Source organism: Amblyomma americanum, chromosome 1, assembly GCF_052857255.1.
Source record: "Amblyomma americanum isolate KBUSLIRL-KWMA chromosome 1, ASM5285725v1, whole genome shotgun sequence".
In the NCBI taxonomy this organism is placed as follows: domain Eukaryota; kingdom Metazoa; phylum Arthropoda; class Arachnida; order Ixodida; family Ixodidae; genus Amblyomma; species Amblyomma americanum.
In genome coordinates, this window is record NC_135497.1 from 5248666 (window position 1) to 5306102 (window position 57437).

Genomic DNA, 57437 nt, shown 5'->3' on the forward strand with positions numbered 1-57437 from the left:
CGCCGCGGTTGGGTTCGACCCGGGAACTCCGGATCAGTAGTCGAGCGCCCTAACCACTGAGCCACCGCGAAGTAGGATGGCAAATGGACAATCGCGGGATATTCCTCACCTGACCTCCTGGTCTTTGTAGTTCACCTACTGTAGGAAACTCTTCACCGTCAATGCTAATGATAATAAGATATGTACAAAGAGCGCGTCGGCCGTGAACACCTCCGGTTTAACGCCGGCCAAATATTTTCGAACGCCAGACATGCAGCGATTCCTCAGTTGTTTCTCGTCCATTCGTTTAAACCGTCGTGAACAGAGGCTGTCCGACTAACGCGAGATGCCATCTACTGGGAAACAAAGGTCAGTTTATCGTGAAACTAAAAAAAAAACCCGATTTCACATAGGCTGACTCCCAGAGCAGCTTTCAGTGGCACCGCCATATTGAATCGATTCAGGCGCTCCCTCTAGGTAGTGAAGATCACCAATACGCTGCAGCATGCAGGCAGGCTGTGATATTTTTTGTAGCGAGAGCTACACTGGGCTACCAGCAGTGCATTTCGCAGTGGCTGGGACAGGCCAGTTGTGCGCATGCGCAGTTACTATGGAAACCGGAGATTTGCAGCAGGTGTGGCGTGCGCTCTACCGTCGGAGGAAAGCGCAGCGCGCGCTTCATCGCCGCACGCCGCTCTATCACCCGAACCGCGCGTCGCATGCGCAGGATTGCGTATAAAAGGCGGAGATATAATAGGCGTCTTTATCACAACGTTTGACATGGAATCACAGAAGGAGAGTCCAGGCGCTGCTAAGCGGCAGTATGGACAAGAGAAGAGAAACTCTTCCGATCCTGAGGTCGTCGCCTGGCTTACTCAACAAAGATAGAATGTCCGTGAGAAGGCGAAGAGTGCAGCGGAGACGCCCGAACAGAGAGAGTAACGGCTTGCCAAACGGAGATGCCAGACTGCCGACAGTATTAGACGGCGCATAGCCGCCGAGATGGAGCCCAATGTCTATCATTGCTAACAATACAGTGACCACAACAAGCTCAGCCAGGGAAATGTACCTCTCGCCACGTATAGGCTAGCATAGCCGAGCTAAGCCACTGCCAATTTTTTTTTTTTGCAGCGATAGCTGTATCCGCCGCACCTTTACAAACGCGCCTTAACCCAGATTGCACCGCGGATGTGTGAGGAGGAGCGGAGCCATCGTTACGAATGGCGAGGAGAGAGGAACGCCAGCTGCGCGCTAACCAGGCCGGTCACAGGCATAGATGCGGTCGGTGAGAAGGAGCACCAGCTGCTGGCCAAGCGGACGAGGGGAAGCGCAGCCAAAGCTACGCATACAAAGCCACAAAGTAGATAACCACGATTAATGTCGGCGTTGTCAGTAGTGGGCGAAGAGTGCAGCGAATCCTGTGACATTGGGTGCGTTCCAATACTCCCAAGTAGACGGCTACTTAGACCTCTAGCCGGACAGCCGCCATCTTGGGACGCGTTCCATTTCTCACGAAGCAATAAGACTGCTTCGCCGAAGTCCACATCGATGCAGGCTAACTTGCTGTCTAAAGATGGCGGAGCTCATGTACGCGGATGAGCGAGTCGTGCTCTAGCGGGCGTCGGACTGTGCACGGAGTATAGGAAAGGAAAAATGTGGGTCATTACATTATGTTATTTGCTACGCAAAGTAGTGTCCAATTACTCTTCGGGGACGTGCGATTCCTAGCAGTGAATCACGCAGGAGAAAATCGTTCACTTGAGAGCTCTGCTACAGCAGCGGACGCTGTAGGTCTGTTTACGTGGTCTGTTTACGTGATCCGGCATCTGACGATGCCGGATCTTAATTAGCACCTTGATTTTAGAGATTAATACTCGTCGCAGTCGTTGGGTTCTTCGACGGGCGTTAAGACGGCTGGCGTGACGGTTAACAAATGTGTTCTTCTGTTGCTGTATTAGTTGCATCAACTCTTTCGCGTACATTCTTTTTTATCTCTACACTCTCAGAACAAGCACACCGGCATGTTGCGAATTGATTTTAGACTTTGCAGGATTAAAGCTCGCTGCTTTCTTTAGGTTTCTCGCCGGCTCCGAGTGACACGTACGGCAGACAGCCGGTTTAATGGCACGCATGTGTTTTCCAGTTGCAGTGTATATTAGCCGTATCGCATTTCGCGCATATTGATTACAGTCTTTCGTATTCTTTATTATGTTTACAGCGCCGTCTGGACGAGCACTTTCGAGGAGCATGTACAGTTTAGCATCAATAATAAAAGAATAATCGCATATCTCTTTAGCGTTGTCTTCGGAAAGAGGCCTCGTCTGCTACATGTAGACTGACCGATAGGCACATCCACCAGCCCGGTTTACGCGCAATGTCATTCCAGAAAAAAATGTGAAAACTTGTTGAAAACACGTTTTTAATGATCGTTATTGCTCATTATGAGAAAAATTGTAGTACAACTGTTCATAAACTTTATTTTTACCTTGTTATGCCGTGAGACGGCGTAAGCAGTAGAAAAGTTCAAATACATGGGCTTCTAGACGTATGCCACTCTCACTAGACGGCTTCCTAAACGTCACACTAGACGTCTTGTTAGACGTCTAGAGTATTGGAACGCAGCCATTGTGGACATGGGTCTTCAGAAAAAAGCAAACGACTCCCCGGACTTTTCCACATTTGGCGTGCTAGAAAGTGTAGAGCATGTTTTAGTGGCGCGCCCAGCATATGCACGAGAAAGAGTCATGCTAGCACCTACTTGAAGTCTTTGGACGCTGTGCCCTTCGCGGAGGATTTGACCCTCGGCGCTTGGCCAGATAGTTCGAAAACTCTACAGGTAACGCGAGCGTTCTCACGTTTTTAAGCGTCACGGGCTTTGACTGGCTTTTGTAATGTTTGAAAGTGTACCTTGTTTTTTTCATCTGCTTCGTCCCATCATCATCATCATCATCCCCCATCGTGACAGTCTTTTTTCTCCTCTTCCCGTTCCCCAGTGCAGATTAGCAGACCAGTGTACATATATTTTTCAGGCCAATCTAACTGCTTTAACCTAAACCCCCCTCTCTCTCTCCGCCGCGGAATCTCCCTCATAAATGACGTGACTGTCTCAAGTATCAAAGGTGTCACAGCAGGAGATGTTCTTTAATTACATGGTCGGGCTGGAGGAGGGATTCGGCGAGGCTCGCGCTTGCTCAATTCGCGTCTATACTGGCCACGTAACTTCGTCTAATCTCGATGATGGTGAGTTCCCTGAAGTGTTTTCTTCATTTCTCTTTCTACTTGCCATTCTTATTTTCTCACGCATCATATCTGAGCGCTGGTTGTGAAAAAAACGACGCGTTACCTCGAGCGGGTGCTGCGCGAGCTATTTGGAAGCGCGCGCAACCCGAGCTGCTGTTGGCCGACCCTCAGCCGAAGGACTTCGTCCCTGCGATGCTGAAACATGTGAGTTCCCCGTATTTCGCTGCAACATCTTCGTCTGTCCGTCGACAGAGATGGCCGGCGCGCTGGCTCAGCGCTCGGATCAACAGAAAGAGGGCACGGCTTCAATCTGTTCAACACGAGGGGCGGCGACCGCCTTTCGATGGAGGCCAAAGATAAGATCCCGTGTGCTAGTTAATGAACCTCAAAGAGAATAAATTAAATTACAGCCCTCCAGGAGGGTGCTTCTTTTTCTTCATCCACGGTGGCTCAGTGGTTAAGCGCTCGGTTATTGAGCTGGAGTACCCAGCCGCGGCGGCTGCGTTTCGATGGCGGCGAAACCCTAAATGCACCCTTGTGCTGTGTGATGTCAGTTCACGTAAACATCCCCAGCTGGTCGAAATTATTCCGGAGCCCTCCATTACGGGCATCATTCTCTTTCTTCTTTCACTCCCCTAATTCATGGCGTCTGTAGCCGACGCCACGTTACCTCCTGAATTTTATCGCGCTTTCTTTCTGGTGGCAATTAGATCCCTTTTTTCAGTTTAAACTGATTGGTGTAGGTGTGAAAGGATATGAATGCATCTCTCGGGAAATTTAGAACTCAACCCGGCTCACTACTCGGCTGACATAACCTTGAGCTAAACTGTGAGCCAACTCGTTTCCCCTGTTCCCCGAGTGTGCCGGAGCACCCATATTATTTCCACTTCTCTTTGGTTCCAGACTTGATGTCTTAAAATTCGTTTTGTCTCCTTGGAGATCCTGCCCTGTGGCAAATTGTTTACAGCGACCTTAGAGTCACTAATTATGGTGACTGCTTTGGTGCTGACCATTGCCATGGCGATAGCCTCATCTCCGCTGTCCCTGAGTTTTTTGTTTTGACCGAACCAACAGTTAATGTTTAACCCGAGTCGTTCACGCCGACGATCACAAAGGAGTCGCCTCCTTCGTATTCCGCCACATCTGCATAGGTTGTGTATTCCGAGCCTTCTAACTTGGCTTCAAGGGCCTTAGCTCTTGCTCGCCTCCTGCCTTCGTGAAAAACAGGGCGCATGTTTTTTTTTGGAATAGGTTTAAAAGTCAGTAATTTTCCCACTTCGGTTAGAAACTTTGCCCGCGCGTTTCTATCCGGGATTCTGTCATGTGTAAGATCCCCCTTTCCAGTTTAAACTAATTGGCGTAGTTGTGAAAGGATATAAATTCATATATCGTGAAATTTGGGGACTCAACCGGCTCACTGTTCGGCTGACATAACCACGAGCTGTGGGGAAATTGCGCTGAAGTATGCTGTGCCTATTGCAGCGCCATAACACACTGCCCAGCGAGAAGACCAATCAGTTTTGGTTAGTACTATTAGTACTTTTGCGCGCCACCTTCAGGCGCTTATTGGTGTGAGCCTCTGCGCTCTGTCGAAGGCGCACGTGCCGTGCGTCAGCTATCTGGGCTACGCCGAGAGAAGTTAGGCAATGAATGCTGTCAGCCAAACGCGGGTATCTAATCGCGTAGAATGTGTTCTCGCGTTTTCAGCGACCCAAGCGGCTGACAAAAGCAGTTTTGAGTCACCGAATGGAACAATTGCAGTGCCACCTTGGCAGGGCAGGTTCCCCACACTGTGAGCCAACTCGTTTCCCCTGTTCCCTTATTGTACCGGCGCCCGTAATAGTTCCACCTCACTTTGGTTCTAGTCTCGATGTCTTAGGATTCGTTTTGTCTCCTTAGAGATAATACCACGCGCGGAATTGTTTATCGCGACTTTGGAGTCCCTAATTATGGTAACTGCTTTGGCGGTGACCATTGCCATAGTGATAGCCGCCTTCTCCGCTGTCCCTGAGTTCTTTGCTTTGACCGAACCAACCGTTAATGTTTCTCCCGAGTCGTTCACGCCGACGATCACAAAGGAGTCGCCTCTTTCGTATTCCACCGCATCTGTATAGGCTGTGCATTCCGAGCCTTCTAACTTAGCTTCAAGGGCCTTTGCTCTTGCTTGCCTCCTGCCTTCGTGAAAAACAGGGTGCATGTTTTTTGGAATAGGTTTAAATGTACGTAATTTTCTCACTTCGCTTAGTAACTTTGCCCGCGCGTTTCTATCCGGGATTCTGTCATGTAGTCCTACGTTGCTCAGGATCTTCCACCCCACGGGTGTGGTTGCGAGCCTCCTTAATTGTGCAAATATATCTGCGTAGCATAGTTCCGTGATGGTGTTGTAGACCCCCAGTTTAAGAAGTCTTTGCGCAGGTGTGCAGTGGGGCAGCCCCATGACTGCTTTATATGCCTGCCTTATGATCCCCTCTATTTAAGATAGCCGGATACGATCACATCCTATGGAGCTTCAAAAATGTGCCGCCACATACATACTTAGTACAAGTCCCTTCTCTAGAGCGGTGGGAGGATATAATGGCCAGCTCAGATCCGTTCACGCAATCCTGGCCACTGGGTGGGCTCACAAGGTGGCCAACAGCCATGCCCACTAAAGTTTAGTGCTACCAATACAACCCCTCATGGCGCAGTTCGGTACAGTTACTGTGCCATTTCCTTTCCATAAAAACTGTTTTCAGTTTCATCTCTTCCTCTTCATCTGTTCACTCTCGCCACCGTTGAGGTGTCCAGCAACAAGCAAGAATGAGAGAGAAAGCTACTGCCCTTTATTTATCTGATAATGAATTTTTAAACTCCACAAATTATTCGGAGCGTAACTGGTGTGATGCGGCAATTCATACCCATGAAAGAAAAAATAGTTTTAAAATTGGTTTTCGAGGAAAGTAAATGCACAGTAATTGTCTCACATCTCTGTGGACATTCGAGCCTCGTTTTTCCTGCATCGAAACGTCGCCGCCGCGACCGGGCTCCAACCCGGGAACACCGGCTCAGTAGCAGAACGCGCTAGCCAGTTTCTTAAAACTAGTTTTCAGAAAAGGAAAGGCGTCGCTTTTCAAGGACGCCTCAACCACGCCCTAAAGGAACGGATACGAAGGGAGTGAAATAAGAGAGAAAGTGTAAGCAATAAAGAAAAGGCTGGAGTAGTGAGCTGAAGAAAGTAAAGAGCAGCGTTTATCGAACCGTAGCAACCAAACCTCTAACTTGCCCTAATAGATGCTGTCACTTCGCGTTCGTAGCTTACAGTTCGCTGCAAGAAGTATCGAGGTGGAGTAAAGGTATTTCATTCATTGACGTGCAGATCGCGTCCGTAAGGTCCAAGTTTGTACTCAGTTTAAAATCAGGCAGCCAACGTTCACCGTAATGCACAACGCAATGCTCGACAAGGCCGTCACAACGCCAGTGTAATTCCACTGAAGGACAGAAGTCTGTCTCACTGACATCTAATTAGCCATGTTTGCGAGAATCGCAGTCACACTTGATCAGCAAATGCTTATTTCGCCTCTCTATCTGAACCTACGCCACTGCGAGCTGCGTCTGCTGTTCTTGCTCTTATCTTTGTAAAGTTGACATAACATCTTTGACCCTTTACTACAGTTTCGTTATAACGCGTACATATATTTATTCTTTCTTTTCCAGTCTTGAAGCGGAAACGTATCCTGCGCTGAAATCCCCACATTGAATCGAAGCAGAAGAGCACTCCGCTAAACGTGCCATGACGACTGAAAAGCCATCTGTTTCAGAAAAACGCTCGCTATTAACCCTGCCCTGCCCCAGAAGTGATGCGGCACCAGTGTGTCAGATGGTTCGTCGTGTTGCCGAGTATAACAAGATTCTCTGGAACGTAGGCCTTGAGATAAGAGAGGAAAATGGCCGGGGGGAATTGGGCATCGCTATTGCCCCGAAGGCCCTGCTCATGAACCCTTGGGAAGTCCCAAAGATTGACTGTGAAACCCTCGCCAGGATTCTGCTGCGCAACGTCCTCGCCCATCATCGCTGCATTGTGGTTGTAGAGCTAACTTTCTTTGTAGCGAGGAGCCCTGTCCTCCTCAGCATTCCTTAAGACAAGTACAGCGTCAGGAAGCTTACCATCTCAGATGTACCGTGCTGTGAAACGAAAGTCTTTGAAGCCCTACAGAAGCTCGCCAACCCCTCAGATCAAAATTATTCAGACGAAGGCGAAAAATACTTCTGCTTCTCTGTCAGACTGCCACTGTTTGTAATCCCTAAGCAGGAGGGCAGTATCACCCTTACCTCGCTGGATGTCGCCGATCTGGAATTTTGCACCGGATGCGCACGACAGTTGATAAACATACTCTTGCAGAATAACACCATAAGTGACTTAACCGCCGGCTCCTGCGTGTTCACTTATGACTGCGTCGACCTCCTTCATGGCTTCGTCCTCTACCTGCAGAAACACCGCTCGCCGCTCAAGAAGCTGACAGTGCGAACACCCGAGGTTAGCAAGCGTGCACGGGAGTCTCTGGTCAGGGCCATTGCACCGAGGACGACGCTAGAAGAGTTGGTCATCGATATAGACATCTACGATGTCGAAGAGAAAGCCCTCTTTCCCGAAGAAATCGCCCGGAACCGCAATCTGCGTAAGCTAAGTGTTACGTGGCCGAGAAACTGCGTCGTGTCCATCAAGAGCTGCGGCTTCGAACTTCTCGCCGGAGACGCAGCCACAATGATCGAGCCGTGGCTGGTAGCCCTGCCAGAAAACGCCACACGTTTGGCGCTGAACGTAGACCTCTTGGGTTTCTCAGAAGAGGAGTGTTGCGCGTTCTTTCGCGCCCTGGCACTCAACAAAGCCCTCCAAAACATCAACATAAGCCATCTTCCCGCATGCGCTGACCTCAAGCAGATATGCCAAATCATTCGTCATTCCGGCTTGGCGAAGGCCATTCACATTGAAGATCACCCCCTGAGCATCGGTAGCCTTCCCATGCTTCCCGAATGCCCGAAGTGACGCCCCTCGCGGTCAGCTCTTTGCACCTCAACAATTCAGAGATCTTGCGCAGAACATTCGAAATCCTCGTATCCTCCAATCACGTTACTTCACTTCGCGTGTGCCTGCTGAAATGCTTCCTTGATAAGATCCAAGCTGCCATGGCAGCCTATATAATGGAAGCACGCACACTGAAGGACTTAGAAGTGCACGCCTACGTCGATGAACCCGAACTCGAAGACCAGCAGCATGACCCTGACGCCGGAAAGCTTCTCGTGAACGCGCTGGCATCCAACCTCAGCCTCACCCGAATCACAGTAAGAGAGCTGCCTCTAAGCGAAGACACTGTGAGTTCCTCGCGAACGGCTTTGCCAACAGCCAAAATCTATCCGAGCTCTCGATCGCGGTGCTCAGCCGCGATAGCTACAAGGCCTTCTTGCAGACGCTGGTCCGCCTGCTCCGCGTTGGTCTTCCAATTTGCAAAGGCCGTAACACAGAGCTCCTTGTCATTCGCAGCATCGCGAGGCGCAACGCCAGCCTCGTCACCAGAGCAGCCCGCTTCGTGATGGGTGACCACGATCCTTTCAACGCACGCGCGGTCGAGCTCGTCTCGGGACATGAAAGGGTCCTCAGCATCATTCAATAAAATGCTGGCGTCGATGCCAGGGAAGTGGCGACGATGGTCAGTCGTGCCTTGGGGCTTCGATGTTTGACGGGTCTCGACGACTACATGAGACTGGCTGGCGTGGTCAAGCGACGGGTTCAGTGCATCGGCGGACGCGATAGCTCAGTGCAACTCGACGAGCTCAGCTACGACTGCTGGATTCACATCCGCAAATTCCTGACTGTGGCCGACGTTTTGGGAGCTGACTGCTTGTGAAGCTGTGATCGGACATTGTTTGGAGGTAAGCTTGCAACGTTGTTCTTTACCTCGTTATTATGAAGCGAATAACGACTATTTTAAGTAGTGAACATTTGTCTCGCTTACATGTGCACCACACTTAACACTGAGGGTTATGCATGAAATGAAGGCCTCGAATAGGGTTATGCCTACGCATGGGTGGTTGTTTGCACTAGAATAACCCTTCCCTCAACAGATTTAAAAATACAGCGCCTGGTGTTTAAAGCAAGGGAAAACAATTACTGGTCCTTATCGAACCGGTGAACCGTATGAATTGCAGTTTGAAACGCACGTAGTTAGGCTGCACACAGGCACACTTGTACGGTGGGCTCACGGACCTTTAATTCCATGTCAATAATGCTGAAGACAAAGAAAAGGCAAAGTGAACACTTCGTCTACGCCTTGGGTAATCGTCTTCGACCCTTCCTGGTTACTTCGATTATGTAAAAGCACTGCTTGTTAAAATCGGGATACCACACTGATGTTCCCCCATTCTCTCGAACAATTTACCTTAGCACACCTTTTAGTCGCCTTCAAGGATATTTTGTGCGAAGTTTTGTAATTTGGTTAATTTAAATATATCAGGGTAATGTAAATTAAATTTCGGTAAGTGTTATGTATTGCGGCTTACGCTTTACATTGCACGCTGAAGTGTAGGACTATACGGATAGTGCAAACAGCTTACATCATCAAAGAAAACGAAGGCAGGATGCCGCAGTATTGAGGGTACGGTATAGCTGCTGACGAAAATACAATAGTGGCTTTGTTTTTTTCTTCGGACATCAGACAAGATCGCAATTTAATCGGTTTTTCTCATCACGAACAAAAGCCAAATTTAACCTCTCGAACGGCTCCAATTAGTTTTAAAAGCCTAATTAGTTGCTTGTTTTTCCACTCGTTGCTAAGGCTGCGCCCCACCAGATTGTGCCCTCTCTGCTGAGATACAGGTACAGAAGGTCCAGGTACATAACTACGCACCGACGCCCTAGCTCGAAAATATGCCTGCCGAGCAGGGCACACTGACTATACCCTCTCTCAGACACCTCGTCCGGACATCCCTCACAAGGCACCCTTCTAACGCCCGCTCCGCTCAGCCCATCTTAGCATCTCCTTTAAGGAAACGCACACGCGGCCTCATTCCCCCGCGAAGTTTCCCCTTCCCTCATGACTGCCCGAAATAATCCACACCGGCTGGAGAGGCGGAAATTCGCCACCTGCTGTGGACCAGTAGACACAGTCAACAGGGCACTAGATGTCAATCCGGCATCTGTCTTCCCAGCATGCGTCGGGCGTCCATGGTGGATGAAGTGAAAAGGCGCAAGCTTACCCTCAAGGCTCCACTAAGGAACTATTAGGTTGCAAGTACACGGGAGCAGCGGCCGGCGCCGGAGACCGCAGCGCCGCCACTCGGCTGCGAGCCCGCTCCCGCCGCGGCTGGTCGCTTACTTTCGGCGAAGACGCTACTCGACATGCGTGCAGCCAGCATAGCCTCCTGACAGGCAGCACTCATCAATCTGTGCTTGTATAATATGGTAGATAAGCGCAACATTAAAGGAGTATAGACACCTAATTTTGGTGTCATGTTTTCTTCTCTATATTGATGCGGGAGGCACTACTACGCATGAATCACCATGTGATATTCGATTACGCCCGCTAAAAAGTTTATAGTTGACTTTTTCCGTTGTCCTGTTTCGGTTTCAACAGCCGAATGATGGCTGTGACGTCAGAGTATATTTGTGTCTCGTGCGTCATGAAAAATAGCCTTAAAATCGTTGCTTCATCGTTTAATTCACTGCAGTGTTGAAGCCAGCCTCCTTAAAGAGCCGGAATGACAACGATTGAGGAAGCATCAGATGGCTTGAAAATTGTTTTTTTTTTGGGGGGGGGGGGGGGGCGGGAGGAAGCGGGGCAAAGGAAATGGCGCAGTATCTGTCTCACATCTCGTTGGACACCTAAACCGTGCAGTGAGGGAAGTAATAAAGGAGGGAGTGAAAGAAGAAAGGAAGGAGGTGCCCTAGTCTTCGGAATAATTTGGACCACCTGGGGATGTTTAACGTGCACCGACATCACACAGCACAAGGGCGCCTTTTGCGTTTCATCTCTATCGAAACACTCCCACATCGGTGGAGTTCGAAACCGGGTACTCCATTTCAGTAGCTGAGCGCCCTAAACACTGAGCCGTCGCGACTGGTTATATCGGAAACTTTTTTGTGTCTCACATGACTAGCGTAGTACAATTTGATGTCACAGTCCTCATTCGATTGTTGAAGTCGAAGCGGCACGCAAAAGAAATGAGAGTATAAATTGTTTAGCTGTCGTACGTGATTACCAGGTGGTAATCCGTGTATAATAATGCCTTACGCATCTTTACAAATAATAAAATGCGCAACGAAAATTTACGTATCTCTACTGAGGATTTAAAATCCTTCGTAGATAAAGTCAGCTGCGTACGCCAGAAAGTTCTAGTGCGATTGGGCTTATCGCCATCAACACTATCACTAGCGCAGATTGATGAGTCACGAGGAAGACGATTCGTTGTCTGGTGGTCGCTTGGGAAGCCAGGCGCTCTTAGCCATTGAACGTCGAAGCATTGCTACTGACAAGATGTCAGAAAGCGAAGAAGAACCTATGTACGCCGAGCCGCAGCCGTGCGTACTGACGCCGGCTGACATGACACGCTGGACCGAGAGCGAAGTGTACATGGAGTATGTCGGCTTCGTCCTCGCCCTCAACGAGCGTCTCACGGGGAAGAAGCTGACCGATAACATTATCGTATCAGATTTCACGTCGGATCTGCTGTCGGTGCTGGGTTCAAGAAACGCCTCCAGTCAGCCAATTAGCAGTGGCTTAGCTCGAATATGCCAGGATATACGTAGCGTGAGCTACGCTGATCCCCTGAGCATCAATTGCCGCTGAGCAGCAATTTCGCTCTCCTCCTTCATGGCTATACCACACTGGCAAACGCCCTGCTATATGTACACTCCCACTGACACCTGTGTGCTTGCGCACAAAATGAGAGGCGCTATTAAGCAGCTCCGGGGCAGCGTCAGATGGCTACTGTGCAACGGAGGCGCACAGCTGGGCTGCGCCGGTGCCAATGCCTCTGCATCGGCTATTACGGGTGAGGCGCGCGCGGTGGCGGCTCCGGCGCGCCAGCTGTGCGCCGTGTGACGTCACTGCTCCTCGCGCATGCGCAGCACGGCTCTCCAGGAACCACGCGAAACTGCTTAACCTAGGCCAGTGTAGCTCACGCTACAAAATTCGAAGCCGGAAACACAAATGCCATCTTCAGAACCCGCCTTGTTAAAAAAAAACTGTAATGAGCAGAAAACACAATTAGAGAAAAGGCAAATTCACATTCAAGAAAACAGTGCCTCCATGTACTATTTCGTGTCTTTTTTGAGTGATTCTGTCTTTGTAAACGCCATCGACGGAACAACTTATAGAGATCGTATCGAAACAAAGTGGCAACAAACGAGAAGTGGCAGCTTGTTCTACAATGCCAGCGGCACCATTTCTTCCACGCACCCTCGCAACGCGTCAAGAGCAGTGCTCGCCGAGCAATTCCGCCAAAACGCGGCTTTCTTAGAGATGTAGCGCACTTAGTGCTTCCACATTGGTTGCGACGCGGTCAGCCCTGCAACGAGCTCATAAATGTCGTAGCATTTCAGGGATAATAAGCGGATTGATTTGGCAGCAATTTTTTCCTTATAGAAAATAAACAATGATCGGATAATTTGAGCGCTTAGTTTTAGCAGGTACTTAGGATTCCTCATGAAGCTTTTCATAAGTATTTTAACAGTTCATAAAATGGGCGTTCCTAAACCAAGTCATTCTAAGCGTGATTTCACTACAGCACCAGACAGAGCTGACGGCCGCTAGGGAAGACTAGCGGTGGCGCTCACCACGGCAGATATTTCACAAGTGCCTCCCTCTGAACCCGACCCCGAATTTCTCGTAATGCCGCCTGTTTTCTAGGCGCTCTCGCTGGCAAACGCGTATGTGAAGCTCTTGCTGCTGCATTCTGGTGGTTATGTTCAGTTCATCAACAGAGCGATATAGCACCCAGGAGACATACCAGCGTAGAAGTATAGCAGTTTAACGTACAGCCCCCGTCAAAAGTATACAGCCCAAAGCGTTTGCTTGCGAGGCCTGCAGCGTGCTTAGTTATACATCCGCAGCGGCCGTAACATCTCGAAAGAAGAATGGCTTCATGCTCTCAATCCTCCCAAGCTTTGGACTGCTAAATGTTCTAGGGAGCCGCGTTAAACAGCTTAGAAGCAAACTTCTTGGGATGTACATTTTTGACGCAGGCTGTATGCCTGTTGCGCACGCGCAGTAGTCCTATCCGGCCACGCATTTGCAACCGTGCATGCGAAGTTATCAGTTATAGAATGCTCAGTTATTTGTACAGCTGACACAATTTACATCAGAACTGAAAGATCGGATCAATGCAAGGGAAGATAGGACCCACAAATCCCTGTGTGCCAGCAGGTGAAGTCAATGTGATCACAGGAATTTCCAGATACGCAATCTAATGGTAAACACGTTACGGAGGTTTCTGCTGTTATGGTGGTGTCTACTGTCCCAGGGGGTACAATGCTGTTTAGCAACCATGCATGCCGTAAACATTACACCAATCTTGTTACATGTTACATTACATGACACAGCAACAAGCTGATCCCATGGTGTGCCTCAGAACCTGAATTTCTTATCCTGGTGGCACTCGGATGCCGTGTCCCCCCCCACCGCCCTAAGCGAAGGGAAGAGGGGGGGCCAGAAACTTCTGCCCCCTCCCCCCACCCCGATTTACACCACTGCTGCAGGTTCAGCAGTGCTCTGGTCAGTGGCTCGAAGATTTACACATCGATGTGCCGCGCCCACATTAAAACCCTCCTAGATAAAAGTGTCATTTTCCAGCAAGCTAACATGGCAGTCTGGATTCGTAATTTAAAAAAATGTAAAATAAAGTGGTGTACCATTCGCTGAAAATTATCTGTGAATGGTTTCAAGCATAGGCATTGCCATGAAACATAAGAGAAAGAGCAAGGTTGCTTCACGATCTTTTCGAGACTGTATCTTTGTGGCAATCGTCGAACCCTTGTGAACGAAGTTAAAAACCTGAATCACTTGAATACTTCCTCCTATGCTTCCGCAGGTTTTCGTCTCGGAGAAGAACTTATTTGGCGATCCCCTTGCTCGATCAGGGCTTCATCCTTGTATTCATGTTCTCCTCTCCTTTGGTGGAAACGTCCTGCAGGAGTCTCGTTCTGAAACCAGTGTGCGTACCTGTACCTTATTAAATAATTGCGTAATGTAGGTTCATTTGTTCGTTATGCATTTCTAGATTAAACTATTTTTGAATCCAAAAAAGTTTACCGATGCTTACCTAACAGAAGTGAGTAAACACATACCTCGTGTTTGAGTTTATCATCATCATCAGCCTGAATACGCCCACTGCAGAGCAAAGGCTTGGCACTCCATGTCTTTCCAATTAACCCTGTTATATGCCAACTTTGCTCACCGTATTCCCGCAAATGTTTTATTATCGTCCGCCCAACTAACTTTCTGCCGCCCCCTGCTACAATTGCCTTCTCTTGGCATCCACTCCGTTAACCTTAAGGACCAGCGGTTATCTTGCCTTCGCATTACATGCCTTGCCCAAGCCCATTTCTTCCTCTTGATTTCAATTAGTATGTCATTAACCTGCGTTTGTTCCCTCACGCACTCCGCCCGCTTCCGGTCTCTTATCGTCACACCCAAATATTTCTTTCCATAGTTATTTACCCCGCAAATTTTCCACCGCCGGTATGTGCCTTCCAACAGAGGGCAACAACAACAACAGTGAAGAAGAGGAAAGAGGCTCAGTCGGTTTGCGAGCGGCGACGAGTGCCAGAGAAAGTGGATAAGACTCTAGTGCCCCCCTCCCTGCCGTCATCTGCTCAAAATTCGCTGCCGTATGAAGCCGTACCATCTGGACTCAAGGAACACAAGCATGGACGTGCCAGTCATGACCGACATGTGTCAGGGAGGGTCGTCACATGTTTCCACGCCTTGTATGGAAGTGGGTGTCACTGAAAGCCTGGGTGCGCTACAGACTGTCTTCGACGGAAATTACGAGGACTGCGATGAAGGGCGTGGTCTTGTCCCAAAAGCAGTCATCTTCTGCCCGCTGACTCGTCAGGAGGGGTTGTCTGGAGCTGACAGCAAGAAGGAGGTTGCGTTGTGGGCTCTGCAGAAGCGCTGCTGTATGGTCCGGGATGAACGGAGTAATCGCACCGAAGGATGCTCTGGTAACATGGTGCGCCTGGGCGGAAATGTGTCCTTGCAATTCGACGGGGCCGTCACGCCAACAGTCCTGGCATCCGCCATCGCCTTCGTGGTGAGTTCGTTCTGGCATGGAAAGCGCACCACTATTGCCAACTCGCGTTAACACATGTGGACGCTGCGCTAGATTATGACGCAGTGGAATTAAGTGCTTCACCGCCAGAGCTTGATATCCTGATAAGAGTAATCACGGTTTTTTAGTGCAGTGTTCTCACCTTTTCATCTTTGACTTTGATTAACTATTTCGCCTTTAGTTTCTGGCCTACAATGCGACCTGAAGTGCACGCGTATACCATGAACCCTTGTGTGTGTCATGTTGTTCACAACCTTAGACTTGCCGCTCCCCTAGCTGCGTCACCAATACCGTGTTCAAATTTCTGTAATTTATATCCTTCTCATCTCCTGAAAAAAAAAAGACTGCAAAAGAGAGAAAAAATACACCACAACGAAGGCTTCTCGAAGATATCGAAGAAGCCTTGTGTAAAGATACCGAATTGTTTGCCCTAGTCAACACACTGACGTGGCTAGAAGAGCGCGCAGGCTAGCAGCAAAGAATTTTTTTTCTTGCACACCTTGTCCGAAAACATAATCTGGATCAATCTTAGGTTTGCAGTGGTTCATTTTTACTCATTCACGTCTTAAAAGGCGCCTGTGTTTCACAGAATAACAGCCACGTACGACGACGATTGTAATGCTAGCATGCAAGCTAAATATTCTGTGGTTGAGGTGACACTTAGGTATGGTGAGTTTCTGCCTTGCAGTTGTTCTCATTGAACTCTACGCAGTCCGTCACTTTCTGTTAGGATTTCCACTCAGAACATCGGTTTCGTTTGACGCCCTGCATGTATCCTCATTGGGAACTTCAGTTCCCTGGAACAGCGCTGCACATCTGCCACGCCTATTGCGACTTCTACAGGGCCTGCCTCTTGTGGTGTTCCTGGGTGGGATGATGCGCCACCTGACAGCCCACTTTGCCGCTGTTCACCGACCTGAAGGTGCCAGCGCTGATTGTGATCGAGTCTTAAATCTTCGCCGGCCCCGAGGTTGTACTGCACTTGAGTCTCGAGGCGCTACACAAGGGGAGGCACAGTGCATCCTTTGCCGTCTTAGTCCTGACCAGGCTGCTCTACACGGTGTGGCTGGCCGTCTCGTTCAGGGCGAGTGGTCCCCTGCTGGCCTGGGAGTTAGCGGTAAGAGTGGAAAAACTGGCTCGCATTGCTCTTCTAGACCTAACTTACATGCAAAGGCTTGAGGAAACACTGAAGCTCCGCCTCGAGGATATGACGCGATAGCGTTAATGAGCCCCTTCAGCGGCTTGGAGTCTTATTTGCGTATCGCTTCACAGACGTGGTCATTATGTGCTTTAGATTGATATAAAGCGGGAAGTCCTCATATATAACTCCTGGCACATAGTTGCAGGAGTTAAGTGACGCGCAACCTGACATGGCGTGGTAGCTGTTTCAAACACAGCCATCTCTCACGACCAGTCATTAATGTAGCTGCCACCTGACAGGTCGAGCACGTTGTGATGACGTCACAATGTCTCGTGACCTATGTGAGAAGTGGGCCATCTGCTTTTTCGCTCACAACGCGACAACGTTGCAGCCGGACTTAGTGCCAGCGGAAGCCTTGACTTAAGCGCTCAAAATAATTCAAGAGTGCAACGTGTCATATAGCTGCACGGCTACATTTGGATGGCTATTTACAGCAGCTTATAACTTTTTGCGAGTTGTAAATAATTTTCGCTTTTACGGGTGGTTCCGTACTTTCAACGGCATAAAACGACAGCTTCTAGTTAGGGCTAATAGCTCGTCTTGCATCTCTCTAAGTGGTATTGTTAGCTCACGCATCCAAAATTCCTATCTAAATGACAACACGAATCCACGAGCGATCTTAAATAATTTGCTTCCAAGCTATTTTTAGCATAAAAAAGAAAATGAAAGAAAGTGAGCTTGAAAAGCGGACTTGAAAAAGCTTGAAAAGGTCCGTTCGACGTCCAGCAACAAGGAAATTAATCGTTACGCCACAGCATGACTGTGCAATGTGTTGTTATCGGTTTTTTATGAATCTCCACTTTCGTCCTTTTGGCGAGGCTGCTTGAATGAAAGTTTTAGGGTGCCTGATTGCGCACGCCCCCTCGGAAGTGCGGTGTCGTTCTGTGAAGTGGTCAACGCTGCCTCCCAAGCGGCGATGGCCATTGGGCTCCGCACGCTTCATTGCTGCGGGTGGGAGAGACGTGTGCGCGGCGTTCTTGGGCAAAACGCTCAGGGCTGTGTGGCCCTGTTCACGAAACGCTCGCCACATGGCTGAGGATTGTTTGTTTTTCCGAGAGAAGACAAACGTCTACTGCTCCCTCTGGCAAAAAATCTATTGAGACACAGCCTAAGGTCAGTTGATGTGTTTTGTGCGAGTAATACCATTTCGGCGAGGTGCACAGTTGATTGGCGCGTACATAGCCACTGAGTTTATCGCTTAGTTGTTCTGGGTCTTTGTGTATATGTGTGCGTGCACAGCTAGTTTAATTTCTAAGTAAGCAATGCTCCGCTTTGAGGTGCATGTGTCGACGCAAATACAAATTATAGGATGCTTATGTTATGTTTTACACTGCCGATGGTTAATTATATTTTTCTTCATCTTAGGCCAAAGGGCCAACCGCGCACAACAAACATTATCATCATCTTCTCAGCGCGGCATGCCTTTCTTCGCCTCGAACTCGACATGCAGTTGCGCTCTGCCCATGTGCTGCCTGCGCGTCGGGCTCCATGATGGCGGGCGCCGCAAGGGAACTCGCTAAAGGGGTAACGACGCGGTTGTCTCCACCCTAAGCGGCGGCGCTCCCGGAGACACGACGTCGTCAGATCGGAATCCCGCCTCCTGAGCTCTATTCTGGAACCACCGCCATGTACTTTACAAGCCTCTCTCTACCAAATGGGTTGAGAACGTAGGATAGGAAAGAACAAGGGTAGGCTTATCACAGGGACAAGGCGAAATGCGAAGGACCGCAGACTAAGACAGAAGGAAGGGGAGACGGACGAATAGCCCCGTATAGTCTATCCACTGTACCCTCTTGCAAATAAGAAAAGGGTTTCATTTCTATGTACGGCCCTGTTGTTCCTTCAAATGCAGACGAATACTGGCGGTTCTACGGTCTCCTTTTGGTCAGTTGTGCCTTCATGTAAGAATGCAGTATAGAACTGAAATGATAATTAATCGCCAACTGGCCAAAAACGTTGCTTTTGATTTTCTTGTCCTGTTACCTGGAAGCTATCCTGGTGAGATTATCTTTACAGAGACTGTTGTGATATCACGTTTGTACTGCGACCTTGCTTTGGAAGAAGCTGAATTTTCAATCATTCAGGAAGGGTTGAACAAAATATGTGAGCCAATCTGTTTGGAATGTCCAGCTGCTTTCTTTTATGCTTAAGTTTTACGGAGAGTCACATCTCTCAGCAAAACTACTTAGTTTTGCTGAGAGATGTAACCTTTGCGGCCCTCTGAATAAGTGGTGCTCTTTTGGCATTACCTAATGAAGCCATGCTGCGCTGGTTGCTTCTTCAGATGATGCGAGACCGTTTTGCTATGGCGGCGTTCTTGTACTCGTACGACGGCTACAGCAAGTACCTCGTGTGCCTGCCCCGCACGCTGTCGTACCTATACGGCTCGGAGACCTGTACACTTCCCACGTGGTGCCGGAAGCCGTCGGGTCGGTCGAAGGAAGACATCTTCGAGGCGTGCGCATATCTCTATGATATGTTGGCCATGTCAGAGCACACCGAGGTTATCCAGGTATATTATATATATGCACCACTGTGGTCGGAGAATGTTTTCTTGCGCAATGCATGCTAGGTTACCGGGTTAGCGAATCTCTGCGCTAACAGCTTAAGCTGCAGACAGTAAAAATTCGGCCCTACGCCAATCTCCTCTTAACCACAAAGTGAGACTAACTTAGTTTAAGCGAGGATTGAATTCTTTGACGCGCCTACCGACGACCAAATTTTCACTTTCAGTGCTAAGAAATAAAAAATGTCACGGTAGTTCTTGCGCTTGAGTAAAACCGAGGTGGCAGGGAACAATTGCTTTTAACTCAAGGCGCATCGGGGGATGCGGATGCTGACATACTGAGCTTCACACACTGCACGCACTGTGTACATATTTGCTTACAAGCTGAGGGTTAATGGTTGCTCTTTTGCGGTATTTGACACGCACACCATGCTTTAAAGGCTCCGTGGTTGTGCTAAGCACAACGATCATTGTTGTTTACAGCGTTATAGATCCTAATCGGGAGGCATGATGCTTGTCCAGGCAGGTATAAGACCCACATACCCAGTCATTTTGTCTACCTTAGAGAATCAAGTCATTTGCACAATAACCTTCCTGTAACCAATGAACAGAAGAAAGGTGACAGTTCAAAAATATCACGTTGTATGGTCATTGCACCAAGGATCGACAATTTGCATCGGCTTGTGCGCCATCTCTTTTTTTCAGATGCACCACGAGAAGTACGAACCACACATGCGGAACTTCGTGCGTGACAACACTCTCGGGGCCTGCGTATAGGTCTGCGATCTGAGCTTGGCAGTGCTCGTGATCTTGCGCATGTTAAAGATGATCTGGGGCGACATCGCCGCTGTGGTCCATCTCTACAAGCGCTACACGGCAGAGCGGCGCAAAGGAGTCACTCGGAACGGCGCCTTTCACGCAGTGGCGCTAGCATTGCTTGCTACTGACACGTCACCCATGGAGGCACTCCTTGCTGGTGGGTCTTCTGTTGTAGGATTAATTTGAAAAAGGGTCATCTGACATCGAATCTTATCAGATATCCAATTTTTTCGTGCTAGTTCTTTTGTGGGGAAAGGTTAGTGTGAGGGCGATGCTGTATCTCCCTTAGATTCTGTATCTCGGTACAGTACACAATTTTAGTTTATCTCCGTCGATATGCGAAACAGATACTGAGCTATTTTCTTTCGGCAAAAACCAATTTTCATTTTTTTCCACCCAAGTTTCAATATCAGGTTTAAACAGATGCCCTTTGTAAAAAAAAAACCAAAAAAGAAGTGCTTTCAATAAGGGCTGCTATCATACGCCTTGAAAACGTAGCTGCCCGAAGCGCAAACAACGGATGAAGGCCAGAAGGAAGATAATTTCATAGTGATAAAATAATGCGAGCACCACTGATCACACAGGCGGAACATTTGACACTGGCGTTCACAACCTACAGTGTTGCTGACAATTGCCCAGTACACATGGAAGTGGAGAGTAACGTTCAGTAATGAGAAGGTACTTCCATCTGGCACAAGGAAGCCTTCATTTGCACTGAGCAGAAACTGCTGTATCTTGAAGACAGGCATCTCTTAGCAAGTGTGGAAATAGTTTCATTGGTGGCTTACCGAATGGATTCTGTTCGCAAGTTTTTTGTTTTTATTTCAGTGTGATTTTATCTCCATGTTTTCAGTATGCTGCACTGTTGGAATTTTAGAATAGGGTATGCGGCGACTTGGCACCCTACTTAGCTTCGTGCGAACTCCTCGAAAGCGTTCTGGCTGAAAATTGCCGTCAAGAAGAGACCAGCATTAGCATGATATATTTTCTAAGCAGCCGACATAGCTATTAAAGTGCGCCAGCGCCAAAACTGCTTCATAATTCTCATTTCGCAGAGTCACCGCACGTTGATTGATGCCAAATCTTGATGTACGAACCATTCAGTTCGCAGTTCCGGTCTCATGAGTTGGAAGTGCTGTTGTTGGTAAAAAGCGCTAGGATTCATGGGCGATGCTTTCGTTCCCAAGATTCCGGCCATAGGCAACAGGATATACTCATACTTCGAAACGAAGCTGCTCTGGTGATGGAGCTAAAAAAACCGACATTCAAAAAGAAGACCACGAAGGTTGTTCGGGCAAGCTCTTGATACACTGATCTAAACAGGTCTGTGGTGCGACATATTCGTTGATATCATGGCTGTCGCCCATGACACATATGAACGAGGTTAAGCTTGGTTGTGAGTCTTTTTAACTAGAAACTTCTTAATGATTTAATAAATTCATGTATACAATTTCAAGTGATGTCTACTGAATAGGGCACTGAAGGTCTCCACATATTATTGTGAACAGATAAATGCCTGAAAAAAATAATTACTAATTCTGTGAGACGAAAAGTTGTGGCTGTCTAAGTCATCAAGTCTTACTCGCCCGAAGATGTCAGAAATTAAGAAATAAACGTTATTTGAAAGTTATTTGCAGGTTACGCGAATAGCGGTGTATTTGCCACAGCATATGATCAGATAAATCCACCTTTATGCAACCATTAAGCATGGTGCTTTCCCTGCCTGGATGCCACGCACATTTAGGGTTGCGAGATTTTGAGCATTGCGGGCTATCACTATATTTATTTTATTGACTATTTGCTATCCAAAATTTGTCCGCATTTTTTTGCACGTTTTGCTCGACGGCCACAATGCAGTGATGATGGGCGAGGACGTCGACCTGCAAAATAATGGCGAAGTCTAGGCTTTCACAGTCAATACTTGGGTCTTCCCAAGGGTCCATGACTACGATTCCCGGGGCAATAGCGATGCCCAATTCACCCAGGCCATTTTCCACTCTTATCCCAAGGCCTACGTTCCAGAGAACCTTGTTATACTCGGCGACACGTCGAACCAGCTTACACAGTGGTGCCGCTTTACTTCTGGTGTAGCGCAGGGTTAATGGCGTACGTTCTTCTAACACGGATGGCTTTGCAGTAGCCATGGCGTGTTTAGCGGAAGGGACTTGTGCTTCGGTTCAGTGTGGGGATTCCAGCGCAGGACAAGCTTCAGCTTCAAGACTGGAAAAGAAATAAAAATTATATAAGTGTTATAAACTAAACAGTGGTGAAGGGTCAAAGATGTTATGTCAAGTTTACAAAGATAACACCAGGAACAGAAAACGCAGTGGCCGAGGTTCAGCTATAGAGGCGAAATGAACGTTTGTTGAGCTAGCGTGACTGCGGCTGCCGCCGAACGTAGCTAATCAGATGCCAATGAGACAGACTTTTATCCTTCAGTGGAGTTCACTCGCGTCGTGACGGCTTTGGGGAACACTGCGTTATGCATTACAGTGAAAGTTGGCTTCATAATTTTAAACTGAGCACAATCTTAGAATTACTGACGCGATCTGAACGTCAGTGAATGAAATATCCGTCCTCCACCTCGATACTTCTTGCAGAAGACTGTACGCCACGAATGCGAAGTGACAGCATTTAGTAGGGCAAGGTAGAGGTTTTGGTGCAACGGTTCGCTGAACGCTGTTCTTCACTTTCAGATGAATTTTCTGCAGCTCGCTACTGTAGCTGATTTTTCCTTATTAAACTACCTCCGTCATCCATTTCTTTAGGGCATGGTTGAGGTGTCCTTGGAAAGGGATGCGTTTCCTAGTGACTAGGGCTATCAGGAACTGGGCCGGAGTTCCTGGGTTCGAACCCTGTCGCGGCTGCCGGGGTGGAGGCGAAACGAGGCTCGCATGTCCACAGATATGTGAGACAATTTCTGCTCATTTCCTTTCCTCAAAGGCAATTATTAATTATATTAAATTATTAAATCACAACAGTTGCGCTCCGAGTAAGCTGTGTAGTTTGCAAAATGGTTATGATAAAGGATAAACGCAGTAACTTTTCTCACTCTTGCTTGCTGCTCAACACCTCAACTGCGCCGAGGATGAACAGATGAACGGAGGAGATGAAACTGAAAATAATTTTTTTTGGAAGAAAGGAAATGCGCAGTAACTGTCATACATCTGAGTAGAAAACCGAACTGAGCCATGAGGGATTGTATTGTAAAGACAGCATTTACTGTCAGCACTGAACCTTAGTGGTAATGGCTCTTGGCGGCGTTGTGAGCCCACTCAGTGGCCCGCACTTACGTCAACGCGTCTGAGCTGGCCATTATAGCCTCCCACCGCTCTAGAGAAGGAACTGGTGCTAAGCCAGTAGGTGGCGGCGTATTTTTGCAGCTCCATAAAACGTGATAATGTCCGGCTATCTAAAACAGAGGAGATCATAAGGCAGGCTTATAAAGCAGCCACGCGGATGCCCCACTGCACCTTTACGGAAAGACTTCTTAAACTGGGGGTCTACAGCACCACCACGAGACTATGGGAGGTACATATATTTGCACAATTAAGGAGGCTCGCAACCACACCAGCGGAGTGGAAGATGTTGAGCAACCTAAGACTACATGACAGAATCCCGAATAGAAACGCGCGGGCAAAGTTACTAATTGAGAAAATTGCTGACTTTAAAAAATGCACCCTGCTTATTACGAAGGCAAGAGGAGAGCAAAACCAAATGTCCTCGAAGGCAAGCTAGAAGGCTCGGAATACACAACCTTTGCAGATGCGGCGGAGTACGAAGGAGGCGACTGCTTTGTCGCCGTGGGCGTGAACGACTCGGGTAAAACAATAACTGCCGGTTCGGTCAAAAGAAACAACTCAGGGACAGCGAAGATGAGATTGATGAGACGAAGTAACGTGGCCGGTATAGACGGGAAATAAGGGCGAGCTTCGCGGACTCTCTCCTACAGTCCGGCCGTGGAAATACAGAACCCCATCCTGCTTGGCACCTTTGATACTTGCGAAAATCGCGGCATTTTTAAGGGTAACCCGCGGCAGATGCTTTCTCATGGATGCGGGTGTCCTCTATCCTATACATGTTTCAGGAAACCCGTGTATACAATGTCACAGGATTCGCTACACTCTTCGCCCTCTACTGACAGCGACCGGCAAAAACCGTGATTATCTACTTTGTGCCTTTGTCTCCGCAGCTTTGACTGTGCTTGCCCTTGTCCTCTTGGCCAGCAGCTGGTGCTCCCTCTCACCGACCATATTTATGACTGTGACTGGCCTGGTTAGCGCGCAGGTGGCGTTCCTCTTCTTCTGATTCGTAGCGATGGCTGCGCTCCTCCTCACACACCCGCGGCGCAAGCTGTGTTAAGCGGTCGGCGCGTGTTGTGAAAAAGCGCGGGAGATAGAGCTATCGCTGCAAAAAAACAAAATTTAGAGAATATATCACCGCTTCCGCATACTCCGCCTGGGGCACCGGCAGTGTTCTCTGAGTTAGCATTGCAGCGTGCATCCTGCCGTGTGTTGGTGATTTTCAATACTTATAAGCGGCGCCTGTACCGATTCAATATGTCGGCGTCACTGAGGGCTGCTCTCGTGGTCAGCTTATTGAAATCACGTTTGTTTTTAAATTTCACGATAAACTTGCGTTTATTTGCAGATGGAAGGTACCTCGCTTTAGTCGTGACCGTCTAAAAGAGTCTCGTTGCTTTGCGGCGGCGCTGTAGTCGCAAACAACCCCAGATACTTCTGTGGCGCAGTGGACCCAATGGAGGCTGTCGCACCAGCCTATTAAGAGACGTGTCTCTTACTACTCGCATTCTAACGTTTCCTAACCGTTCGAGATTTCAAGGTGGCGGACGGTCATGTGATCAAATTGCTGCAGCACCGTGCAAAATGTGACCCACATCACGTGACCGCACGCGCGCAGTCGTCAGGCCGCCGATATGCTGCCTTTGCTAGCGTTCCGATATATGCATATATACCTCCTGAGCGGGTGCCGAGAGCGGTGCCGAAATACAGCAGTTGAAAACAAATGTCTGCACAAACGTTTTGTTCTTTAATCAGTGACGTTGTGGTGAAAATATTATTAATGCGAAAGCATTACTAGGTCATGTGGACATGATCGTGTCCGCAGCAGTTGTGAGGAGCTTAGAAGTAGTGCCAAAGGGATGGATGTAATGGAAAGAGGATAATGCGAGGTTGATGTCGAATAAAGAATTGTGTCCAAAAGTTCATTAGTAAATTAAATAGAGCCAAAAATGTCCAAAAAGTGAGCGGAGCCAGGGCAACGTTGGGCAGCAAGTTTGAAAACCCAAAATGGGCAATTCATGTAACTTCAATAAGTAAGACAATTAATTGTGGTAATTTAGACATGGCGTGAATTTAAATCCGTGCTTAATAGAGTAAATATGACGAGAAGGGACAAGTGAAGCAAAGAGAGGCAAATAAAAACGAGGAGGCGTCAATGCTTCCGCATTCCTGCAATGCATTTTACCGCAGTTGAAACAAAGTTAATGCTTTCGCATTAAAAATGGGTATTTTCAGGTACATGTCAAAGGGAAGTTTTGGTTCAGGCACCGTGCGCCCTCCAGGCACCTGTCTGTCCAGCGTTCTGCCACGTTATTGGTTGCCACGTCATGCGCTGAACGAACAACCAGCCTAGCCAAGAGAAGCATTTAACACGTTGCATTTAAAGGAGCAACCTTTGTTACTGTTAAAAGTTTGGGACAACGTACTTCCTAGAACAGGCTGTGAAAGTCTGAAACGTCATTTCAAAGGTACTCAATTTTTGAAACACGCAAAACATGCGCGTATAGTAGTCGCCCCCCCCCCCCCCCCTCTCTGCCTTTAGGCTGACATGTACCGTAGTGGAGCGCGACATTTAAAAACACACGTAAACACAACTTTCGGAAACGTTCTGCTCGCCTCGCACAGCACCCCTGGGAGCAGCCATTCGTTGCCAGTCGGTCACTGCTTTGAAGAAGACTGTGACAAAGTATGCAGTGTCATTTCGAAGCGATCTTTACACAACTTCACGATGAATATGTGTTGTGAACCCGGACATACCCCTAAATACTGGTCTTTCGCCGAATCACACAAATTTTCGCGGAGTCTGACATGCAGTGACCTCCTGTATACCGTTCAAAAACCGCACAGCCTAGGAAGCTCTACACGAAAAGCCGTTCTCAAACGGCATGATAAGCGAACGAAAGCAAATCACGCATCATCGCAGATGACGGTGCAGAGGAGAGCCTCCTGTGTTTGTAGACGCACCAAGGTTTCGGCCGGCTAACACCCTGACGAGTTCTCCCAAGGTGAGAACTTCACTAAAGGCATTAAAGGGGTATAGACACCTTAATTTAGTGTCATGTTCTTTTCTACACAATGATGCGGAAGACAATACTACGCATGAACCACCGCCTGATATTCGCCTGTGACCGTTAATATTTTTTAATCGAATATTTTCTGTCGTGCTGTTTCGGGTTCAACAGCAGAACGGTGGCTGTGACCTCAGAGTGCGGTTTTGCGTCACGTGAGGCGTTGGAAAGCGTCCTTATAGTCGCTGATTAATCGTTTAATTTTCTGCAGGGTTGAAGCTAGCCTTCTTCAATACCCGGAATAACAGTGAATGTTGAAGTAGCGATTTTATTGCTGTTTTTTATCTCTTACGTAACCTGTACGCGCACGTTGACGTCACAGTCCTCATTCGACTGTTAAAACCGAAAGAGCACGAGGCAGAAATGCGATTATCAATTATTTAGCCGTCCTAGGAGAATCCCAAGTAGTAATTCACGTATCATAATGCCTTACGCGTCATTACCAACAAGAAAACGCACACCGAAAAGGTAGGTGTCCATCTCCTTTAAGCTTTCTCAATCCGGCCACGTCTATGAATTGAGAGAACCATTGACAAAATGGAAGGAAAGTAGTGACGCCGTCTTCCACATGCCGATGAAAAACGAAGCGCCGGAAAGGAAACAATGGGGGTATTCCCCGCATTATTCTTATTACATTGCATCGCTCCAAAAAGTACGTGAAACAGGCAGGTAGCCTTTTACAGCTTGTTTAAGACAACAAAAAACGCATGAGTGGAGTAACTAACTCCGCCAAAAAAAAGGGGGGGGGGGGTGGTTATAAAAGAAGAGCGTCTTCCTGACTGCGAACGATTTAAATCCTACGTTTCCTCCGCTCCTGCTTCCAATTACACTTCGTCGGAAAACGGTACAAGTTCGTCCGTGCAAAATCATTATCAGTGCTGTGGCAGTACACAACACAGCGTTTAGCATTACTTTTTCTAGGGTGTATACGCGCGCAAAAGAAAACAGCGAGCCTGAAAATGCTGCTCAACTAAGTGTCGCGCGCGCCGAGTTGCCGTCGCCATCCGGATCATTATGGATGGTCCCTCCATAGTGAGTTAGGTTTGCACATTGCGAAGCTATCTGTGGCAATGAATACGGTAAATCTATTTAGCTCACTGGTGGAGTTAAATGTGCTTAAAGGGGTCGTGAAGTGTTTTCCGAAAATTTTGGACGACGTGTATATTTGGAATTCTGACCCTTCATTCTATAGCGTACAGTGATTCGTTTCATCGTCCGGGTTGATCGAATAGCGAAAAAAAGTTAATTTCGATTTCCCGGCACGCGTCCTCCTCAACTCTGCAGGAAACGTCATCATAAGTAGCCAATCCGAGGCTTCTTTCGCCGACACAACATGGCGGCTTAGGGAGGCCTGCTGGCCCATAGTTGGCCGAGGTCAGAGCACTATATGTACTCAAAGTGGCGTCAAAATGACGTCACGCTGCATCACGCGCAGAAGGTTATTTAAAAATGGCCGATCTTCCCGAGCTGCAGCGTCGCTTGCTGGAAAGGAGTCGGCTGTTGGGGTTTGAGCCGTACGGCGACACACCTTTGCGGGTGCCAGATCAGCCGTCGTCAGAGGACGACAGCGGTGGCAGTGACAATGGCTGCGAAGACGGAGCGTGCGGCCAGCAACTAGCGGTCGTAGCCCGCGGCACAACCGCTACTTTCGGAATCCCCGACCGTGAGCCTCCCGAACCCGGTCGTGTCCGGAATACACACTGGTATGTCCGAATCTTGTTGCTTACGTTGAGCAGTTTTCGAGAGAGTGCAATCGCTAACTGAAGCATTCGAATAGGTGTTTCTGCGGGCGGTGCGTGTCGATGCCCACTGCACTCGAGAGCACCTGCTGCCGCGAGATCCCTGCAGCGACTGTAAAGCAGCCGTCCGGGTGCATCACGGAGCACCCCCACTTTTACACCCTGTGCCTCGACGAGGTGGTGCTTACGGTGGCACTGCAAATGCTTTTGGATCATGGGCTACGCGTCGAGCACACAGGGTAAGAACAATGCTCAAAGGGAGACGCAGCATGAACAAGCGACCGCCTTTTTTTGCTCTTTTCTCACATGCGAAGCGCTGTAATCAAACGGGGAGCCAGTGCTCATCAAAGACTTCAACCTAGCGATAACTTCTGGGATGACATCGCTCCCTAGGAAAATGCGTAAATGCGCCGATGTGTTTGCACTAGGTGCCACGGTGTGTATACACATCGCGGCACGCGAGTGCGAACACAACATCGGTGGTCTTTTTTCATATGCGTGGACGATCACGATGTTTTGCTACTCAGGCGGTAAAATATTGTCGAGTAAACGTGCAAGCAGATGAGATGTGTCTTCTGGCATGTGTGAACTTGGATAATGCAGTTGAAGATCATGACCATAGTTGTAAGGATGCTGGCCAGACACATTTCTGTTTTATTGGCTGAGTTTACATCTTTAACAGGTGCAGCACTAGAGAAGCCGATTGCAATGGAAAGGATTGTGAGAACTGCAGTAAAATCAGTACAAAACAATCAATCCTTTATTTCGCAGGAGACTGTACAAAATGGAATTTCATAGCAAAGTAACCTAGCCCCACTCACTGCCAGAACAATCACCATTCCAGCGCTGTCCTCATTGCCATCATTTTTTGGCAACGTGCATTAGGTGGTAACATTCTATAGTGTGCCATACAAATCGTTTCAATTAAAAAGAATTTGCTGATAGACTTCATTGCATCCATCATCACTTCTACTAATGTGTGGATGCTTGTGCCACAGCATGGTGTATAAAATCCGCATCTTCAGCAGTCACACAGTAAAGCTGTCTTAAACGTGTCGACACTGGCATCTTGCATGTGCTGACGGTGCAAGGCATACCTCTTTGAAACTCCCAGCTGTTCCGCAGCTCCACCCACCAGCTCTAAAGTTGTAAAGTGGTAGGGCCAACCAGCGTGACAGAAGAGGTGGTATCACAAAATCAAACAGAATTATTTAATTACACAAATAGCTTTGCATTGAACACTGCACAAAAAGTGCTTTGAGCCTTGCTTTTTGAGCCAGATGTGAACAACACTGCGAAACAGAATGTTCTCGTGCCACAGGTCGTTCTTATCGTAGATGACGGTTGCGCACAAGTGTGGACAGTGAATGCCTCATCAGAACCTGTTCTGATCCTGTTGGGGCTTAAACTCGCTTGATTTGATGCTTATGACATTCATACTATCAGATCCATATCTAAGTGTGAGCATTCCAGTCGAGCCACAGACTTCACCGTCAATATCGAATGCATGATTAACAAGTCGCTTTTGTCGTCCGAACTGCTTGCATTACAGGCTGTTCTTAGCCAGTATGTGTCAGTGTTTGATTTTGCTCAGCCAGCCACTTCCTCTCCGCTGCCAATTTATGGCATGCAACACTATAGATTAACACTGGTACTGCTCTGCCCATCAGACAGAAGCCTTGGTGCGTGTCTAAGGCCGAATGGACTGGCCGAATGGCCGAATGGACTCACATAGCCTCCCTCAAATGCTGCCATCACAATGCTGTCTAAATTGCTTGAGGACAAGCTTCAACTGACCTGGGGCGAAATGCTAAGCCGCGCTATAGTGCAGTGAGAAAATGACGACAGACTCGGTGGGCACAAAAATGAGCTATGGTGCTCGCCACTGACTGTTCAGTGACGTGCCCAATCCCCGCTTTGGCCTTGTAAATAAATGCTTTCCTGCTCTCGCAACTTCGTATGAATATTGTAACGAAGACAGGACCGGCACAGATCACAGTCTCAGCGAAGTCCAGCGCACAGCAGGGAACTCACAAGATGGCTGTCCGAACCACACACACACTTCGTCTTTGTCCACCGGCACACGCACGCTTCGTCTTCATCGTCGGCGCGCTCCCATGAGCACGCGCCATTACCCCCTCCATCAAGGCGGCGGCCCAACGCCGGAAACGAACACGGACAGCAAAGGTAATGTTCGGTATAGACGGCGGACGGCAGAGAATACAGAGAGCTGTTCAGCTGGTAAAGCGGCGGGTTGCAGCCTGTCATGGTAGGGCTTCATGCGCGCCACGTGGACAGTCTCGGTCGGATGGCGCCGACGTGGTGAGGAGGTTGTGTCCCGCGGAAAAACTTCGTATGTGACATCACTTATACGACGAACCACCTCGTACGGACCGAAGTAGCGTCGGAGGAGCTTTTCGGAGAGTCCGCGGCGGCGCACAGGTGTCCATACCCATACAGAGTCGCCGGGCTCGTACCGAACGCATCGGTGGCGGAGGTTGTAGCGACCAGCGTCGAGTTGTTGTTGATGTCGAATCCGGCACCTTGCGCGAGTTGGCGGGCTTCTTCAGCCCGCTGGACGAATGTGTCAACGTCAGCGTAGGGGCCGATGTCTCCGTCGTCGTGAGCATCGGGTAGCATAGCATCCAGCATGGTAGTGACACACCGTCCGTAGACCAGCTGGAAAGGTGTAAGACGGGTAGTCTCCTGTTCTGCCGTATTGTAGGCGAAGGTTGCATAAGGAAGAACTTCGTCCCACGTACGATGCTCAACATCGACATACATAGCAAGCATAACTGCAAGCGTCCGGTTGAGGCGTTCAGTCAAGCCGTTTGTTTGGGGATGATAGGCTGTTGTCTTCCGGTGACTGGTGTGGATGAGTTCGAAGAGAGATTGCATTAATGCCGCCGTAAAGGCGGTTCCACGGTCCGTGATGAGGACTGATGGCGCACCGTGACGCAAGACGATTGATGTCATAAAAAACTGAGCCACTTCTGGAGCGCTAGCGTGGGGGAGCGCCTGTGTCTCGGCGTACCGCGTTAAGTAGTCCGTCACCACAACAATCCATTTGTTCCCAGAGGAAGACAATGGGAATGGGCCCAGCAAGTCCATGCCCACTTGTTGGAAAGGTGTTGTAGGCGGTGGGATGGGCTGGAGAAGCCCTGCGGGTTTAACTGGTGGTGTCTTTCGTCGCTGGCAGTCACGGCACGTCCTCACATATTGCTGGACTGATGAGAGCAACTTTGGCCAGTAATACTTCGCACGAATGCGGGCATACGTCCGCGTAACACCCAAATGGCCAGCCGATGGCTCTTCGTGGCAGGCGTGCAAGATTTCTGGACGGAGTTCGGATGGCACAACCATAAGAAAGGTTTCCGTGTTATGGGCGAAGTTCCTCTTGTAAAGGACGCTATCTCGGAGACTGTAGGAACCCAAACCTCGAACGAAAAGCCGCGGAACAGCTTAACGTCTTCAGGCCCTCCAGATGCTCGATGAGCAGACGCAACTCTGAGTCAGCCCGTTGACGCCGGGCCATATCGGACGACGTGACGAGAGCAAGAAACGGGAAGTCGTCCTCCGTTTCGGCCGGAGCAACGTCGGCAGGTGCACGTGACAAGCAATCGGCGTCATTGTGCTTACGGCCGGACTTGTACACTACCGTGATGTCGTATTCCTGGAGGCGAAGGCTCCATCTCGCAAGCCGTCCCATTTCTTGCACTTGGGATCGTATAGCCTCCCGTCCCACCGGCGACACTCTGTACGGGTGTTGGGATATGGGGCTAGTCTCCTCGTTGACGATGATGCGGTGTTTGGCTACCGGGGTGCGCCCTACCTTTGATGTCGTGGCGAAGCACTCTGCGAAATCGTGAAGGAGCTCTAACAAGCGCTGCTTCTGACCCACCGACAAGCCGGGATTAATGTCCACGGTAGACAGAACGGTTGCTGCATCGCGTCCGTCCGGCGACGGTAGCCCCAGAGCACATATTTCTGCGGGCTCAACGAAGTCGGTAACGTATGCGACGGCCGTTCCTTTCGCAATAGGCTGGAACTCTGTTCCGAAGTTGGTGATCAAGAGTGTCGCAGAGCGATCCTGTAAGCGAACAAGCCCTCTTGTAGCGCAGATCCCTTTCTCGAGTAGAAGGCTGACGTTTCTCTCTGCCATAACGTCTCGATCACCGGGCGAGTCACTTTGCACGGGGACCATCATGCTGCACCGCGGAGGCACCGTCACGTCATCAGCAGCAATACGCAGGGCGGGTATCCTGGAGTCGTCTGGGTCGGCTATTTCAATTGCTTGCGTCGGCGAAAACGTCACGCGCGGCTCTTGTAAATTGATAACGGCGCCGTTAGCTTGTAAAAAGTCCAGGCCGAGAATGACATCGCGCGAACAGTGAGGTAGGACAACAAAGTCACAAACGTAAATAAATCCGTCGATTGTAACTCTCCCCGTACACCGGCTAACAGGGGTAATTGGGTGCCCACCAGCTGTGCGAATCTGAGGCCCAGTCCACGCGGTTAAAACTTTCCTCAGTTCTTTTGCTAGCTCGTTGCTCATAACCGAATAGTCCGCTCCCGTATCAACCAATGCCGTAACCGCTAAATCGTCGATATCGACCGGTAAGTTCGAAGCTGCACATCCTTTGTGATCGTCACGTGTCCTCGTTTGATAGCCGTCGTCTGGTCGGGAACGCGATGGAGGATGTTCGGCTGTTCGCTCGTCAGCGGCCTTACCTCCGCAGGCCGCTGGGTCTAGTTTCCCCGGCGAGGACTCGGTGAGCGGCTGAAACGGCTTGTCGGAGGACGGGGACTCGGCGAACGATAGCGGGTAGAGGTTGGTGGGCGGTAGTCAGGGCGAGGGAAATCAGTGTGAGTATGATCCCGGCGCGTTGACAGGTGCTCCTCAATTTCGCGGGACCGTTCGCCATTGGGCGGATAGGGGACTCGCGGATGAAATCCGCGAATTCCAGCTCGACGATAAGGGCACCACCGCAAGATATGGCCAGCCTCACCGCAGTGGTAGCAAAGGGGCCGCTGGTCAGGTGCCCGCCACACGTCCGTCTTCCGCAGCCTGGCTTCGGACAACACAGGGACAGGCGGGGGCCGCGGCTGGAAAGCAGATGCAGATGGGCTGGTGCTCCAAGGGGCGAGGTCGCAGTTCTGTCGGAGTACCGACGCGTACGTCTGGCGCGGGGGCGTCGGTGTAAGGGCAGCAGGGGCAACAGGTTCAGGAACCACCTGCTGCACTTCCTCTCGGATAATTTGTGCTAACGATGGACACTGCGGCTGCGACTGGGCAGAGAGGCGCATTTTGTGCAGCTCTTCTTTGACAATAGATCGAACCAGCTCCCGAAGGGTGTCAGCGGAGTCGCTGGAGGCTGGGGCAAAGTCGGCAGTTGATACGATGTTCACGGCGCGATTGTAATAGCGGGCGCGTTGTTGCAGGGTCTTTTCGACGGTAGTGGCCTCCGATAGAAACTCCGAAGTGGTGTTAGGTGGGTTTCGCACAAGCCCAGCAAACAGTTATTTTATCCCGCGCATCAGGTGGCGCACTTTCTTGTCCTCGGCCATGTTTGGATCCGCCCTTCTGAACAGTCGTGTCATGTCCTCATAATACATTGCGACGCTCTCATTGGGTCGCTGGTTCCTTGGCTGCAGCGCCGACTCAGCTCGTTCCCGACGGTCGGTGTTGACGTAGGTCGCCAGCAACTGGCTACGGAACCGTTCCCAAGAAGGAAACGTTGTCTCGTGGTTCTCGTACCACGTCCGCGCCGAGTCGTCAAGAGCGAAGTAAACATTGTGCAGCTTCCGCTCCGCATCCCAGCCGTTGTACCTGGCAAAGCGCTCGAACTGGTCAAGCCAGTCCTCCGCGTCCTCAAACACTTCGCCATGGAAGGTCGGCGGCGTTCGCGGCTGGAGGACCAGGAAATGAGCAGCTGAGTTCCCGTTGTCAGCCATAGCTGCCGCGTCTCCGTTGCTAGCCATAGGTGCCGCGTCAGTCCTGCGCGTCGCAGCTGGAGCCCTGGTCCTAGGGGATAACGGACCGTACTCTGGTGACTGACCTTGGATTCGGCGGCTCGTACTGCGATGAATCGGAGTCAAATCCGTGTTCATTGAGAGCCTTCGGGGCACGTAGATGTTGGAAAGCACCCAGCACCTCCACCAAAAATGTAACAAAGACAGGACCGGCACAGATCACAGTCTCAGCGAAGTCCAACGCACAGCAGGGAACTCACAAGATGGCTGTCTGAACCACACACACACTTCGTCTTTGTCCACTGGCACACGCACACTTCGTCTTCATCGTCGGCGCGCTCCCATGAGCACGCGCCAATATAGTAGTTCAGCAACATTTGCCTGTGCTGCCTGTGGAGAACCGTGGCACCATGAATAAAAAGTTTCAATGCTGCCACGAAATTGGGGTCATGCCACTGTTGCATTTTTGTTGTCTACCATTCTCTGTCAATAACTTCAAAATGTTGCAATAGAATTCAGAGTTCACAATGCTGCCAGGAAGAACACACAGTGACAATCACATGATTTAACTTGCAAACAATGACTTTGGAACTAACTGTACAGACACTGATAACATGATTAGCTTTCAGCATTGTAAAAGCCTGAAACTGAACTTTCATTTTGCTATGCTGAAAAAAATATTGACTCTTGTTTTTCTCTTGTCAACAGGAGGTACCGCTACATCAGCTACAGCCAGCTTGCACACTGGCTTTGGGGACGCCTGGGCAGACATCACAGGAAGGTCCTCCCTGCTTGTGCTGTATGCCAAATAAGGGAGAGATTTCCATCGGAAGGTTACACTGGTTTCCAGTATGCACAAGGGCTCTAGAAGTTTGTTCAGCAATGCTTGTGAACTTGCAGTCATGTCTTGTTAACATGGGCACCTTGCTATAAGGACAATTTTCAAGGACTGATCCCCTCCCATTCCATTCTGCCTTGGTGATATATAAACTCTCTGCGTAGACTATGGATAGCTTATTTGGAAACCAAAAGCAAAAAAAGATACATTTTGTCTCAGTTTTGCAGACATTGCTTTGGTCCTCTGGGACCTTGCTCATTGGGTATAATATGCAGTCGAAAATTGGTTGTTGGGAAAGGAAATGGCGCAGTGTCTCATGTCTAGGTGTCCAACCATGCAGTAAGGGAACGGTTAGAGGAGGAACTGACAGAAGAAAGACAGAAAGAGGTGCCTTAGTGGCGGGCGCCAGAATAATTTGGCCACCTGGGGATCTTTAACGTGCAATGACATCACACAGCACACTGACGCCTTTTGTGTTTCACCTCCATCGAAATGCAGCCGCCACGGTCAGGTTCGAACAAGGGTACTCTGGCTGAGTAGCTGAGTTTTGACCTTCATTCGTTATTTTTGACCACTCATATTATAAATAATATTTTCTGGGAACAAAAGTGTCCATATTAACCGCACATCACTGTATTATGCAATTCAAAAAGTATGGAAGAGGGGAATGCACCTTTGGGACAAGAGACTTCAAAGTGAGAAAAGTTTCGCTGCAGATGGGAGCATTTGAAAGAAGTAGCACCCCCTAGGTGTTCATTATTTTTGTGAAAGGGTTGCTTTTAAAAATCCTATACTTGTATCCATCCATTTCTGAATAATATTTTTATAAAGTTTCATCTGCATCCACTTTGTTATCATGTTATTATTTTTAATGTGCTGATGTTGCGTACAAGGCATAGGTAGGGACAGATTGATTGCATTTTCGCACTCTATCCCAACCTATGCTTTTGAGAGATGGAGAGTATTTCTTTTTTTTTGTCTGAGTGTGTGACGACCTACACTTCAACCTCTGCCATGCTTCATGGCAGACATCATGGAATCACAGCACTTATAGCCGGGGACAAAGAGAGGACACACAGACAGCTGCACAGTTTTGCATGTCCGCTCTGTGTCCTCGTACGCAAGCGTTGTGAATCCACGATGTCTGATCAAAAAACAACTAGCCCAGCAACACGCCCTGCATAAATTCATGCGTATTAACATGCGACCAGACTACAACTTGTTTTGAAAGTAATGGGCCTATCCTTCAACACTGATTTCGTAATTTTAGGGAATACGCACCTGTACTAGACAGTGGTGCTCCCCATGCTACTGGCAAACCTAGACCTTCTTGCTGCCACGAGTTCATTCTTAGAGGGCCTCGGGAAAGAGCGACTCATGGGGGGTGGGGCAGTCGAAAGGTTTTCCGCAAAAGCTGCCTTGAAAGACGGCCACTGTTCACAGCAATGGACTGTCTCCTTCAGAAGCAGGCCAACATAATCTGGAAAACAACAAGCGTGCATATAATAACATCAGCATTATTAATGCCAACATTCCTGACACTAACCAGTTATACAAAAAGAGCGTGCTGAAGTGTACTAAAGAGGGTATAGGAGATACTGCTTTGTTTATGCCCATACACACCCATATTTTAGGTTTTCTTGGAAACGCCTACAATAGAACTTGGTGGCTGAAATTGAATACAACCTTTGTCCGTAATGTTCCGAGAATGAGTCCATTAAAAAAAATGCGTTTAACATTGAAAGCATTTGTGCAACACCCCTTCAGAATAGTCTCCCTTGAAGTCTATACACAGCTCCCAACGCTTCTTGAGGTCTTGGAAACAGTTGGAAAATGCCTCTTTTGGCAGGGCTGTCAGCTCCTTTGTCGTGGCGTCTTGAATGGCCTCCATGCTCCTAATTCAGTTACCTTTTAGGGCTCTCTTCACAGGAGGCAACAGGTAAAAATCGCATGGGGAGAGGCCAGGCGGGTATGGTGGATGGGGAAGTACAGTAATGCTGTGCTTAGCAAGAAATTTTATCACGCTGAGAGCAGTGTGCAGCCTTCCGTCATCGCGGTACGATTTCCCTGATCCGAGCCACGTTGTTTTCAGTCCGTGAGGTTGAAGGGCGTCCCTGCCTTGTGTTGTCTTCCACCGATGTTCTCCCCGAAATGAACCTCTTGTGCCACTCGAAAACTTGCGCCCGTGAAAATGTCTAGTTGCTGTAAACGTCACGAAGGAGCTCATATGTCTGTGTGGCTGTCGTGCCAAGCTTCACTCAGAATTTAATGTTTGCACGCTGTTCGAGGTGGACGTCCATCTCCACATTTCGTCACAGTAGAATGCACAGACGACCAGTGACAACGTATTTTCCTACATGTAAATTGCTCAGGTTAGCTTGGAAAGATGGCACATACACACCAACATTTCCTTTCAGGAATCATTTCTAGAGAAGAAAATAAATCAGTCTCAAAACGTTACGGACAAAGGTTGTACTTTGATTGGTTGGATGAATATGCCACCAAAATGCTGGCCAAGCCTATATTCTAAATACAAAGTTGAAAGTTAGATGCTGGTACACGTGTGAAAGATTGTAGTAAAATTTTAATGTATATACATAAAGCGAGGCCTGTAATGTACTCTATATAGTAGCGTGGCCAATGGCCATTTTCAAGTTTGCTGTCATTGGGGGTTGTCTGGTCCCAGGCTGCATCAACCCACGATATTGTGTTGCACTGACACCACCAGGTGGCTTAGAGCAGTCATGCCCATATATGATGGATATCCTTAGGCACGCTGTGCTTGATAATATGGCTTCACAATGGTTTGGAGCATATAGATTCAAATATTAAAGAAAAGAATTTGTTGCCGATATTAGAAGTTACACTTTAGTTACTTCTGTTTTTGTTTTCTTAGCCCACATTTTGTTTTGTATCCCTTTGAGGTCTTGGACCTTAAAGAGTTTACAAAAAATTGTTTTTGTAATGCTAAGTAAACTGCTTACCATATGAAGGCTCCGCTTTCACGGGACAAGCAACGGCTGTACCCTTCCTTGCTTTTGGGTGCTTTATTTTCCATCTGGACAGTCCTTCAGCTGTGGTGGCCTGTCCTTTGCTGGCATTCTCATTGAAATGGAGTATTGCCAGTTGTGTTCTGAAAAACCAGACAAATAATTCGAGCGGGTCATCAGGTGTAAATTTTCGCATAACATCATTCACTACTTACCTTGCACGCATGCCCTCAGGTGAGAAGCATACAGACTTTGGTGCAAAGCCTATCAGTACACTGTGGAAAGCCTCCAAGCTGAAGGTGTGTGTACAGGGAGCCAGTTGCCTGATGTCTTTCAGGATACGAGGTGAGCTCACAACCTCTACAAACTTGTTGTGTGCAGTTGTCCCTGCATTGACAAATCAATTTCTCAGGAAAGCCTTCTCCGAAAAAAGCCTTCTCCATCTTTTTAGGCGGGCATAACTCCCAATGACAACAACAAATAATTCTTTGGGAAAGGTTCAAAATTAGCTGGATGCCCGCAACTTCGCTGTTTCACGAAGCATGTCGCATGCCATACTTCATCACAAGAACATGATTCTAATGTGGAAAGCAAATGAACATTTAGGAAACAAATTCAGTTCCTTGCAGAGAGCATATCTTGCTTTCAAATAGTTACATTACTCACCAGGAACTAGCCATTCCCTTTCTCCAAGTTCATCGTGTGCACAATGCGTGTAAAGGCCTGGATGTCCCGTGTGTATATTTGCAGCGTGCCGCTCCATGCTTTTGCACATGTCTGTCAGTAGTTCTGCACTGCCATCGCTGAGGGCTGCACACCAATATAGGTGATTACTGGCTGGCTGAATCCATATTTTTAGCACACTGCATCCAGCTCGTTTTGCATGGGCAGCCAGCTTCTTCTTGATGCCTGGAATGGAGGTGTAATAATTAATGAAGATTAATCCTTCAGTCATTACATGTTAACCTGGCTCTTGAGCTTCCACACCGAAACACCCACCTTCCCTCCTCTAGCCTGCAGAACTCAAGGAATCCGGTTTCACACCACAGTGCCCATCCGCAACCTGTGCATGCATGGCTGGCCTTTCCCTCATAGTCATTGACATAAACCACAGCCAAAAAGGACAGCAAACAGATAAAACTTCCCCCATCTTCTTGCCTCTTCAAATTCAGGAACCTCTCCCACTGCTTCACTATATTCACTACAATTTTGCTGTGCGCCCCGCTTTTCTTGTAGTAAAGTCTGCTTGGAACAATGAAATTTAGTCTAAAATTTCGCCGCATTCTACAAAACATGATGCAGGAAACAGTCTTATCTGCGAAGCGTAGGTTCATTCGGTTCTACCTTTTGAGATATGCCAACAATCATAGTAGTGTCGGATGGTGGGCTCCTGCGTCCGCATATACTTGGTGACTTGGCCGTGCCGGTCAGTTGTCACTGACGCCACCTTCAGCCCCCGCTCCTTCACCATGTTGAGGCTCTTCACAAAGGCGAACTTCTCCATGGAGGTGCTTGATTGTACATCTGCACACTTTTGTCGGGAAAAAAAGCTAAGTTACATCACAGAGCCATTTTATTAAAAAGCTGTGACCTACCTCCCCGACTTGCACTTGCTCGAAGTGAAGAATTTTGTTTAGCTGGGCAACGTGCAAAGAGTAAGTTAAAAATTTTGCACAAAATCCTGGCGAATCGCAACGTCCATCGCCAGCCAAGTCCACAGTGCAGCCTTCCAACTGGCGAAACAACTCCTCCTGTTGTTGTTGCCAGATCTGGTATGACAAAGGTGCAGTTTTTAAACATCACATCAAATGCAGAACACTATTACGCTGCTTCTTCTGTTCTTGACAGGTACCATGAAATGATTTTGAGAACCTCTTTTCAGAACTCTTCCTTATTTAAGATATGAGGGTGAAGAACCATTGCAATTCGCAACCAAAAGCAATTAATGTGTTATACATAGTTGAATAAAATGGGACATATAGAAATCTCTGGGCAGTGCTGTACGCATGCGTGAAGAACTTTAATTGCTTCACTTGTTTTGCAGCAGATGTTGCTAACAGCGTTGCTCTTTTATTTTGATTATTGTGCTCGTCTGGTGCTACCTATGTTCTAGATGTGCACTGTCGACTTCAGGACTTGTCACTGTAATGACGGTTTGGGCCGCACCATTCATTGGAGAGTCGAGGAGAAAAGGCGTCTGGAATTTTCTACCCTTGTTTTCTTCAAAAGTGAGTGCAGTGGATCGAAAATGAATAGCTGTTGCTGAGTCTTTTGGAAATTGAAGCTGCTTTGGGGTCATTCTGTCAGAAAATCATTTCATGGACCCTTTATGTAAATTCACGATCAAAATATTATGGGACACGTGTTCTCGAAAAAAAAATTTATTCCAGCTCTGTCTTGTGAGGAAGCTGCGTGGTATTGCTTCCAGGGTATAGAGCATATTTGCCCCCACATACCGTGATACATTTCATGTGGCTGGATTACGCAACAGAGCCACAATTTTTTTTCCCATGTACTCGTGTCCAATAAACTTTTGATTGCGATAGTATGTGGACCCTCCAGAACACATGCCTCACAGACCAGATATTACATCAGCACATACAGATAGAACCTTGTGTCTTAAAACGAGAGGGGTTTTTGATGTTGACAGGCACATGGGCAGACCCAGGGTCTTCACCCGAGAGGGGGATCAGCTCATGAGAGGTTGTTCGATATTATAAGCAAGGTAGAGTGATCAAGTTTCTCAGTGCTTTGACTCCAAATGATGACCTACTGGATGACTTACTGCTTGAACTGAAGTAACTAATTGTGAAATATTGGTTCAGCAATTCATTTTACAATGCACAACCTTTCTCCTACCTTGTCGATTGCAGGAAGCAGGTAGCCTCGTTGGTAATTGTAGAATGTTCGTGGCGTGAACACCTGCACGTTCACATAGTTGAACATCCGGAGCACTGAGGTGGGACTGGTGCCAGCGAACAACATAGCTGCTGACATCAGCACGTTGCCCGCCGCCTTGCCATTGATCATCGGTTGGCTTGACCATGTCAGGAAGTGGTGGTTTGCACACAGTGTCTGTATTTGAAGCCAAGTCCCAGACACATGACTTACACTTTTGCAAGCGGCAAAGCACTTGCGGCACACTTGGAATAGTTCTTTCAGGCAACTTTCAAATATTATAAATTTTTTATCATCCTGTGGAAGGACTTCTTCAGTGGTGGAGTCAAGTCTGAAACAAAGTAAAGTGAGTTGCAATGGTTAAATAGTCATGTGATGCTGCCGAGATAACTGAAAGCTAGAATTTAACAGCATTAAAGAGCAGTAAATGTAATGGTTGCCCACACCGACACTGCGCCTTCTTTGTTGTAGTGCGCATTTTTCCATTCTGTGCATTTTTTTGCTTGTAATTAATGTTATGACAGGTTTGCAAAGCTTGCAAATTTTTTTGTCTCACTGATGCTGCATGAGCAGCTGCTTGTGCCATGGAATATTGCAAAAGCATTTCAATGGATCAAGAGCTGCTTTATGAATATTCATAGGGTGCGAAGTTGGCCAGCTGGAGAGAGGACATGTGCACCACCACAACGAAATTATGCGAGCGCAGACAGTACGATACTCATACCTGCCCCTGCCCGAGAAAAGGGAGGACAACCTTATGTGCTCTTCTACCTACTAAATGACTGATTTGATTTTTAGTCACGCCATCATAATGGAACGGCATTCAGTGCACATGCTAAAGGGGTACGTATTAAGTCATAATTATTACCCCAAGAAGGTCTCGTTAAGTGATGGGAAAAACTCCGAGCTCTGCAGAGTGTTATGCTCCTCTTCACAGTCTGAGGCTTCGGATTCTATGGGGCTGGATGACTGTCGTGGAGCGAATGAGATGGGAGACGGTGCTCGACCATCAATTGGTAGTGAGGGGACTGTTTGGCAGGGAGGAGGTGGTAGAGAAGAAACAGGTTGCGTTGTGGAGGCTGGAGCTGTGCTTGTATTCGTGCAAGCTTCACAGTGTGCGCTGGTGGTCTGCCCGGCATCTGTCTGCACGTGGATATCCTTTCTCACGGAAATGTGGAGGTTCACCTGTGTATCTGAAAGTTAATGAAGAAAATGAAACTCATGCAATGCCAAGTGCTGTTTGTTTATACAATGTTAATATCACACAGTTATGGAATCCTCATTATCAACTAATAGGCATGCGACTGGCAAACTTGGTATCAGTTATGCTATCACTACCTGCATGTGAAATACGTGATGGCTTCCTTCGGAGGCCAAAAAAAATTTTATACATTATTCCAGCACTTCCCCAGATTGGAACTGACAACACGAATGCCTCCTCCAGAATTTGTCAAGCATTCAGTGGTACCAGTGAACAATGAATGCATCAAACAGTGCTCCTTCCCTCTTCCTAAACCGCGAAAAAATTATTGCGACCCAATTTATTCTTGTGGAATGTGGGTAGAACACGAACGCGCCACTGCTGCAAGGAAAATCTTACATCGTGTTCGCACATCACGGCCGTCAGTCTGGCAGGCAACAGTGAAGGAGTTTCTTGGGGTCTGTGTGCAGCTGTCAACCATTTGAGGCGAAGTTTGCGCCTCTTCGGCTGTCAAAATTGCTTCCACATCCTGCGGTTCGGGTAGTTCCTAAAAAAGGAAAAGCTGTTAGCAACCGAAAGAAAGGACAACAAACTGTAATAAAGTTCATCATTTTCGTCTCGCGAACTTACCTCGGACCTTCTCCGCTTTTTGGCGGTGCGCCGGGCGAGAGGTTTTGCGTCGGTACGGCGTCTCGCTTGATGCGAGCATTCTTCAAATCCATACCGAGGCTTCGAAGGACATCCAGGTTCGTTTCGTAGTCGCCCGGTAGAAAGTGCTCGGAGCACACGTACCCGGTCTGACTGCCCATATCGCGGTTAATGGCTCGAAGCCACAGGGCTCTTCGCTGCGGGTCTCCGGGCAACTTGTGAAATCTCACATTGCTTCCATTCTTGTAAGTCGTGCGGCACTGTCTCACAAGGCACACAGTTGGCATGGCGTGCACTGAAACGCGGATAACACGCTGAAAACCACAGCCTGGATGGAACTGCCACGACACAAAGAGCAGCGAGCTACTGTAGCGTGCAGCCGGAGGCCTGGGTTGGATTGAGTTGTTTGGTCACAAACCGACTAATGGGATCGTGAAAACGCCGCGAGTCGTGTCGGACTGAACTCGACCCTTCCACTTCACCCGAAGGGTGCATTGACAAGCAACCGCCTCCGCAAAATACACAATCATTCACGCTTTGGTTTCCGAAAACATTTGTTTTGCAGGTGAGAACAGAAGCGGGAGCCGGTTGACAACTCGTGTAGTCGCACCTCGCAGGGCGCGCCACGAGAGTTGACTCACTCGTATTGAGCGCATGTAAACGGAGAGTCGTCGAGTTTGGCCGGCCTTTCTCAACTCGATGCCCTGACGGAACCACCCGCTATCGAGTTCATGTAAACGAAAGACCCCACGGAGGACGGAGAAGCGTAACCGAAACCGAAACTGATCCCAGGTCAATGACTGATCTAGGATCACGTGCTGTTCTTTGCCGAGTAACGTTCCGTGTGCAAATAATTGTCACACTTTTTTTAGCTTTCTAACTTTCATACTAATCTATTATTTTGGGGTAAACGAAACTGAAAGGTATATCAGTTTCTAAGCGTCTTAATGTGGCGTAGTTGGGTAGTACTTCTGTCAGCCGCCGGGGTCGCATGGTCGTTTCACGAGCGCAAAAAGGCAACGATTTCCAACGGGCTTTATTAAATGCAGACTCAATATTGCGCTGAAATATTTCGGAATCGGCATGTACAATATTTATTGAATCAATGTAAATTACAACCGGGCGGCTTCATTTTCTTTTCACAACCCCTTTAAGGTGTACTGCTACACAGTGTCAGCGGTAGTTTACATTGGTAAGTAATACAAATTTAGAAAACTTAAACGGCAAGCAATGAAGAGAAGCCAAAGCAAACACGCCGCTGCGGTCGGTCTTTCGTGAGAGCTGACCATCAGTGAGAGACGTAAGGTCGTTTCGCACCGAAGGGAAGCCAAAACAGAAAGGCCCAGACATCTCGCCACTCGTATGAACACCAACATGCACGATGGCTAAAAACATACTACGAAGGAAAGATGCTGGCACGGCTCCATGTTTGCTTATGTTTATTCGCCCTGTTACTCTAGCGCTTGAGCGGTCGCTTCGATATTTATGTTGCCATTATTCGTTGCCCTCGTAACAAACGGACAGTAGGCCTTAACAACTGACGGATTAGAAAGAAGTCTCACCTGACGATGGCACTTTGTGGTCTGTTCCGTCGCAGGGCGCTTGGGAGTGTGGGAAGCCTGCTAGATTCCCGCCGTGGCGTCTGCGCGGCATCCCGCGTCGCCCTCTTTCCCTTTCTCCCGCCTCGGGCGGCGGAGAGACGACTGGTGGCTAATCGCTGTCATTCGGCCGCAGCTCCGCTCCCGGCTTCCCAAGGGCCTTTGCCATTGGTGACTTCTGGCGGGAATTCGGGACCCGTTTGGGATGGTCGCGCGGCGCGCGACCGTCCGAGCGGGGCCCAGAGAGAGAGAGAGAGACCCCTCCGAGACAGCGTAAGGTGCGTACGTTACTGTTCGTCCGGGCCGGCCTCTGCCGTTCGGACCAGTTCATACTCGAGCTCGCCAGCGTGGGTCCTTGATCCGCCGCGGCTCGAGCCTTTCCAGGGGTCCAACGACCTCTGACAGGCGCACCTTGCGTTGACTGCCCACTCTCTCTCGCAAACGGCCCAACGGCCGACACGAGAGAGATCACAGCACTGCCGCGGGGACAATCTCCTGCAGCGGCGTGCTAGCGGCGCGCATTTCTCTTGTTGCCCCGAGCGCGCACCGGAGCCTTGCTCTGAGCGTGCCCCGGGACGGGGTGACTGTTGAGCGTGTGTGTGTGCCGCTGGAGGACGGCGTCAATAAACGTGTCCTTTGTGAACTTGGAGGCCTGTTTCTTGCGGCGAGCCGCTCTCCTCTCTGCAGAGATTGAACGCCGCCGCAGCGGTGCCCCAGGGTGCGTGTGGTGACGGCTGATCGGGGCCCTTGGCTCGCGCGAAGCTCGAACCCGCGGTGGGTAGTGGCCTGTGTCTACTGAGAAACCCACAGGAGAAACAACGAGCTCGAGGAACGATGTCTCTTGAATGACGCCACTGACTGAGTCCACGGTTGCAATCTCAGCAGCACTATGCTAAAAAATCAGAAATAACCGCACAGCTGGCCTCTGACGTTGAAGGTTCGGCGCACTCTCGTGGAGTCCAGGTCTTGTGGAGAACTGCTGTTACTGAGTGGACACCTTCGCTGGCAGTACTCAAAACTACCGTAGAGGATGTACCTGGAACGTCGATGAAGAGACGCAGTGTGCTTAGCCAGTTCTAGACTCTGTCCTTTTTACCTGGCGATACCAGTTAACTACGCCTGGAGGGAGTGAGAAGGGGGGAGGACAGGGGGTTGGCGGGAACTTAGGGCCCAATAAGGCGACTCCTAGGAATTTGTTGGTACTGCCCTGCGACAAAAGCACTCCAGCGAGCAGTATAGGGACCATTAGCGGAAATGAGTCAGCATTTTAGAGATTTGCTTTCCAAAAGAAAAAGATGTGGTTTCTCAGACGACCGTCAAACATTCTTTGTTGAAACGAAAAATGTCAAGCTCCCCTTCAGAGTAAACTAAGGAGTGCCGCGGCAATTGACTTCAAGATGGTTCGGAGGAAGGTGTGGAAAGAGTACAAGGGCACAACAAACCATAGAGGGGATCCCTGGAGCGGGACAGTAGGGGCTAGGCAGGAAATGGGCCTTGGTTCTCGTGTTGGCAGTAGTGGGCTTCCTCGCACTAATCTTTCTTAACTTTCAAAATTTCAGGAAAGACGTCTTACGTTTTCCAACCGAAAACACTACGTCAAAGATGGCAATCTCGCATCCTTGTTGGAAAAGGAAAGGGGGAGGTGCCCCTTTTCCTGTGGGTCATTTCATGGGAAACGTTACAGGGTCCAAAAAAGACCGTGACTGATTTTGTCGAAAAAAATTCGGTTAATTGTCGAGTATGTGAATACCTTTCTTTTTATAGTATTTTCGAGGAAAAAAATATCTCACGTAAGCGCCTTTCGAAGTTTTTGTGAAAACGCGAAAGTTGCTCGCAGGTGAATATTTTTGAATCAGGCATGAAAGCAGAATAAAGAACAAATTCATTCTATTATCGCGTACGCATCGTTCTTTGATGCAACGTCATTATTGCCCCCATATAAGACATTGCTGCTTTTTCTCGGTACAATAAAGCAGCAAAAAATTGTGCATTTCCAGAATTTGTTATTATAAACGTTGTTCATATTTCAATCACAATAAAATTTTTACCGTCCACTTAATAGTAGTCGTCTGCCAAAAATATATTGATCTTTCTTTAAAGAGTATTTTTTTAGAAAATCAGCCCCAAAGTTGGCAAAAAGTGATGCTTTTCTTAGATTGAGACCAAAATTAAGCATAAAGGCCATCGAGATAAAAGACTTGAGATTACTCTTTAAACATACAGACTTATTAGCTTGCAATCCACAGTCTTTTGTTTGAATAAATTTTGTATGCCGCAAAAAAATTTTTTTTTGAAAGTTCACTACCAGTGTCATGGGGTTTGCACTACCGAAATGCGCTTTCACCGCATCACACGTGCGCTGCACCGACCTTTTATTTTGGTACGCATGTTTTCTTTAGGCCTTTGCCAAGCGAGGACGTTCTCAGTCAGTTGATGCCAGTAAGTATCCATCTTGAACGAGGTCCTTTCCTCGCCTTAACACTCATTTTTGGCCACAGCGTGGCCATGTAAACGAATAAAACATAGATGTGACGATTATTGTGTGGAAGGTATTCGTAAACGATTTTGAATTATTTAGCGGCCGTATGCGAATATCACATAGAGATTCATGCATATTAGTGTCTTCCGCATAATTGTAGTCAAGGAAAACATGCCACCAAAATTGTGTGTGTATTCCTTTAAAAAAAATTATACGTGTAACGTTGAGAGACCGGAAGCGGGCAGAGTGGGGGAGGGAATAACCGCCGGTTAATGATATGCTAGTCGAAATCAAGAGCAAGAAATGGGCTTGTGCAAGGCATTTAATACGAAGGCAAGATAACCGCTTGCCTTTAAGGGTAACGGAGTGGATTCCAAGAGAAAGCAAGTTTAGCAGGGCGCTACAGAAGGTTAGTTAGGCGGATGAGATAAAGAAGTTCGCAGGCATAGGGCGTGCGCAGCTGACAATAGACTGGGTTAATTGGAGAGACATGGGAGAGGCCTTTGCCCTGCAGTGGGTGTAGTCAGGCTGATGATGATGATGATGACTCCTTTAAAGGGACACTCAGGAGAACTAGCATTTTTTTTTGTTAGCAAAATCTGGTAGTTCGACATTTCATGGTTTTGTTGCCGCTTGTCCGGGCGCGAAAGATGCATTTATTTCAAGGAAATTTGGATTCATAGTTGAAAAAGTTTTTCCCGCTCCTCTGATTCAAACTCAGGGAACTCTTATGACGCCACGGCAACTCTTATGACGTCACAGAACGGCGTGACGTGAATCGTGACGTAAACGCAACTGCGTGATTTCTGCCGGCTAGCGGTGCGGTGTGCAACCTTCCTTTGCAAGCCTCAGAGGTTCGTGACGTCCATGAAGTAAGGATAATTCCTCCAAGGTGGCGCCTCTTGTCCTAGGAAGTCATCACGCTTGTACTTGCGAGATTGGCCTGTGGCGGCGATACCTGTATTTTTGTTCGTGCTATTTTCTACATTACAAGAGCTTTGTTTTCAGGAAGAGTGGAGTTTTTGTGATCAGGAGCTGGTATTCTATGGATACAAGCCAACTTCAATTTCTCCTCAGTGTCCCTTTAAAAACCCGGTTCGACACCTTCCCTTGCCACAAGGCAACGAGACTTTTTTAGACCAGCACGGCCGCAAGCTCCGGATGCCTTCACGGGGGCTGGTATCGCAAACTGGAAGGAGAATAAGGAGAAATTTTCCAATCACGAAAAGTCAGGAGGGCATAGAAACGCTGTCTACCAGCACAGCAGCCTGCAGGCGACGTCGGTTCGTAACCAAGTCAATACTCAAGCTCTAAGGCAGCAGGAGATAGCGAAGCGATCTCTGAAGCTTAATTTTCAGGCATCCGAGTACCTATTGCGCCAGGGTCTCCCATTCTGTGGTCACACAGACAAGGAAGGGAACTTCCATCAGTACCTCATGTTACGCGCACAAGATAGTGATGAATTCACAACTGGTATGAAACGGAACACGACGTACACTTCTGCACTGCTGCCAAATAAGATATTAAACCATTTTGTAGAGACCATGCAAGAAACACTGTGCAGCGTCATTCCGGCAACCGACTACGCCATAATTGTAGATTGGACGCGCGGGACGTCGCCGGTGTTGAGCAGGAAAGCACATCTGTGCAATACGTCGATGACACAATGACTGACAAACTTTTATAGCTTGCTTTAACTACGTTACCTCTTACTCATCACGTCTCTTGATTTCTTGGGGTCTGCTGCCACCTTCTTTCGGCGTCAAGTCCGAGGAATTCCAGATGGTGACTCCCGTAGTAAATCGATATAGCAACGAAATTGGTGATTGATTGGTGACTTCACTATTGTATCCAATTGGGGATTGATTGAGGACTTAACTTATAAATCCAAGATGTCGGCCAATAATGATAATTAATTGAGGACAATAAATAACAAATCCAAGATGGCGGCAGCTAACGCTCGTTACTTGAACTAGTTCCAGACGCTGGCGGCATCTTTTTTTATAGAAGTAGGATAATATTAATAATAATTGGTTCTTGGGGAAAGGAAATGGCGCAGTATCTGTCTCATATATCGTTGGACACCTGAACCGCGCCGTAAGGGAAGGGATAAAGGAGGGAGTCAAAGAAGAAAGGAAGGAGAGGTGCCGTAGTGGAGGGCTCCGGAATAATTTCGACCACCTGGGGATCTTTAACGTGCACTGACATCGCACAGCACACGGGCGCCTTAGCGTTTTTCCTCCATAAAAACGCAGCCGCCGCGGTCGGGTTCGACCCGGGAACTCCGGATCAGTAGTCGAGCGCCCTAACCACTGAGCCACCGCGAAGTAGGATGGCAAATGGAATATCGCGGGATATTCCTTACCTGACCTCCTGGTCTTTGTAGTTCACCTACTGTAGGAAACTCTTCATCGTCAATGCTAATGATAATAAGATATGTACAAAGAGCGCTTCGGCCGTGAACCCCTCCGGTTTAACGCCGGCCAAATATTTTCGAACGCCAGACATGCAGCAATTCCTCAGTTGTTTCTCGTCCATTCGTTTAAACCGTCGTGAACAGAGGCTGTCCGACTAACGCGAGATGCCATCTACTGGGAAACAAAGGTCAGTTTATCGTGAAACTAAAATAAAACCCCGATTTCACATAGGCTGACTCCCAGAGCAGCTTTCAGTGGCACCGCCATATTGAATCGATTCAGGCGCTCCCTCTAGGTAGTGAAGATCACCAATACGCTGCAGCATGCAGGCAGGCTGTGATATTTTTTGTAGCGAGAGCTACACTGGGCTACCAGCAGTGCATTTCGCAGTGGCTGGGACAGGCCAGTTGTGCGCATGCGCAGTTACTATGGAAACCGGAGATTTGCAGCAGGTGCGGCGTGCGCTCTACCGTCGGAGGAAAGCGCAGCGCGCGCTTCATCGCCGCACGCCGCTCTATCACCCGAACCGCGCGTCGCATGCGCAGGATTGCGTATAAAAGGCGGAGATATAATAGGCGTCTTTATCACAACGTTTGACATGGAATCACAGAAGGAGAGTCCAGGCGCTGCTAAGCGGCAGTATGGACAAGAGAAGAGAAACTCTTCCGATCCTGAGGTCGTCGCCTGGCTTACTCAACAAAGATAGAATGTCCGTGAGAAGGCGAAGAGTGCAGCGGAGACGCCCGAACAGAGAGAGTAACGGCTTGCCAAACGGAGATGCCAGACTGCCGACCGTATTAGACGGCTTTATGATACATCGTTCTGGCGCACGAAAAACACGAACGAAGGAAGAACAGACACACAATCGCCGGACATCAACAGTTGATGTCCGGCGATTGTGTGTCTGTTCTTCCTTCGTCCGTGTTTTTCGTGCGCCAGAACGATGTATCATAATGCGACTGTGCCCAGCTGTCTACGATTAGCGTATTAGACGGCGCATAGCCGCCGAGATGGAGCCCAATGTCTATCATTGCTAACAATACAGTGACCACAACAAGCTCAGCCAGGGAAATGTACCTCTCGCCACGTATAGGCTGGCATAGCCGAGCTAAGCCACTGCCAATTTTTTTTTTTTGCAGCGATAGCTGTATCCGCCGCACCTTTACAAACGCGCCTTAACCCAGCTTTCACCGCGGATGTGTGAGGAGGAGCGGAGCCATCGCTACGAATGGCGAGGGGAGAGGAACGCCAGCTGCGCGCTAACCAGGCCGGTCACAGTCATAGATGCGGTCGGTGAGAAGGAGCACCAGCTGCTGGCCAAGCGGACGAGGGGAAGCGCAGCCAAAGCTACGCATACAAAGCCACAAAGTAGATAGCCACGATTAATGTCGGCGTTGTCAGTAGTGGGCGAAGAGTGCAGCGAATCCTGTGACATTGGGTGCGTTCCAATACTCCCAAGTAGACGGCTACTTAGACCTCTAGCCGGACAGCCGCCATCTTGGGACGCGTTCCATTTCTCACGAAGCAATAAGACTGCTTCGCCGAAGTCCACGTCGATGCAGGCTAACTTGCTGTCTAAAGATGGCGGAGCTCATGCACGCGGATGAGCGAGTCGTGCTCTAGCGGGCGTCGGACTGTGCACGGAGTATAGGAAAGGAAAAATGTGAGTCATTACATTATGTTATTTGCTACGCAAAGTAGTGTCCAATTAATCTTCGGGGACGTGCGATTCCTAGCAGTGAATCACGCAGGAGAAAATCGTTCACTTGAGAGCTCTGCTACAGCAGCGGACGCTGTAGGTCTGTTTACGTGGTCTGTTTACGTGATCCGGTATCTGACGATGCCGGATCTTAATTAGCACCTTGATTTTCGAGATTAATACTCGTCGTAGTCGTTGGGTTCTTCGACGGGCGTTAAGACGGCTGGCGTGACGGTTAACAAATGTGTTCTTCTGTTGCTGTATTAGTTGCATCAACTCTTTCGCGTACATTCTTTTTTATCTCTACACTCTCAGAACAAGCACACCGGCATGTTGCGAATTGATTTTAGACTTTGCAGGATTAAAGCTCGCTGCTTTCTTTAGGTTTCTCGCCGGCGCCGAGTGCCACGTACGGCAAACAGCGGGTTTAATGGCACGCATGTGTTTTCCTGTTGCAGTGTATATTAGCCGTATCGCATTTCGCGCATATTGATTACAGTCTTTCGTATTCTTTATTATGTTTACAGCGCCGTCTGGACGAGCACTTTCGAGGAGCATGTACAGTTTAGCATCAATAATAAAAGAATAATCGCATATCTCTTTAGCGTTGTCTTCGGAGAGAGGCCGTCTGCTACATGTAGACTGACCGATAGGCACATCCACCAGTCCGGTTTACGCGCAATGTCATTCCAGAAAAAAATGTGAAAACTTGTTGAGAACACATTTTTAATGATCGTTATTGCTCAGTTTGATAAAAATTGTAGTACAACCGTTCATAAGCTTTATTTTTACCTTATTATGCCGCGAGACGGCGTGAGCAGTAGAAAAGTTCAAATACATGGGCTTCTAGACGTATGCCACTCTCATTAGACGGCTTCCTAAACGTCACAGTAGACGTCTTGTTAGACGTCTAGAGTATTGGAACGCAGCCATTGTGGACATGGGTCTTCAGAAAAAAGCAAACGACTCCCCGGACTTTTCCACATTTGGCGTGCTAGAAAGTGCAGAGCATGTTTTAGTGGCGTGCCCAGCATATGCACGAGAAAGAGTCATGCTAGCACCTACTTGAAGTCTTTGGACGCAGTGCCCTTCGCGGAGGATTTGACCCTCGGCGCTTGGCCAGATAGTTCGAAAACTCTACAGGTAACGCGAGCGTTCTCACGTTTTTAAGCGTCACGGGCATTGACTGGCTTTCGTAATGTTTGAAAGTGTACCTTGTTTTTTTTTTCATCTGCTTCGTCCCATCATTATCATCATCCCCAATCGTGACAGTCTTTTTTCTCCTCTTCCCGTTCCCCAGTGCAGATTAGCAGACCAGTGTACATATATTTTTCAGGCCAATCTAACTGCTTTAACCTAAACCCCCCTCTCTCTCTCCGCCGCGGAATCTCCCTCATAAATGACGTGACTGTCTCAAGTATCAAAGGTGTCACAGCAGGAGATGTTCTTTAATTACATGGTCGGGCTGGAGGAGGGATTCGGCGAGGCTCGCGCTTGCTCAATTCGCGTCTATACTGGCCACGTAACTTCGCCTAATCTAGATGATGGTGAGTTCCCTGAAGTGTTTTCTTCATTTCTCTTTCTACTTGCCATTCTTATTTTCTCACGCATCATATCTGAGCGCTGGTTGTGAAAAAACGACGCGTTACCTCGCGCGGGTGCTGCGCGAGCTATTTGGAAGCGCGCGCAACCCGAGCTGCTGTTGGCCGACCCTCAGCCGAAGGACTTCGTCCCTGCGATGCTGAAACATGTGAGTTCCCCGTATTTCGCTGCAACATCTTCGTCTGTCCGTCGACAGAGATGGCCGGCGCGCTGGCTCAGCGCTCGGATCAGCAGAAAGAGGGCACGGCTTCAATCTGTTCAATACGAGGGGCGGCGACCGCCTTTCGATGGAGGCCAAAGATAAGACTCCCGTGTGCTAGTTAAAGAACCTCAAAGAGATTAAATTAAATTACAGCCCTCCAGGAGGGTGCTTTTTTTTCTTCATCCACGGTGGCTCAGTGGTTAAGCGCTCGGTTATTGAGCTGGAGTACCCAGCCGCGGCGGCTGCGTTTCGATGGCGGCGAAACGCTAAATGCACCCTTGTGCTGTGTGATGTCAGTTCACGTAAACATCCCCAGCTGGTCGAAATTATTCCGGAGCCCTCCACTACGTACATCATTCTTTCTTCTTCCACTCCCCTCCTTCATGGCGTCTGGAGCCGACGCCACGTTACCTCCTGGATTTTGTCGCGCTTTCTTTCTGGTGGCAATTAGATCCCTTTTTTCAGTTTAAACTGATTGGTGTAGGTGTGAAAGGATATGAATGCATCTCTCGGGAACTTTGGGGACTCAACCCGGCTCACTACTCGGCTGACATAACCTTGAGCTAAACTGTGAGCCAACTCGTTTCCCCTGTTCCCCGAGTGTGCCGGAGCACCCATATTATTTCCACTTCTCTTTGGTTCCAGACTTGATGTCTTAAAATTCGTTTTGTCTCCTTGGAGATCCTGCCCTGCGGCAAATTGTTTACAGCGACCTTAGAGTCACTAATTATGGTGACTGCTTTGGTGCTGACCATTGCCATGGCGATAGCCTCATCTCCGCTGTCCCTGAGTTCTTTGTTTTGACCGAACCAACCGTTAATGTTTCACCCGAGTCGTTCACGCCGACGATCACAAAGGAGTCGCCTCCTTCGTATTCCACCACATCTGCATAGGTTGTGTATTCCGAGCCTTCTAACTTGGCTTCAAGGGCCTTAGCTCTTGCTCGCCTCCTGCCTTCGTGAAAAACAGGGCGCATGTTTTTTTTTTGGAATAGGTTTAAAAGTCAGTAATTTTCCCACTTCGGTTAGAAACTTTGCCCGCGCGTTTCTATCCGGGATTCTGTCATGTGTAAGATCCCCCTTTCCAGTTTAAACTAATTGGCGTAGTTGTGAAAGGATATAAATTCATATATCGTGAAATTTGGGGACTCAACCGGCTCACTGTTCGGCTGACATAACCACGAGCTGTGGGGAAATTGCGCTGAAGGGTGCTGTGCCTATTGCAGCCCCATAACACACTGCCCAGCGAGAAGACCAATCAGTTTTGGTTAGTACTATTAGTACTTTTGCGCGCCACCTTCAGGCGCTTATTGGTGTGAGCCTCTGCGCTCTGTCGAAGGCGCACGTGCAGTGCGTCAGCTATCTGGGCTACGCCGAGAGAAGCTAGGCAATGAATGCTGTCAGCCAAACGAGGGTATCTAATCGCGTAGAATGTGTTCTCGCGTTTTCAGCGACCCAAGCGGCTGACAAAAGCAGTTTTGAGTCACCGAATGGAACAATTGCAGTGCCACCTTGGCAGGGCAGGTTCCCCATACTGTGAGCCAACTCGTTTCCCCTGTTCCCTTAGTGTACCGGCGCCCGTAATAGTTCCACCTCACTTTGGTTCTAGTCTCGATGTCTTAGGATTCGTTTTGTCTCCTTAGAGATAATACCACGTGCGGAATTGTTTATCGCGACTTTGGAGTCCCTAATTATGGTAACTGCTTTGGCGGTGACCATTGCCATAGTGATAGCCGCCTTCTCCGCTGTCCCTGAGTTCTTTGCTTTGACCGAACCAACCGTTAATGTTTCTCCCGAGTCGTTCACGCCGACGATCACAAAGGAGTCGCCTCTTTCGTATTCCACCGCATCTGTATAGGCTGTGCATTCCGAGCCTTCTAACTTAGCTTCAAGGGCATTTGCTCTTGCTTGGCTCCTGCCTTCGTGAAAAACAGGGTGCATGTTTTTTGGAATAGGTTTAAATGTACGTAATTTTCTCACTTCGCTTAGTAACTTTGCCCGCGCGTTTCTATCCGGGATTCTGTCATGTAGTCCTACGTTGCTCAGGATCTTCCACCCCACGGGTGTGGTTGCGAGCCTCCTTAATTGTGCAAATATATCTGCGTAGCAGAGTTCCGTGATGGTGTTGTAGACCCCCAGTTTAAGAAGTCTTTGCGCAGGTGTGCAGTGGGGCAGCCCCATGACTGCTTTATATGCCTGCCTTATGATCCCCTCTATTTTAGATAGCCGGATACGATCACATCCTATGGAGCTTCAAAAATGTGCCGCCACATACATACTTAGTACAAGTCCCTTCTCTAGAGCGGTGGGAGGATATAATAGCCAGCTCAGATCCGTTCACGCAATCCTGGCCACTGGGTGGGCTCACAAGGTGGCCAACAGCCATGCCCACTAAAGTTTAGTGCTACCAATACAACCCCTCATGGCGCAGTTCGGTACAGTTACTGTGCCATTTCCTTTCCATAAAAACTGTTTTCAGTTTCATCTCTTCCTCTTCATCTGTTCACTCTCGCCACCTTTGAGGTGTCCAGCAACAAGCAAGAATGAGAGAGAAAGCTACTGCCCTTTATTTATCTGGTAATGAATTTTTAAACTCCACAAATTATTCGGAGCGTAACTGGTGTGATGCGGCAATGATGTGGTTCTTGGGGGAACCCTTCAAGAATTCATACCCATGAAAGAAAAAATAGTTTTAAAATTGGTTTTCGAGGAAAGTAAATGCACAGTAATTGTCTCACATCTCTGTGGACATTCGAGCCTCGTTTTTCCTGCATCGAAACGTCGCCGCCGCGACCGGGCTCCAACCCGGGAACACCGGCTCAGTAGCCGAACGCGCTAGCCAGTTTCTTAAAACTAGTTTTCAGAAAAGGAAAGGCATCGCTTTCCAAGGACGCCTCAATCACGCCCTAAAGGAACGGATTACGAAGGGAGTGAAATAAGAGAGAAAGAGTAAGCAATAAAGAAAAGGCTGGAGTAGTGAGCTGAAGAAAGTAAAGAGCATTGTTTATCGAACCGTAGCAACCAAACCTCTAACTTGCCCTAATAGATGCTGTCACTTCGCGTTTGTAGCTTACAGTTCGCTGCAAGAAGTATCGAGGTGGAGTAAAGGTATTTCATTCATTGACGTTCAGATCGCGTCAGTAAGGTCCAAGTTTGTACTCAGTTTAAAATCAGGCAGCCAACTTTCACCGTAATGCACAACGCAATGCTCGACAAGGCTGTCACAACGCCAGTGTAATTCCACTGAAGGACATAAGTCTGTCTCACTGACATCTAATTAGCCATGTTTGCGAGAATCGCAGTCACACTTGATCAGCAAATGCTTATTTCGCCTCTCCATCTGAACCTACGCCACTTCGAGCTGCGTCTGCTGTTCTTTCTAATATCTTTGTAAAGTTGACATAACATGTTTGACCGTTTACTACAGTTTCGTTATAACACGTATATATATTTATTCTTTCTTTTCCAGTCTTGAAGCGGAAACGTATCCTGCGCTTAAATCCCCACATTGAATCGAAGCAGAAGAGCACTCCGCTAAACGTGCCATGACGACTGAAAAGCCATCTGTGTCAGAAAAACGCTCGCTATTAACCCTGCCCTGCCCCAGAAGTGAAGCGGCACCAGTGTGTCAGATGGTTCGTCGTGTTGCCGAGTATAACAAGATTCTCTGGAACGTAGGCCGTGAGATAAGAGAGGAAAATGGCGGGGGGGAATTGGGCATCGCTATTGCCCCGAAGGCCCTGCTCATGAACCCTTGGGAAGTCCCAAGGATTGACTGTGAAACCCTCGCCAGGATTCTGCTGCGCAACGTCCTCGCCCATCATCGCTGCATTGTGGTTGTAGAGATAACTTTCTTTGTAGCGAGGAGCCCTGTCCTCCTCAGCATTCTTCAAGACAAGTACAGCGTCAGGAAGCTTACCATCTCAGATGTACCGTGCTGTGAAACGAAAGTCTTTGAAGCCCTGCAGAAGCTTGCAACCCCTCAGATCAAAATTATTCAGACGAAGGCGAAAAATACTTCTGCTTCTCTGTCAGACTGCCACTGTTTGTAATCCCTAAGGAGCAGGGCAGTATCACCCTTACTTCGCTGGATGTCGCCGATCTGGAATTTTGCACCGGCTCCGCACGACAGTTGATAAACATACTCTTGCAGAATAACACCATAAGTGACTTAACCGCCGGCTCCTGCGTGTTCTCTTATGACTGCGTCGATCTCCTTCATGGCTTTGTCCTCTACCTGCAGAAACACCGCTCGCCGCTCAAGAAGCTGACAGTGCGAACACCCGAGGTTAGCAAGCGTGCACGGGAGTCTCTGGTCAGGGCCATTGCACCGAGGACGACGCTAGAAGAGTTGGTCATCGATATAGATATCTACGATGTCGAAGAGAAAGCCCTCTTTGCCGAAGTAATCGCCCGGAACCGCAATCTGCGTAAGCTAAGTGTTACGTGGCCGAGAAACTGCGTCGTGTCCATCAACAGCTGCGGCTTCGAACTTCTCGCCGGAGACGCAGCCACAATGATCGAGCCGTGGCTGGTAGCCCTGCCAGAAAACGCCACACGTTTGGCGCTGAACGTAGACCTCTTGGGTTTCTCAGAAGAGGAGTGTTGCGCGTTCTTTCGCGCCCTGGCACTCAACAAAGCCCTCCAAAACATCAACATAAGCCATCTTCCAGCATGCGCTGACCTCAAGCAGATATGCCAAATCATTCGTCATTCCCGCTTGGCGAAGGCCATTC

The 57437-nt window shown here is 48.6% G+C and overlaps 4 protein-coding genes across 4 annotated transcripts; 2 read left to right on the forward strand and 2 right to left on the reverse strand.

The window, feature by feature from the left end:
* Positions 1-15004: 15004 nt before the first annotated feature.
* LOC144130349 (uncharacterized) lies at positions 15005-20201 on the forward strand. The gene is made up of 4 exons (XM_077664282.1): positions 15005-15504; positions 16366-16639; positions 19008-19235; positions 19935-20201. The coding sequence occupies exons 1-3, from the start codon at positions 15082-15084 to the stop codon at positions 19196-19198; spliced, it is 888 nt and encodes a 295-aa protein (XP_077520408.1). The 5' UTR covers positions 15005-15081; the 3' UTR covers positions 19199-19235; positions 19935-20201.
* A 7666-nt stretch (positions 20202-27867) lies between these two features.
* LOC144109400 (uncharacterized) lies at positions 27868-35064 on the forward strand. Its single transcript, XM_077642190.1, has 3 exons — positions 27868-28121; positions 28196-28396; positions 34839-35064. The coding sequence occupies exons 1-3, from the start codon at positions 27868-27870 to the stop codon at positions 34996-34998; spliced, it is 615 nt and encodes a 204-aa protein (XP_077498316.1). The 3' UTR covers positions 34999-35064.
* Positions 35065-36254: 1190 nt separating this feature from the next.
* Positions 36255-39644, reverse strand: LOC144114593 (uncharacterized). The gene is made up of 5 exons (XM_077648475.1): positions 39303-39644; positions 38625-38867; positions 38174-38345; positions 37953-38101; positions 36255-36448 (listed from the first exon to the last, which is right to left on the reverse strand). The coding sequence occupies exons 1-5, from the start codon at positions 39460-39462 to the stop codon at positions 36255-36257; spliced, it is 918 nt and encodes a 305-aa protein (XP_077504601.1). The 5' UTR covers positions 39463-39644.
* On the reverse strand, positions 39509-41112 carry LOC144114666 (uncharacterized). The gene is made up of 2 exons (XM_077648585.1): positions 40818-41112; positions 39509-39727 (listed from the first exon to the last, which is right to left on the reverse strand). The coding sequence occupies exons 1-2, from the start codon at positions 40986-40988 to the stop codon at positions 39509-39511; spliced, it is 390 nt and encodes a 129-aa protein (XP_077504711.1). The 5' UTR covers positions 40989-41112.
* Between the last annotated feature and the right edge of the window lie 16325 nt (positions 41113-57437).

Bases quoted from the DNA above. Each gene is read 5' to 3' on its own strand.
- LOC144130349 (XM_077664282.1), top strand. From the start codon at position 15,082: ATGAAGCCGTACCATCTGGACTCAAGGAACACAAGCATGGACGTGCCA. The intron at 15,505-16,365 runs GTGAGTTCGTTC...CGACTTCTACAG, and splicing joins CATCCGCCATCGCCTTCGTG to GGCCTGCCTCTTGTGGTGTT. The intron at 16,640-19,007 runs GTAAGAGTGGAA...TTGCTTCTTCAG, and splicing joins TGCTGGCCTGGGAGTTAGCG to ATGATGCGAGACCGTTTTGC.
- LOC144109400 (XM_077642190.1), top strand. From the start codon at position 27,868: ATGGCCGATCTTCCCGAGCTGCAGCGTCGCTTGCTGGAAAGGAGTCGG. The intron at 28,122-28,195 runs GTATGTCCGAAT...GCATTCGAATAG, and splicing joins CGTGTCCGGAATACACACTG to GTGTTTCTGCGGGCGGTGCG. The intron at 28,397-34,838 runs GTAAGAACAATG...TCTTGTCAACAG, and splicing joins CTACGCGTCGAGCACACAGG to GAGGTACCGCTACATCAGCT.
- LOC144114593 (XM_077648475.1), bottom strand. From the start codon at position 39,462: ATGGAGAAGTTCGCCTTTGTGAAGAGCCTCAACATGGTGAAGGAGCGG. The intron at 38,346-38,624 runs GTGAGTAATGTA...TTGTCAATGCAG, and splicing joins AAGGGAATGGCTAGTTCCTG to GGACAACTGCACACAACAAG. The intron at 36,449-37,952 runs GTAAGCAGTTTA...GTTGTTTTCCAG, and splicing joins GAAAGCGGAGCCTTCATATG to ATTATGTTGGCCTGCTTCTG.
- LOC144114666 (XM_077648585.1), bottom strand. From the start codon at position 40,988: ATGATCAATGGCAAGGCGGCGGGCAACGTGCTGATGTCAGCAGCTATG. The intron at 39,728-40,817 runs GTAGGAGAAAGG...TTGTCATACCAG, and splicing joins TGCTTCCTGCAATCGACAAG to ATCTGGCAACAACAACAGGA.